This window comes from Podarcis erhardii, assembly GCF_964252035.2.
Source record: "Podarcis erhardii genome assembly, chromosome: 2".
NCBI classification, from domain to species: domain Eukaryota; kingdom Metazoa; phylum Chordata; class Lepidosauria; order Squamata; family Lacertidae; genus Podarcis; species Podarcis erhardii.
In genome coordinates, this window is record NC_138498.1 from 27,556,770 (window position 1) to 27,617,717 (window position 60,948).

At 44.7% G+C, this 60,948-nt stretch overlaps 2 protein-coding genes across 11 annotated transcripts in view; one reads left to right on the forward strand and one right to left on the reverse strand.

Moving 5' to 3' along the window:
* Window positions 1-12,826, reverse strand: part of SLC39A11 (solute carrier family 39 member 11) — a 258,114-nt gene extending 245,288 nt beyond the window's left edge. For 2 of the 3 annotated variants that reach the window (XM_081849902.1, XM_081849900.1), the window contains exons 1-3: window positions 12,719-12,826; window positions 9,540-9,672; window positions 8,933-8,971 (exon numbers count right to left, since the gene is read on the reverse strand). In XM_081849902.1, the coding sequence (XP_081706028.1) occupies window positions 8,933-8,971; window positions 9,540-9,647 (147 nt within the window). In that variant the 5' untranslated portion in view covers window positions 9,648-9,672; window positions 12,719-12,826. The remainder of the gene's footprint in view (window positions 1-8,932; window positions 8,972-9,539; window positions 9,673-12,718) is intronic. The other variant, XM_081849901.1, reaches the window with a different exon arrangement.
* A 14,812-nt stretch (window positions 12,827-27,638) lies between these two features.
* On the forward strand, window positions 27,639-60,338 carry SSTR2 (somatostatin receptor 2). Of its 8 annotated transcripts, none has more exons than XM_081849864.1 (4): window positions 27,639-27,934; window positions 30,335-30,490; window positions 38,458-38,599; window positions 49,604-60,338. In XM_081849864.1, exon 4 carries the CDS (start codon window positions 49,698-49,700, stop codon window positions 50,814-50,816), a length of 1,119 nt encoding a protein of 372 aa, XP_081705990.1. In that variant the 5' UTR covers window positions 27,639-27,934; window positions 30,335-30,490; window positions 38,458-38,599; window positions 49,604-49,697; the 3' UTR covers window positions 50,817-60,338. The 8 variants fall into 8 exon arrangements, with proteins under 8 accessions (XP_081705990.1, XP_081705991.1, XP_081705996.1 ...); XM_081849865.1 differs by having other exon boundaries at window positions 38,534-38,599; XM_081849869.1 differs by lacking the exon at window positions 27,639-27,934 and adding an exon at window positions 29,626-29,857.
* The last annotated feature ends 610 nt before the right edge of the window (window positions 60,339-60,948 follow it).

Below are 60,948 nucleotides of genomic sequence, written 5' to 3' on the forward strand. Positions count from 1 at the left end.
TTTCAGAAGAAAAAGAGAAACCAAGGGGAGGGGACCTTCCTTGGGTTTTTGTTTTGTTTTTTAAAAGGAGTTGCCGCTCATTAAGGCATATCTCAAAGAACAGGCTTACTCTCAAGAAAGTTATCTCAGCTCTGCAAAGCACAAAAAGGACTCTCAAGTGTCCCTTTTGAATATCTAAGTCGTGGGTAGGCCTGGGGGGGCGGATCGGGCCCAATCGCCTTCTCAATCCGGCCCGCAGACGGTCTGGGAATCAGCGTGTTTTTACATGAGTAGAATGTGTGCTTTTATTTTAAATGCATCTCTGGGTTATTTGTGGGGCATAGGAATTTGTTCATTATTATTTTTTCCAAAATATAGTCCGGCCCGCCCCCCCCCCCCCAAGGTCTGAGGGATAGCGGACCGGCCCCCTGCTGAAAAAGTTTGCTGACCCCTGGTCAAAAACAGCCAGAATGAGGCTGCATGTTCTTCATTCTGCGGCCTTACAGTGGAGTTCATGAGTTTGCCATTCAGCTGATGTGACAGTGTCGTACTCTGCATTTCCTAAACCCAACAGCCAACAATCCAAGGCAGGGGAACAGACCGCGTGAAAGGCACTGCATTGTGTGTGGCACAATTCCAGATGCTACTGAGAAAAGATGGAAGCAGCAAAAGATCTACGTCTCTTCTGTAATCTCATTAGATTCTTGGTCGCAATGCCTGTTGAACGTTCCAGCTCAAGGCATCATCTGCCATCTTGAACTCTGCCAAAAGACTCTCGCCAAAAACAAATAAATGAATCGTGAAGAACGCTCCATGCTGTACAATGGTAATAAGGATCACAAATACCTTTCGCACCGTCTGGCACGTATCTTATTTTCCAGGCTAGCATAACTGTTTTAACCAGCAGAAGGTCAATGGCACTGAAGTCACAAAGACTAGCCCTCTTCAAGTGTTATTGTTCATGTTAAGGAAATACACAAAGGGGGCTGTGGAGACACGTCTGCTAGCTTCACCACCACCCCATATTGCCATTCTGGCTGCGCTCCACAAGCTCCAAGGAGCCTCCTGTTGCAAGCCATGTGGGGCCTCTCCATGTCAGACATTCTCTCTCCAACCTGTGGGAATGATGGAGATGTAGTGCTAGAACACTCAACCCTGCAGTCACCCTCACATGTTGACATAGAACCAAAGAATAATCAGAAGAGAGCTAGAGGGTTGCTTCAAGTGAGGTTTGTATACATATCCCATTTGGTTGTAGTATTATACAGAACCGAACAGTTACAAAAGCTTCTTTCAGCTTATCAGGTAAAGGGTCTATAAAGGTAAAGGTAAAGGGGTCCCTGACCATTAGGTCCAGTCGCGAACGACTCTGGGGTTGCAGCGCTCATCTCGCTTTATTGGCAGAGGGAGCCGGCGTACAGCTTCCAGGTCATGTGGCCAGCATGACTAAACCGCCTCTGGCGAACCAGAGCAGTGCATGGAAACACCATTTACCTTCCCGCCAGAGAAGTACCTATTTATCTACTTGCACTTTGACGTGCTTTCGAACTGCTAGGTTGGCAGGAGCAGGGACCGAGCAATGGGAGCTCACCCCGTCGCCGGGATTCGAACCGCCGACCTTCTGATCGGCAACCCCAAGAGGCTCTGTGGTTTAACCCACAGTGCCACCCGCGTCCTGTAAAAAAAAAGAGAGTCTATACTCTGAGGCAAAATTCTTTTCTTCCAAGGCAATAAAGGGGCTAATTTATAGGCAGAAATTGCTGCGCTGGCATAAAGGGTTCAGCTTTTGAGCTATGATTTAGCAGACATGCTTCTCTCCCCCCCCCCCCTAAAAATTGCAGATAATCCAATACGGATTGGTCAGCATGACTGATCATTTCAGTGACTTGACATTTCAGCACTGGAGTTGAAAACAGCCATGAGGAATTTGTGAAAATGATAAGAGAAGATGGTGCTCCTATCAAAAGATTCTAAATGTTACCACAATAGCAAAGACTGAAAAGACAAGTTTGCTGGAGAGTGCTTCTGTGCTAAGAAAACATTGCACAAGCTAGCTAGAAAATAAGGAGGCAAGGCTCTCTCTTTCCAACAGAAATGAAATCTCTTGCTGGGTAGCCAAAGGATAAAGAGAGAGCCTATCAGAAGACAATATGGCTAGATCTGGAGCCACAAGACTGACTATTGAGTTCTGGTTCTCCATTGCTTCTGGGACCTGAACTTTAATTTAGATCGAGCATAGGCAAACTCCAGCCCTCCAGATGTTTGGGACTACAATTCCCATCATCCCTACCTAACAGGACCAGTGGTCAGGAATGATGGGAATTGTGGTCCCAAACATCTGGAGGGTCAGAGTTTGCCTATGCCTGATTTAGATTATTTTGTGCAAAAGGAAGTTGTGAACAATGGTTCCTTGCCCTTTAATACGTTCTTCTGTTGCAAGCGGCATTATATTTGTAATGTTGTTTGCAGAGCAAACTCCTGAATAGCCTTCCTGCTACTCCACATGGAACTTACAAAATCTTAAAATGAATGAAAAATGTTGTGGAGATTCAGCTGATACCAAATCAAAGTTTCATCTAGATTGGTTGGGTGCCAATTTTTGAAAGACTCTTTTCTTACATAAACTCTCTACACCAGATTTCAATGAGCAATTACAGCAGTCTAAAATGATCCATTCTTGGAAGGGCAGGCCTATTTAACTGCGGAGAGAAGAAAGGGAGTGCAAGACACGTCACTGTTTTATGCTGTCCAACCCTGTGTGCAAACATGTACCCAGTTCCTGCATGTGGAATATACAAGAGGTTACTTCCTATACGTGGCAACTGGGCACTAAGAACAAACTCTTTTTATCAAAACTGGATCAAGGTGGTCCTGTTGGGGAGCTCTCATGGGGGGGTGGAGGTGGTAACCACATGCAAAGCAGAGCACACGAGACATGAAGCTGCTTTTAAAGTGATGCAATGCTCTGATGCAAAATATATCAAAGCATTCTGCAGTATTCTGAACTGCCACTTTAAACACACACACACACATACACAAAATTATTTATTATTGGCTTAAAACATGCCTAGAGAGATTGGGGGTGGGGGAATCATATCATTTTTCTGCTGTGATTTAGGCAGCGTTTTTTTTCTATTAAAAAAATGTTTATGGGCACTCTCAATTAGACTCAAGAAAAGCACCATTTTATAGTTCAAATCAGGAAAAATAAATACAGTACAAAGAGTCACAGAATGTTTAAGTGTATGCGTACCCCGGGGGGGGGGGAGCACTGGAATTGGGAAACAAAAATGTATCACCTTTACAGATATAGAATAATACCCAAAACAGTTCACAGAGAATTGATGAACTGCTAACTGCATGCCAAAGATGCCTAAGCAAAGTTTCAACACAATCCCTCGATCTGGTGTGGATTCCCACAGGCTGATAACTGTCTGCTCCAAGGAACTTCCAGGGCTATCTTTCAAGCAGAAGTCCCAAGCTGGGAGTGAGATGGGAAATAAGAGAACACCTTGAGGAGGGGAAGGAAGGAGAAAGTAAAGCTAACGCCAGGACATATCAACTTTCTTTTTTTTTCCTTTTCTATTTTAAAGGCACACCAAGTATCCAGTCCGTGGCAGAATTTGCATGTCCCTGTATACCACGAACGAGCCCATTGCCCTTTCCTGCTATTATGTGGGAGAAGCAAATCGTGAATTTCTGACTTAAGCGTTTTGTCACAGCAGAAATTGTGGCTTGTTTCATCCAAACAAATCATAATCAATACAGTGGTACCTCAGGTTACAGACACTTCAGGTTACTGACTCCGCTAACCCAGAAATAGTACCTCGGGTTAAGAACTTTGCTTCAGGATGAGAACAGAAATCGTGTGGCAGCGGCGCAGCGGCAGCAGGAGGCCCCATTAGCTAAAGTGGTACCTCAGGTTAAGAACAGTTTCAGGTTAAGAACGGACCTCCAGAATGAATTAAGTTCTTAACCTGAGGTACCACTGTAAACCAAGAAGAATCTTTGGTTACAGATTATGGTTTGCTTAGAACAAAACAAACCACCATCCTCTGTTCAGAGGGGCTGCAAAGACAAAGATCCATGGTTTGTTTCTCCCACATGATAGCAGGGAAGATCAAAGCAGCCAAGAGTGAATTTCACGGTAAACTGTGGTTTGCTGTGATATGTGAACAAGGCCTGGATCTGCTCATTTGCAAAGGTGAGGACTTCACTATGAAAAGGAACATTTCCGAGGGCCTTCTGGCGGTTCCCTCACTGTGAGAAGCGAAGTTACAGGGCCTTCTCAGTAGTGGCGCCCACCCTGTGGAACGCCCTCCCATCAGATGTCAAAGAAATAAACAACTATCAGACTTTTAAAAGACATCTGAAGGCAACCCTGTTTAGGGAAGCTTTTAATACTGAATGAATTATTGTATTTTAATATTCTGCTGGAAGCCGCCCAGAGTGGCTGAGGAAACCCAGCCAGATGGGCGGGGTATAAATAAATAATTATTAATTATTATTATTATTATTAGTGCATGCCATTGCATAGAAACACTGGTAGTAGACAGAGCTGGCAGGTGAGGGGACACCCTTTCATAATAATATAGCCATCTGTTAATTCCTCAATTTCTCCACGCAGGTAGACTAGGAAGGTGGGAATCTGACCTGATAATCTCTCAGAGAAATCCTATATGCAGTGATGCTAGGACCAGAAACATGCCACCATGAAGCCAGAGAACAAAGCACACAGGAGTGAATTCCTAATTTAGAATTAAATTCTCAGCGCCTTTTCGATTGGCTGATTGTCACACAACGGAATCAGTGTCACCAGCTTCAGTGTTACCCACAAGCTGCCAAAACAAAATTAAAACATGAAAAGTGTTCTTAAAAGGGGCTGTCACACTGGCTGCTTGTCAAAAACCAGCAAACATCATTGTTTTCTATTCTGGAATGGGAAAAGCGATATTTGTTTCAGAGACCTTTGCGAAACAAAGGAGGAAAGGAACGCCCAGCAACCCACCACAAACTTGTGGCAAGATATATACCATCTAAAAAGCATCCTGGACTTGACTTGAGACTAAGAGTGGGCCATACAACAAGAACTTATATAATTTGTTGTTGATAACCTGCCTATCTGGCTGGGTTTCCCCAGCCACTCTGGGCGGTTCCCGACAGAATTAAAAGCACAATAGATCATCAAACATTAAAAACTTTCCTCAGATGGCTTCTAAAAGTCAGATAGGTGTAGTGGTTAAGAGCGGTAGTCTCGTAATCCAGTGAACCGGGTTCGAGTCTCCGCTCCTCCACAAGGGTGTCCTTGGGCCAGTCACACTTCTCTGAAGTCTCTCAGCCTCACTCACCTCACAGAGTGTTTGTTGTGGGGGAGGAAGGGAAAGGAGATTCCTAGCCGCTTTGAGACTCCTTAGGGTAGTGATAAAGCAGGATATAAAATCCAAACTACTTCTTCTATTTCCTTGACATATATGCTTGATCAATTCACCAGGCAAATATTGTTAGATAATTTTTAAAAAAAATAATTTAAAGGGGGGGGCGGAGAGAAAGCTATGGATGCTAAAAGCTGTCTATTACATTTTTACCCTACACTTCCCTAAGCTTAAGACTGCATACATTTGTCACTCTGTGGTATGCTCACAACAGCCTGTAAATTGGGAGTATCTCAGTTCAAAGTTGTTTCCTCAGGGGAAACAGAACAACAGTGGCTTCCATTAAACAACAAGTTCTAATAAAGCAATGACTGAGTGCATCGTCATCCAGATTTGAAAGAAATACTACCTTGCAAAATCTTCTCCCTCATCCATTCGACAAACCTTCCTACCATTACTTAATTGTCCCTTAATGGAAATCAATCTTGCTTTAATTTTTTTATTTTTTAAAAAAGCTTCATTTTTTCAGTGCAACAGATACAAGCTTGGATTCCTTCACAGGCCCACACAGAAAAACAAGAGACACTGTGCTCAGGATTAAATGGGTGTAGCTTGAGCAATTTACACACACCAAGTTGCTCCATAGTTGATATTCATATGGACTCTCTGCTACCTGACAAAGACTTGCTTGTCCATTAACAGCGTGCCAGGACTTGAATGGGAGCTTGAGAAGATGCCCTGAGGCAGCATCTGTTACAAGGAAAATGATAAAGAGGCCAACAACAAACCACAATTCTGCCAGGAAATCGGGCTCAGCAGAGACCTCCTGCACAGATTTCTTGCTGCTGCTCCTTTCTGGGAGGCATCCTGAGATGTCACCTCAGATTCAGGGTGGAAGAATGATGGGACTGAAGAGCATCTGCTGTCTCATCAAGGAACACAAAGGCAAAAACAAGGCTAGCAATAGCAATGGAACTGCATACAATGAGGATGGCCAATCCTGGAAACCATATGGACCACATTGGAGGAGGAGATCCTTCAAATAGGTCCTCCTAGCCCAGCTTTGCCCAACCTGGTGACTTTCACATGTTTTGAACTACCATCCCCATCTGCTCAAGCCAGTAAGGCTGTGGAAGGTTGTTCTACACACACACACCCCACACACACAAACACACTTTCTCTGGATTAACATTTGCAGGAAGTGCTCTACTTTGGATGCCCCAGCTATCTGAGATATGTGTGAATGTTGACTAGATACAAAGACTTCTTGGCAGTGGTACCCAGAAGCTCTAAGCCTGAAAAGCATACACAGGTAAGAAAAAGGAAGCGATTCAGCTCTGTGGGCTTCTCAAGGCTCAGAGAGACCAATGAACAGAAACCAAAACAACCAACCAAGAGGGTAGGAAGGAAAGGGGAACCCTCTGAGACCCTGGGGTAGTGGCGGTGATAGTGAAAAATGGAATAACTGGGGGTAGGTGGGTGGAGATGCAATGACAGCAATGGTGGGGTGCATGCAAGAGAGATAATAAAAAGGGAGAGCTCAAGAAAGAAGATGAGTATACATCCAGTAAAACTTGAAATTGCTATTGTACGGGTTGTCCCCTGCAACAACCATCATCAGATCACATCCATCTCCATTGACTGAACCATAACCATCACAGTTCTAGTGCTTTTCCACGGTACAAAAACAAGACACCAAGATATGGCCCCTTTTGGATCTTCTAGATTTTGACAAGGGGTCCCCTCAAAATCACCAGCCAATCATAGGTCAGCTGTGTCTACAGATGAATTATATAATTTGTTGGTGGTTTTTGTAACATGCAGAAAACAGCATTCTTAGAGGGTGGGGTGGGGTGGGGGTGGGTGGGTTCTGTGGGGGGAGAGAGGAAAAATGGGGGTGGGAACAAGGATGATATGTTTTTGGATAATATGTCTTGTTATAATTTTGAATAAAAAAATTAAATCTATATATATAATTTGTTGGTGGTTTTGTTGTCATCTTATGAAGTTCCTGAGGATCTGTGAGTTGGATAAAACTTTCTGCATTGCTGGCAAGCACTGGATCTGTGATTTTATTTTATTTTTTACTGTGCTGTCTTTTCAAAGTAATTATTTTGTTCCTAGATTTTCCACTTAACAAAATTTTAGATGCAGCAGCTTGCAGCTCCATCTCCAGAGCTGGCTATATTTGCAATTATCATCTGGAAAAAATTATGGCATAACGAACAATTTTACATTCCAACTAAGTTATATGTAAGAGATTGTATGTTCTCAGAGTAATAGAAAATGTTTATGTTTGCCTCCTTGTTATGTCTCCAAAACTCTTTATTTGTTTATTTTTCAGGGTGAAAATGGAACGCATGTATTTGGTTTTTGTCATTTTTTAAATCAGGTTTCAACATTTCCATAAATTTTACATCCATAGCCATGAAACGTTAAGTGGTGGCTCTGACACCACATCCACCTTGTTTTTTTACAAACTGAAAATTCAATTTCCCCTCACGAATGTTTCTACAAGGAGAGGGGGGACCCAAGAGACCCAAATAAAAACCACAACTGCAGCTAAAGCAGTCTCCCTTGAGTTGTACCCAATGAAGTCATTGTTACGATGTGATACGATACGATGATACGATACGATACGACACGATAATCTTTATTGTCATTGTCTCATACAGAACAACGAAAATCTACATCAGACATTCAGAAATCAACAAGCCTGCTATCCCAGCTATCCCAGCCTGGTTAGCCCCCTAAAAACTCTGATACCCCATAATCACATAATTACATACTCCCATAGAGACTACCTTATGCTGCGTTTAAAACCAAAATTGCATTTGAATAGAAACTGTTTCTCAGGCAGCTAGTCCTAGTCTTTATAACCCTGTACCTTCTTCCAGAAGGCAGAAGCTGAGAGAGATCATTTCCGGGGTGTGCACTATCCTGTACTATCTCTGCAGCTTTCTTATGGTATCTGGAAGCATAGATTTGATCCAAGGTAGGAAGAGTGCACCCAATTATTCTCTCTGCAGTCTTTATAACCCTGAACAACATTGTTTTTTCACTGACTGTGCAGCTCCCAAACCACTCACAGAGGCCTATTGGGGCAAGGACTTCCACCTGTGCCACGAGACCTTAACTCCCTCTCCCCTCCCAATTCACCCCCTGAAATCTGCTCCAGAGGACTGGGGGGAACCCCTGGACCAGATATGAGGGTGATGGGGATGGGAAAGGCAAGACACAGAGGAAGTCCCATCACACAGGCGGAAGCTACAGCACTAACTTTGTTGGCTATAACCCCCTTAACTTTGAAATAAAATTCAGTACAGGATAAATGCATTACCTGGCATCAGAGACAACATTACACCTGCTCTCCCCTCAGAAGTACCAACTCAAGACAGGGCATGATAAATGCTGCCCAAATTCTTCTGATATCTCACACAGATATAATTAGCCCTCAAGCAGTTATGCAAGAAACACTAATGCAAAAAGGCAGGCAAACGAAGCACCGGCGGTAGCCAAAGCGACAAGATCAGGACAGCATACAGAGCAAATTAAAAGAAACAAGGGTGTGCTACACTTACCCCTGCAGCAAAACCCAGGCTGCCATCCAGGATCCGTCTCTGCAAATTAAAACAAAAGGACTTAGATCACTACAAGAGGCAAGGTATGGCAGCTTGTTGTGTAAGAGCAAGACGAAATACAGAGTTGGAGACCTAGCCACAGTTCAGCAAAGAACTTTGGCTAACGGACACAAACTTCCACCCAACTTGCAACATCCCTGTGAGGCAGCTTGCCATATTTCCACCTGACAAGTGAGAAACTTAAACTAACAGCAACTTGTGTGTTTACTCAGCCAGGTCCATAACTCAACAGGTTATTAGCCCAGGCCCCAGGCCTAATGCTCTAAATACACCTGTATATTCAAACAAAAAAAGAACAACGGCAGAAATAGCGGAAAGGTTTAAGTCAGGAACATACAGTAACAGTGTTAATTGGACTGCACCATCCAATTAATGTTCACATTGAGCAAAATTCAATTAAATTAGCCTTCCTCCTGCTCGCCCACTGGTTTGGATGTGGGGTCAGAAGATCCCCCAGAACAGCGTGCAGGGGGAGCAGAGAGGACATTCTTCCATCTGGCAAGCAGAAAGCTGCACCCTGAGAAACGAACTGAAGTACAAGACTCACCTGCCCGCTGGAGAAGATAAACACAAGTGCTGAGCCAGCAGCTGTCAATCCCCAGGTGAAGAACGTTCCTAGCAATGCCTGTGACACTGGACTGTAACCCAGTAACATACTGAGTGCTCCTGGATTTGATGACCTAGGACAGATGTAAAGCCAACATAAAGGCAGGATACTTTCGACATTGAAGCTTCACCATTCAAAAAAAATTCTTTCCAATCAGGTTTTCAGAGGTTCCACACACACCTATTGCTCTTATTACCAGAGACAGATGGATGGATGGATAGATGGACAGATAGATGATATAATTTTCTTAATCAGATTTGCATTGCATTCTAAAGGTATTTTCCAGTGGATCTGAATAAGGGAGGTGCAATTTCAAGTGCCACAACCAGTTTGGGGCAGAACTCAGGCAAAGCTTTCTTCCAAGCATCAGTTCCCCCTTGTAAAACTGCAATATGTTTGCAACCCTGCACACAACAACAACGAAGCAAAATTCCTTAGGATTGTACTGACCATCTTGAAAGGATTATTGTGAACTTAATGAAGATTACAGAACAAATCATTTCTAGTGCAGTCCTGCTCAAAAACAAGTCCCATTGCTTTCAAGCACGTATGAAGCCTTAATTTCTTTCAGAATGAACAAAGCATCTACGCCGATGTGATATTCTTCCATTTACAGAGTCTGTCCCCAGAGGTGGACAAATTTATACATATCCAACACAGCTATTAATTATGAACAACCAAAACCAGAGGTACTCAGCATATCTTGTACATAATCCACAGAAACTCAAGGGAATGGTAAACTGCGCCTTATGCTGACTCTGCAATATTTCTGATCAAATGCCACAAAAATGAAAACTCTGGAAAAGGAACTGGAATAGGGGCGAAAAGATACAGCTTCACACCCTTGCACTCTACTTATGGCCTCCCTGTGTGGAGTTTATATACTGGAGGTGGCATGCTTTGTAATATTGACACACCTGGGGTGGGTGTTGACTCGGGGGGGATGTGGCTCTTTTAAATCCCCCCTCCCATTAAAGCAGTGGTGGCCAAACGTGGCCCTCCAGCTATTTTTGGGACTACAATTCCCATCATCCCTGACCACTGGTCCTGTTAGCTAGGGATGATGAGAATTGTAGTCCAAAAACAGTTGGAGGGCCAAGTTTGGCCAACACTGCATTAAAGTCAATGGGAGAGAAATGACTTGTACCAGGCCCATGGCTGGAGTCCATCTGTGTCATCATCAGCATGTGTCCTGATGCGAGTCCCTTGCCTTTGCTGCCTCAGAATGAGGCCGACTTTGGCCATTTCGCTGGTATCCCCCCCCCCCCCCAGTGTATCCAGGTACAGTATTTATTTATTTTTTGCTGAGAAAGTCCCTTCAGTCGGCAGAACTCAAATTCAGGATTGCTCGAACCTTCTCATGCCTAAAGCGAGACACAGCCTTTTTCACACAGGGGAGGCCCTCATCCCACACGCAAAGAGTGATTTGTTGGCAAAGCGTTCCGCTCCATCCAGTGCAGTTGCTGAGCATCAGGCCTTGCAGAATGTAATTCAGATTCATGGAGGTGAACCAGAGTCTCTCACTCAAATGCACTTTAACAACCCCATGGGGGTTCCCCCATGGGGAAAGGGTTGGATGGAGATAAACATACACACACACACACACACACACACACACCACATATACAGTGTTGTAAATTAGCCGGGCACCCGGCACGTCTTGTGACTGGCGCGGGTCCAGTTGCGATCACATGGAGATCTCTAGATGTCAGATTCACAATTAACATCTCCATTTGGCAGGTCCCTCCAGCTTTCTTAAGAAGGGCAGCAGAAGAGCTTTTTTATTGCATGTTCATCCTTTTTTCTCCAAGGATAGCTCACTAGGCTCCTCAATTAATCCCCATAATGACACTGTCAGGTAGGTTAAGAGTGACTGGCCCAATTACTCGGCTCCCTAGTTTACTAAGAACAAAGTATGATGTGGAACATGCCACAAAGCTTCCTGATAAAATAAAATAAAAAAGACTGAGCGGTGTAGCACCCAACAACCATTTGTGTTCCTGCAACAAGTTTGTAGCTAATGTACACACACACACATATCATACCACTAGACCAGGGACAGTGGGGTGGGAAGAGAGCAGCTAAGTGCTCATCCAAAACATGTGTTCAGAGTTTGGGCACAGGCCTGGGCGTAGCCACGGGACGCAGGTGGCGCTGTGGGTTAAACCACAGAGCCTAGGACTTACTGATCAGAAGGTCGGCGGTTCAAATCCCCACGACGGGGTGAGCTCCCATTGCTCGGTCCCTGCTCCTGCCAACCTAGCAGTTCGAAAGCACGTCAAAGTGTAAGTAGATAAATAGGTACTGCTCTGGCGGGAAGGTAAACGGCGTTTCCGTGTGCTGCTCTGGTTTGCCAGAAGCGGCTTAGCCATGCTGGCCACATGACCCGGAAGCTATACACCGGCTCCCTCGGCCAATAAAGCGAGATGAGCACCGCAACCCCAGAGTCGGTCACGACTGGACCTAATGGTCAGGGGACCCATTACCTTTACCTTTATGGGCGTAGCCAGGATTTTAGTTGAGGGGGGCGCAAGCCTTTGGGGGGCAACCTCAGTTAGCTATGTATTTTTATTGATTTTTATTGATTCGGGGGAGGAGGAGGGACTGCCCCTTCCTGCCCTCCCCTCTTGGCTACGCCCATGGACCCACGTATGAAGTTCCTCTTTCCCTGATCCAGCGGGCAAATTAACTTCATAAAACTAGCAACTACGAGGAAGACTTGCGAAACTTGCAACCGCACTGGAGCTGTAAGTCCTGTTCTGCACAGTCTCCTTTCAGTTGTGCAAGCACAGACCTACTGACATAACCTACCCAGAGTGCGAACTGCGCCTGAATGAATGAATGAGTCTGCTTGCCACCTTGCAAAATACAAAACCCCCACCCCCAAAAGGGGGAGGGGGAGACTCTTTTCATTAGATTTTTTATTTTTATTTTTTGCACAACCACGAATTGTTCTAATATGCACACCAAGGGATCTGATCCATAACAGTTTAATCCGTTCGACATTCGTATTTAACTAAAAAAAGATTTCCTGGTTTAACTTCCTGGGTTTTACCAGTAAGCTGCTTTAAAGACCACTCCGTTATTTAGAAAAATATACATAACGAGAATCAACTCACTGCACATGAACCACTTCTAGGACCGCGCAGGAGTTGCAAGTTATCGCAGGCGCTTCAATTCCGGCAGCCACTTCCGAGTTCCTCTGTACACGTGTCTCTCAAACAGGCGTGGCTCCGCCCACTATCCCCCCCTTCAGCCACTAGCAACGCGGCGCGGAGGTGCAGCGTGGATTCTGCGGTGCACGTCTCTTAGCTTTGGAAAAAGTGGAGCGGGCGGCCAAGCTTCTGTGAGTTCTGTGCGATCGAGGATCGCAATAGGGCTGCGAAGTTCCCGCCGACTGCCACCTTGCTTACACAGGAAGAGCTTGTTTGCTTTCCAAGGGCATGTGTTTCTATTGTAATTATTTGTATGTTGTGTGTGTGTTGGCGTGCGCGCACATACACACACACACACGTATATGTATATGATAGTTTTAATAGAAGATACATCTATAGAATAGTTTTAATTCTGTCCATGTTTAATTGTTTTAAATGATTTCTTTTCTTTCTTTTTTGAAGTTCATATTTTTATCTGTTAACCTCCTTGAGTCCCATGGGGGGAAAGGTAGGGTATAAATAAAGATATAATAATAATAATAATAATAATAATAGAATTGTAGAGTTGACTCATCTAGTCCAATCCCCTGCAATGCAGGAATCTCAGCTAAAGCATACATGACAGACAGGGTTCGAAATTAGCAGTGCGCCAGGCGCATTTTGTGCCTAAATATTCTCCAGTTGCAAGCACCTCCCAAAGTCTGAGTGCCATTTTTTCATTATTATTATTTTGCGCCTGGCTGGCACTCAAGGATTATGGAAATGTATGTGCTTTGAAGCCTCAAAGTATATGTTTAGGATAGACAATATGTTAAGGAGTTTAACAATAAAGAGTAGGGTGTTTCGAAAACTGAAGTTTGGTAACAATATTTTTATGTAAACACCAAATGAAACATGTATTAATAATCTCTGTTAAAAATGTGATATTAACAATGTGTCACTTACATGAATTGCACATTAGTTCATGCTTATCAAAATAATAAAAAAGTGTTGCTGACGCCCCCCAAAAATGGCGACTAGATATTGTTTTGGTGCCCATGACCCAAGTCCCAGGAGCCATTTGAATCAAGAACTTGTCAAAAAGTTTGATTGTTATTTTTACACTTGAATCAAGGTTCTCCTTCACTAAACCTATAGGAATAAGTACAATATCCACTATTATTGCTGTAAGCTTTACATACTGTTGTTAGCAAACAGTTGTGTTTCATGGCCACTTGACCTCAGTACTTGCAACGATGGTTTCTCTATCTATCCATATGTAATGTGTGTGTTCGTACATATATTTATGCTTACAGACACATTCCAGCTCAGTAAACCATGTCATGCAGTTTGATGAAACTGACTACAGTTCATTAGGCTGCTTTAAGGTACCATAAGAGTTGCCTTTTTGCTTCTGAAAATGGGACCTTCTCACGTGGAAAGAAGCCTTCATCACATTGATACCTAAATCAGAATTGGAAAAGACACAACTTAAGAATTACCGCCCCATTTCCCTTCTAAATGTGGATTAGAAATTTTTTGCAGACATTCTAGCAAACAGATTTAAAAAGGTCTTAAGTGAAGTGATTCATAAAGACCAGGCCGGCTTTCTCCCAGGAAGACATTTGTCTGCTAACACAAGGAACATTATTGACATTTTGGAACTTCTGCAAACAAATATTAATAGTAGAGCAGTGTTAATATTTATAGATGCGGAGAAGGCCTTTGACAACATTTCTTGGAAATTTATGAAGAAAAATCTGGAAGGGATGGGAGTGGGACGGGGATTTGAAAATGGGATAGAAGCAATATATTCAGAACAAAAGGCTAAACTGATAGTTAACAATGTGGTGACAGAAGAGTTTAAAATTGAAAAAGGAACACGACAAGGTTGCCCTATTTCCCCACTGTTATTCATTTCGGTCCTGGAGGTGCTCTTGAACATGATTAGAGGGGACCGGTTGGTGGAAGGAATTCAGGTCGGAGCGAAACAGTACAAACTCAAGGCTTTTGCAGATGACCTAGTTTTGACTTTACAGGAGCCAGAATCTAGTACGAAAAGGACATTACAATTAATTCAAGACTTTGGTCAGGTGGCGGGTTTTAAATTAAACAAGCAAAAAACTAAGGTATTGGAGAAAAATTTGACAGTTTCAGAGTCAGAAAGGTTTCAGAAGGAGACAGAGTTAAATGTGGTTAAAAAAGTAAAATATCTAGGGGTGAACATAACAGCAAAAAATCTGAGCTTATTTAAGGACAATTATGAAAAGTGCTGGTCAGAAATTAAGAGAGATTTAGAAAGTTGGTCAAGATTGAAACTTTCCTTGTTGGGTCGAATTGCTGCTATAAAAATGAATGTATTGCCAAGGATGCTGTTTTTATTTCAGACTTTACAGATTGTGGATAAAATGGAGTGTTTCGGGAGGTGGCAAAGAGATATCTCTAAATTTGTCTGGCAGGGCAAAAAGCCCAGAATTAAGTTCAAAATATTAACTGATGCTAAAGAAAGAGGGGGGTTTGCCCTGCCAGACTTAAGGTTGTATTATGAATCAGCAGCTTTTTGCTGGCTGAAAGATTGGCTGCTCCTTGAAAACACTGATGTGTTAGATTTGGAAGGATTTAACAATGCTTTTGGATGGCATGCATATCTGTGGTATGACAAGGTTAAGATTCACAAGAATTTCAAGAACCATATTGTAAGGAAAGCAGTGTTTAATGTCTGGACAAAATATAAAGACTTATTAGAAAATAAGACCCCAAGGTGGTTATCACCTATGGAAGCTAAAGCTGTGAAAAGACCCAATATGGAGGTCAAATGGCCGAAATACTGGGAAATATTAGAAAAAGATGGAGACAATTGGAGATTGCAGAGTTTGGAGAAACTAAAAGAGAAAGTGCGAGATTGGCTACATTACGCTCAGATTAAAGAGGCTTTTAAATTGGATAAAAAGTTAGGATTCCAGGTGGAAAAATCGAAACTGGAAACAGAACTGTTAGAACCTAAGACTAAGGTACTTTCAAGAATGTATAACTTGTTGCTGAGGTGGAATGCACAGGATGAAACGGTTAAATCAGCTATGATAAAATGGGCACAGGACATTGGGTATAATATCATGTTTGTTGACTGGGAAAAGTTATGGACCACCGGTATGAAGTTTACGGCATGTAATGCCTTGAAAGAAAACATTATGAAAATGATATATAGGTGGTACATGACCCCAGTCAAGCTTGCAAAAATATATCACCTGTCAGATAATAAGTGTTGGAAATGTAAGGAAACTGAAGGAACGTTCTTTCACCTCTGGTGGACTTGCCCCAAGGTTAAGGCCTTCTGGGAAATGATATATAATGAGCTGAAAAAGGTATTTAAGTATACCTTCCCTAAGAAACCAGAGGCCTTCCTTTTGGGCATTGTTGGCCAGAGGGTGTTAAAGAATGATCGAACATTTTTCATGTATGCGACAACAGCAGCAAGGATACTCGTCGCTAAATATTGGAAAACTCAAGATTTGCCCACGCTGGAAGAATGGCAGATGCAACTGATGGACTACATGGAGCTAGCAGAAATGACTGGCAGAATCCGAGACCTGGGAGAGGAAGCAGTGGAAGAGGACTGGAAGAAATTCAAGGACTACCTACAAAAACACTGTAAATTGTATGAGTGCTAAGAAGGATGAGGGATTTGAAAATAACAGGGCACCATAAAATTTGGTGAAAAGACTGTGAGAATGAGTGATTTTATGAGAAAAATAAATTTTGAATATATATTATGGTAAGATTAGAGATTTAAGACCTAGATAAAAATATTCAAAGTTAGGGACAAAATATTGGAAAAGTGTACAATAAGAATGGAAACAATGTGATAAATTGCTGGTTAAAATTTTATAAATATGGAAAGTAGGAGCGAGAGACGTGAGGAAGTCCAAAAATGAAGAAAAGTTGGTTATTATATGATGCTAAATTTTATGTTTGTTTTTCTTTTTTGTTTGTTTTTTGCTATGCTGTTTTTTCTTTCTATTGTAATAAAAAAACTCTCAATAAAAAATTAAAAAAAAATGAAAATGGGACCTTCTCATGTGGCCAGTCTCCTCCAAAATCAAAGAATCTTAACATTCTGTTGTTTTAAACAGTTTATTTAGGCAATTGTTATGAAACATCCATGCTTTTGCCATTATCTTACTTATTTATTTTATTTATGAATTGCCTTTCATGAGGCATCCCAAAACAATTTACAATGTAACGTACATAAAACAGTAGCATATGCAAAAACAGCTAAAGCAATTGCATTTATAAAAGCAATTACATTTTAAAAACTATAAATATATAAACAGTTTGAAACAACAACAGCACATTGAAACAATTCCAATTCCAACAAGAGGAATGCCAAATGGAACAAACTCAGTAGGTGTGGCTTTGTTCAGCACTACATCACCAAACTAGTTAAATTTATTCACGCTGTGCTGATTTTTGAAAGCAGATATCAAGAGGGGAGGAAAAGTAACAGTCTTCCCTGGATCTCTTGGCTTCTATCACAAAGAAAACAGCAGGTTTTCTGACCCTCGTGAACTTGACTCACCTTGCTATAATTTTTGCTGTACACAAAGAGCTCTGTGGGACTGCGGCTGTTTATTTGAAAAAGAGCCATGGACCTCCCAGAATAAGCAACGATCTTTAAAAACTGCATTCCTGAGCATACTTAATCTGGAAGCAGGTCCAAAACTCTGTGGGATTCTCACTTATAAACATTCATCAGAAAGGCCAGTCCAAATCGGACAAGGAAGGGTGGAGGGTGGCGCAGAGAATTAACTGTGCTACTCTGTTAAGGTAAAAAAAAAAAAAAAAAAAAATCAGCAATGGTTTAGAATCGCCTTTGGTTTTTCCCAAGACTCATTGGCAAAGGTACTTCATCTTCCTACCATAATTGTCTTGGCGTATGCATGTTTCACAGCATTACCTGGTTCTGTTAGCAGGCAGCATTAATGGGCTGTCACTTAGCAGACTTATCGATTGCCCATTTGTTCACCATTAAGTGGAAGGTGGAATAGCCAGCCCTGGAGAGCCAATTGGTCTAGAGAGTCAATAGCACAGCTTGATAATTGGATATTTGTGGTGGTAACCGTAACATCCCTTTTGCCTGCAACTCATGGGATCCGGCTGTCAGCTCTAACCTAAACAAACTCAATGCCCCTTCAGGAGCAAACAGAAGCACAGATTTCTTGTATACCCATGTTGTTCCAGTTCCAAACATAAAAGGAGAGGCTGAAATGGCAACAAGAACTGAAGCACATGCCCGATGGAAATCTAAGTTCACATCGCAAGCAGCTATTTCTATTTGCTGGATTAGTTTGTGAACAGAATGCAGGTAGCAGCCTCGGTCCAGTATACCTGAAAGAACGCCTCCACCCCCAGCGTTCAGCCCAGACATTGAGGTCCAGTTCCAAGGGCCTTCTGGCAGTTCCCTCACAGCGAGAAATGAAGTTACAGGGAACCAGGCAGAGGGCCTTCTCAGTATTGGTGCCCTCCCTGTGGAATGCCCTCCCATCAGATGTCAAGGAGATAAATAACTATACAACTTTTAGAAGACACCTGAAGGCAGCCCTGTCTCAGGAAGTTTTTAATGTTTGACATTTTATTATGTTTTATATGTTTTGGAAGCCCCCCAGAGTGGCTGGGTGATATAATAATAATAATAATAATAATAATAATAATAATAATAAAAATAAATTCATTTGAGAGGTTTTTAAGGGAGTTAAGGGATAGTCAACATTGTGCTCTCTGGATGTTATTAGACTCCATCAGCCCCAGACAGCAAAGCTAATGGTCAGGGATGAGATTATTTGGAGCCTAATAACAACTGGAGGATTGTTGGCCACCACTGGACTGAATTAAAGATGGCAAGGGTTGTGAGATTTTAAGCCTTCTTGCTTGTGCAATCAGTCCCCTTGTAGCTTTAACACTGCCTCTGCAGCTCACATGTTAACAGAGCTGATGAAGGATGGAGGCAATTAAGAGTAGACATGGATCCAATAATCAGTTAGGGATATTTCAAATGGCCTTGACCTCACTCAAGGGGAATGAGCAATTGCAGTTAGTAAACATTTATTAAACATTTTAATAAACAACTGTTAGGACTTGTACAACTTGCAATTCACCAAGACGAAAAGAAAAGCCTTCCATGAACGTATGGTGGCTCATCAGCCATTTGATTAAAAACTAGTTTTGCTGCCTGGTTGAAGCTGATAATGTTTGGAATTGTGGCAAGTGTGTGTGTAGTGGAGGTGGGGTTTAACTGTTTCCTTCACCCTGCTGAAATCCTTTCTCTCAAAGTACTATCTGAGTTGGAATGAACTTCCCACACATCCTCAGATGTGCACGGGGGAACTTCAGAAAGAATTACCTTAGAACCACTGCAAGGGAGGAAAGGGTTAAGTTGCAAGCAGCTGCTGTGGTGTTGGTAATCAGTCCTCTCCAGTCCCCCAGGAAATGCCTGCACATTAAATGCAAAGAGGCACATGATTCCTAATTTGGCCCTGTGGCTACAAAACTGAAGGGAACGACATCATCAAGTACCTAACCAGGTCTTTTGCTACATTCTATTGCTTTAAACAGTTTATTTAGGCAATTGTTATGAAGTTTCCAGAGGAGAACTATGTAGACCTTTTGTTACAGCAAATTTAAAAAAAAGTTTGTTGTAATATTCAGTGCTAACAGAGTTGCTGCATAAACATTTGGCTTGACTGGCTTGGGGGGTGAGCATGGTACCATTCTGCTCCTTTGCCTTCAGTGACAGTCTGGCACACAGAAATTTAGCAGGAAAAGCTTTTTGCACAATTTATCTGCATTTCAGGAGCTGTTCTGGTTTCTGATTTGATCCCAGAATGTCCCGCTTTTCCTTAGGACGTCCCTATTTTCATCAGGGAAATGTTGGAGGGTATGGAGGTATGCGACCCCCTGAGCCAAGGAGATGAGTAACTATACAATCTTTAGAAGACATCTGAAGGCAGCCCTGTATAGGGAAGTTTTGTAATGTTTCATTATGCTTTTACATATGTTGGACGCTGCCCAGAATGGCTGAGGCAACCCAGTCAGATGAGCGGGGAATAAATAATACAATTATTACTATTATTATGAATAGGACGTCCCTATTTTCACCAGAGAAATGTTGCGAGGGTATGTAAATTGATTCACCAGAGTCAAAGCCAACAAAATGTGTTATTTCAGTTTCAATCAAACAAAATAATACAAATTTTCTACATGCATGGGACCAGTAAGGAGGTTGAAGTGAACAAGCGGAGTCCTTCGGGCAAAGGACAAGTTGGCTACCCCATTTTATGTTGTGTTCCAGGAAATCAGCAATGGCGGATTCCACCCCCATTGTTTTGCTCTGAGGGCCTTCTAGTGGTTCCCTCCCTATGAGAAGTGAGGTTACAAGGAGCCAGGCAGAGGGCCTTTTCGGTAGTGGTGCCCTCCTTGTGGAATGCCTCCCCCCATTAGATGTCAAAGAAATAAACAACTGTCTGACTTTTAAAAGACATAAGAAGGCAGCCCTGTTTAAGGAAGTTTTTAATGATGGGTGTTTTATGGTGCTTTTAATTCTGTTGGGAGCCACCCAGAGTGGCTGGGGAAACCCAGCCAGATGGGAGGGGTATGGCTAATAAATTATTATTGTTGTTGTTGTTGTTGTTATATCCAATCAAAGGGTGGTAATGGGGACATGGTTTGTCCATAGGCTGCACACTTTCATAGACGCATGCTTAGAACCTAGTAATTGAGGTTTTGCAGTCCTTTCCCAGAGATATGGTTTTTAGCACCACAGCTTGTCTTGTGTAGTGTGTTGCTTTTCTCACTTCTCTCTCATGGAGAAGAGTTTCCGCTTAGAGAATGAAGAGTTAGATCTGTGCAATCTTGTCACAAGAGTTTGCTGGCAGATTTTCACAGTTTAAGATAACACCAAGAGAGCTGCTGCTGCTAACATTTAAATTATCAGATAGATAGATAGATAGATAGATAGATAGATAGATAGATAGATAGATATACCGTATTTTTCGCTCAATAACACGCACCTCACCATAACACGCACATAGTTTTTAGAGGAGGAAAATAAGAAAAAAAAATGTGAATGAAACAGTGGATGTATCATTTTTGTGCTTCATGCTGTGGCTATAGACATGTGATTTGACGGTGAGTTTGGGGTAGCCCAATGCAAAAATCCTGAGAATCCATGTGGATCTGTGCTTTGTAACCACGTTTTTGCACCATTGCAGCCCCAGGCAACAGTGGGTGCGTGATTTTTTTGGTGCAGGCTGTAGCCATGGACATGCTGTGTGATCTGATATTGAATTTGGGGTGACCCTATGCAAAGATCCTGATGATCCATGTGGATCCATGCTTTGTAACCACGGTTTTGTACCATTGCAGCCCCAGGCAACAGTGGGTGCGTGATTTTTTTGGTGCAGGCTGTAGCCATGGACATGCTGTGTGATCTGATGGTGAATTTGGGGTGACCCAATGCAAAGATCCTGAGGATCCATGTGGATCCATGCTTTGTAACCACGTTTTTGCACCATTGCAGCCCTGTTTTTGCATCAGATCATTGCTATGTGATCTGATGGTGAATTTGGGGTGACCCAATGCAAAGATCCTGAGGATCCATGTGGATCCATGCTTTGTAACCACGTTTTTGCACCATTGCAGCCCTGTTTTTGCATCAGATCATTGCTATGTGATCTGATGGTGAATTTGGGGTGACCCAATGCAAAGATCCTGAGGATCCATGTGGATCCATGCTTTGTAACCATGTTTTAAGTGGGGAGGGAAGGAAAAACATAGAAGGGACAAGGAGCACCGAGAGGGGTGTGCGGAGAAGCAGCTGGCTAAGAATGCAGGAGAGGGGTTTTACCGGAGGCCGGAAAGGAAGGCAAAAGTTCCCCCTCCCCCCCCCCACCTGCATGTTGCCTGCGAGTCCCTAGACGCACGGATAGGAATTAGAAGGAAGGACGCTCTGCTTTCCCCTCTGCTTGCCTGGAGGGGAGGGGTTTTCTCTGCTCTTTGTTCCGTTTGAGCAAACACAGTAACGAAACAGAAGTAGGTGGGCAGTAAGACCCTGAGGCAAAATGCAGGAAAGCAACAGCTTTCTCTCTCGGGAGGCTCGAACGCGCACGTGTGGCTGCCTGCAATCAGTTTACCACACCGAGAATGAAGATAAACTGGTAGAATAAGGGGGCTGGGTTAAAGCTAAAGGGAAAACCTCAAAGATCCCTCAAGAACAAGGCAGGGGTTCAGGGCTCCCAAAGCCGAGCTGCAGCCTTAGAAGGGGGAAATGGGGCTTTCGGAGGTGGTTTTTACTGCCCCGCTGCTTCCAATTTCTTAAAAGGCAAATTGCAGGAGAAGATGCAGCAGTCAGTCACTCTCTCACTCCCTCCAAGCACCCACGCTAGCGAACAAACACACAGGCAACCACACACTCACAAAGCACACACACTAGCAAACACACAGTCGGGCTGCAGAGTGGCCAAACCTCCTAGCAAGCACTTCCCTGGCTTCTGCTGACCGCAACGAAGACGACCCTCGAAGAAAATGTGTGATGCACTCGGGCCAGTCGGCTCCAGGGACCACACATTTGCTCAATAACACGCATAGACATTTCCCCTTACTTTTTAGGAGAAAAAATCTGCCTGTTATAGAGGGAAAAATACGGTATATATTTAAAAAAAACTGATATTAGTTCCCACAAATATGTTGAACAATGTGAGCCTGGAGTCCACTAAGACAAGCCACCCTGAATACTCCTTCTTGAAATCTCAGCAAATACTGTGTTCCTAAATGTTGTGACAGGATAAACACAGCCACCGCCCATAGATACAGGAACTCTTCTCTGCATAACCTTTCCAGCATCTCTCAGCAAACTAACGCCACTTATATTTGACAATATAAGGGGCAGGGGTGCCAACTTGAATATAATATGGGGAGGGCAGGTAAGCCTCACCACACATAATCGATCGCAAGATGCAACACAAACACATCATTTGAATGGTGATGCCTATTAACTTTGGGAGACCTTCTCCCTCCTCAGGGAAAAGCCCCCAAGAGCCGCACACATGCTCTGTGTGCTCTTTAAAGGGAGCACGGCTTTTGCGGGCTTTTGCGGGAGGTGGGGGAAGGGACAGAGGGAAAAGCCTGCAAGCGCCGCACACACGCTCCACGCGGTTCGTGAAAGGGAGTGCTGAGCTTGACAAAAACAGCAACAGCACATAGCTCACAACCCTTTGAACTGAGTGATTAGTAATATCAATTGAATATTGAATAAATTGAATAAATATAGTCAGCTGGGTGTTGAAATGTAGGCATTTCAGCAGTTCTAAGGGCCATTACAATGGTGGCTTGTGGCAGTGGTAAACTGGCATTTGAATCCTCAACAGATTTACTTGGAAATTGTGGGTCAAGCAAGTTATGGTGGCGGCTGATCTTTATGTTCATAGATCTGCTCCCATCATGTAGAAAGAGAGGTGTTGGGTGTGGATATGCACCCAGAGTCTACCTCTTATGCAATCTGAGGGGCTTTTCTTCCCCACTGAGCTCATATACTATAGAAGCCTGCTTGGCTGGAAGTTTGGCTCTGTGAGGAGAACAATTTGGGGTGGGGTGGGGTGGGGTGGGGCTTCAACCATGCACCCTTTTTGCTGTTAAAAAACCTGACTCCTCTCCCCCGCCCTTTGCCTCTAGTGTCTTGGCGTTGTCACATTAAACTAATTCGAAGCTGGCTGAAAAATGGCATGCTGCAAATCTAAATTAAATTCTTTCCTTGATGAATGTCTGACAAGAAATTGAATCTTGCAGTCTGATTTGCAATTTTATTGTGCTTAAATCTATAAGAGGCGAGAGGGGGAGATTATTGTCAGCAAAACAAATTAGGGTCTTACAAAAACGTAAATAATGCAAGCTGCTATTTCTTGACAACACAGATTTGTGTGTTGTAATGCTAACTAAAGCTCCCCCTTGAGTATTCTTCCCCACCCCCCACCGCGCACTATATGGGTCTCTGTGTGGTAGGGCTTTCCATCTCTCCTGTGTCCATGGGCAAGGCCATCTCTGGAGGTCAGCCTCATTAGGCAACTGTCAAGTTCCACTATCAGTTCCTGTGTCTGCTGCTCTCTGCTGTAGCTGCTGCTGCTACTACTACTACCTGTTATCTGCCCTTTCCAGGTGAGTAAGCAGGTAGAAGAGCAAGGGATGCTCCTGATTGGCATGAGTGAGAGAAAGAGGCACGGGAATGAACCAAGAGGCCTACTGAGAGCATCTTGACCAAGGACTCACACAACCATAGAACCAGCAATGCCATGGGCTCCCCAGAGCTTCAGACCCTAGCCAGCAAATAGTTTACCAGAAGCTAGAGCTGCCACTTCCCTGTGCCTCTGAGCCTGCCATTGCAGAGTCAGGCAGTGGCCTTTAAGGGTCCGGATTTGGTCCAGGAGCTACTAGGTGCTGATCCCTGGCATGAGATCAGACTCTCCAAGTGTCCTTATTTTCCAGGGACATTCCTGGATTTACAAAAGCCGTTCTGGTTTCCAATTTGATCCTGGAATGGCCCGTTTTCCTTAGGGTGTCCGTATTTTCATCAGAGAAATGTTGGAGGGCATGGAGTTGTCCGACCCCTGAGCCAAGGAGATAAGTAACTATACAACCTTTAGAAGACATCTGAAGGCAGCCCTGTATAGGCAAGTTTTTAAATGCTTAATGTTTTATTATGTTTTTATATATGTTGGAAACTGCCCAAGGTGGCTGGGGCAACACAATCAGATACATGAGATATAAATAGCAACTACTACTTCTTCTTCTTCTTCTTCTTCTTCTTCTTCTTCTTCTTCTTCTTCTTCTTCTTCTTCTTCTTAGCTGCTGTTGTTTAGTCGTTTAGTCGTGTCCGATTCTTCGTGACCCCATGGACCAGAGCACTCCAGGCACTCCTGTCTTCCACTGCCTCCCGCAGTTTGGTCAAACTCATGGCATCCCTATTTTCATCGGAGAAATGTTGGAGGGTATGTGAGATGACTCTGTCTCCAGGGAAATCCAATAAATATCAGGGTGCCAAATGGTGAGAAATGCACATAAAGAACAACACAACCTTTAAAAAAAAATCTGCTGCAAGAGTATGGTACTTCTTAGTTATAATAAGTGCCGTGCTGTTAATCATTGACTTCTGTGCTGCTCCTTGCCAATTTTTGTCTGGCATAAGCAGCTGCCTGTATCAGGACTAGTCTACATGTTACTCTTGAGACACTGCAGACAAGATGAAGAAAGGTCCCAAAGAAACCTAGAGAGTCCCTTGTACTGTACCTCTGCACTCCAGTCATATATTGAAACTTTAGGCACCCAGGAGTAACAGCAGCAGTGGGCGAGAGCTACTATCCAGAGATCCCCTGTGTAGGATTCCCAGCTGCTCCTAAGACCTTCTGCATGCTGAGCACATGGTTTATCTGCCCCTGAGCTATAGTAGCAGGATGTGCAGATATTGGTAGGTGATAATGTTTCTCTCCATGCTGTGATAAGCGGCACCTGGTTTATGCAGCTCAAGCTTCTGCTAAAGGAAAGACCACTCTGGTATCTGGTCAGCTTGCTTAATGAGAAGCAGCTACAGGAGTGGTTGCCCCTGAAGGTGCTTTTCTGTTCTGCGACAGTTTTTGAGCACTTCCTTTCTTGCATTTCATGGAGCTGGCTGACATTTTGTTATCAAAATAGCATGTTGAATTCTGAGGCTCTGCGTGCACCGAGACGACCTTAAGTTAAGCGCATTGTGGCTGATGTGGGTCCTACACATTTATGCAAGCCACGGCAATGTGCATTATAGGCCCCTAATAGGAAATCGCTTCTGAGTAGTAATTAAATGCTCACGTAATTCTTGGCTTGATAGGCTCCAGGAAAGAGATTAACTCTGTTTGTGTCCAGGGGGGTCTGGTGGTGATTCAGAGCTGCAACCCATTAAGAAAATGAGTTAATGCAAAGTTTCTAACTCTTTCCAATCATGTAATTAAATACTATTGCTCCCTAGCACTTGGAAAACAGGCTTATTTTTGGAAATAGAAGGGCGGCAGAGAAGTGGCATTCAGGGCACTGTGCACTGCAGGCTTTTTCAGGATGTAGGTTTATAAAGGAAGGAATATGCAGTTCTGTTGCATTTGCTCAGTACAGTGATACCTCGGGTTAAGTACTTAATTCATTCCGGAGGTCCGTTCTTAACCTGAAACTGTTCTTAACCTGAAATGTTATGTACTGAAGTTCTCACCCTGGGCCAGCAGGGGGATACTGTAGATAGTTATGCAAATGAAGGATCAAAAAGTGACGTTCAGAGATTGGATAGTTTTGTATGCAAATGAAGTATTGAAAAGTGACGTTCAGTGATTGGATAGTTTTAGAACGTTGCAACAGTTACAATTGTTTTGTAGCTCTATATAAGCAGGCTGACTGAGCTCCTCAGCTTATTTTGTTCCAGCTTACAAAATAAAGAGCTGCTTTGGAGAAATCGCTGTGTCGTCTGCTATGTCAACCCACAACTTAACATGAAGCACGACTTTAGCTAATGGGGCCTCCTGCTGCCGCCGCGCCGCTGGAGCACGATTTCTGTTCTCATCCTGAAGCAAAGTTCTTAACCTGAAGCACGATTTCTGGGTTAGCGGAGTCTGTAACCTGAAGTGTATGTAACCTGAAGCGTATGTAACCTGAGGTACCACTGTACTCAAGCCACAGTGCATACGTTTCTCAGAAAATGCATTTCTTTTCCCAGTGAGTTTGTTGCTTTTAAGGCTGAAAGTGGGGGGGGGGGGGGCTTCATTTGGGACTGTATTGGGTGAGGAGGGGAAGTTTAATTTTCTCCTCCCCAGCTGCAATCCTGATGAAAATCAAAAATTGCTCCACACTGCAATTAATGAAAGCAAAAAACAACAACACCCCTCACATTTGGCATCAGTTAAATAATTTACATACTAAAATGACTTTTGGCCCATTGAAAGCCTGTTAGTTTTCACACTCCTGGGAAATCCTCAGTGGAAAAGCCTACTCAGTATTCTCCTGGGGCAAAACAAGCAAAGATGATGAAGCTAGTCAGATAAATTATACTTTAATTATCTGTCCTCCTTGCTCTTCCTTGATCATAAAGGGATTTTGTTTGTTTCAGTCTGGATCGTTTTCCAGAAGATTTTGTTGCATCTTACACGTTGCTGACTCCTCAGATCTGCTTCTGGCATGCTACAGTCTCCTTGAATCTAGTAACTACTAGATGATGTGAGGTAACCTGTCAAAGACTCAATAGTTTGTGTGCAAAACAGGGAAAGCCAATCTGGTTCCATCCCGGTTTGGACTACAACTCCCACGAGTGCCAGCAAACATGGCTAATGGACAGCAGTGTTTGGAGTTGTAGTACACAATATCTGGGGAACACTATGTTGGCTCCCCCAGTGTAAAATAATCCACAGTGCATCCTACCAGGCAGGTTGGGGAGTCCGAACAAATGGAGATGGGTTTCTGCCCAGATTATTATAAGCATTAACAGAGTGGAAGTCAGTTGTTCAAGTATTATCTGGGATAGCTCAGTCTGTAAAGCATGAGGTGCTCAATCTCAGGGTCATAGGTTTGAGCCCTAGGTTGGGCAAAAGATTCCTGCTTTGGATTAAATTACCCTCGTGGGTCATTTAATAAGCACTGCATTTATAAGGATTTCTGCGCCGATCAGCTATCGCTTTTTGTTATCTACACGATATGGTGTACATAGGGTCCCAATGTTGGTGGTTGGAGAATTTCCTGCCCCCTCCTTTTTTTGGGGGGTGGACTTTAGCAAACTGCCTCGCCACCTGATCACTCAACAAGAAACGCAGCTTGCTCTGTGGCACGCTATTAATCTCACTTGCTCTCAGAGCACCTTCTCCAAGACTTAAAAGCATTCCTCACACCGCAGATGGATCCTTGTTTGGGGCATGGGTTAACTCAGCATGGTACATTCTGCCGTTAAAATTATACAGAGCTTGAAAATCGTAGCAGTTCAGGATCAACAAGCTGCCATGGGAAATTCTGCTGTAAATAATTAACAAGACTAAAAGGGTACAGATTGACAGAATGGACTGAGCTGGACAGAGGGCACTCTCTGGGTATCAGGAGACCACTGGCGTCAGAAAAAGGGCTGGAATCTTGTTGTTTAAGGATGCAGGTGCCCCCCAGGTAAGTCCCTCTCTTTCTAGGTTTAGATTTCCACTTCTGCACCTACTCTCCTTTCTTATCATGTTTTAAAAGAACAATAGTGGCCTGAGTGGTCACATCAGAGGGAACACGTTTGTGTTAAGCATTTAGTACAGGTTAATTGCATTGGGATCCCCTCAGGGTAGCTGGGGCTACCCGTGGATTTCTGAAAGCAAGAGAGAAATGGTGTGGCATCCTAAAAGACAAAGGTCTTTTCAGATGAAACCCTTCATTATACACCGTTAGGCTTCTGTCAAAAATGTTCCTCTTTAACCAGGCCTTTGGCTGATTGACATCCAGTGACCTTTTAAAATGTGTTGTGGAAGGGGAGATTATTGTGTTGTTCTTGTTCTTATTATGTATTTTGAGTTTTTATATTGTGATTTTATGCTGTGAACTGCCCTGTGACCTGCTGGTAAAGAACAGTATGCAAATAAGAATAAGAATAAGAATACTGGAGATAACAGTGTTCTGGTTGTTAGCACTTTCCATGCACTAGCCAAATTAAGCGAAATTGCCGCACCAACAAACAACAGAAAACTGGAATGGAGAAGTCTAGCATTACAGTGGTACCTCGGGTTACAGATGCTTCAGGTTACAGACTCCGCTAACCCAGAAATAGTACCTCAGGTTAAGAACTTTGCTTCAGGATGAGAACAGAAATCGTGTGATGGTGGCATGGCGGCAGTGGGAGGCCCCATTAGCTAAAGAGGTACCTCAGGTTAAGAACAGACCTCCAGAACGAATTAAGTTCTTAACCCGAGATACCACTGTACTGTGGTGTGGGATAGTTCTCCCTGCCGCCTTTTATGTACACTTGAGAACTGTTCAGGGTTCTCAACTTCCAAAAGGGGACAAAATTATATTAAACAAAAACAAAAAACAAGAACCAGGGGCTCCAATTGTTACAAGAAGGCAAAGATACTTGGCAGTTCTATCATGGGCAATATCCAATAAGTGCCCGTGTCACTGCTGCAAAGAAAAACGTTTGTGAAAACTGTACTTTCTGGGGCCAGCCATTCCCTCTAATCTACCAGCAACTTCATTCAGTGATCTGAGTTGGTGGTAAACAGCTTTTCTCCCTCAGCAAGAATGCTTTGCTGGGTTCACCTCCTTTGCCTCAGTCCAGTGAAGGTACTGCAACTGCTTCACTTAAATCATGCAGAAAGGCCCTAATAGGTTAATTGCAATATGGGGATTTGAACATAACGGCTAACGTTCTTGAAGGGGTGTGTGACCTACAAGGCCTTATACTGCATCAAACCAGTTGGCCCCATAAAGAGTGTCAACTCCCTCCCCCCCTTTTTTTACTGTTATAAACAAAGGCACACTTCATATATTCAGTCATATAACCCGCTTCCCCATGCTTTGGTCCCACATTGCTTCCATAGCATAGCTGTCAAGTGTCTCTTATTTGAAGGGACAGTCCCTTATTCCAGCACCATGTCCTGCTGCTGTCCCTTATTGATGGATGTCCCTTAAATGTCCCTTAAATGATGTCCCTTAAATTTCAAAGGAAGTAGCTCCTCTCCCTCCCTCCCTGCCGGCCAGGGAGGAGGGAGGCTCCAACTGTATTGCTTGGCTGTGTTGCTCACCCAATAAGAAGTCTAAGAAAGACTGGGGGTGGAGCTTGCATGCCTTGTGTGTGGCTAGTTAATGCAATCTGAGGGGGGTTTTGAATGCTGGACACCATTTTGTTGCACGTGCTGCTGCAAACTTTGCAGTGCAAAGCCAGGTCGGGGAGCCATCTTAAGTTGAGGCTGCATAGGCCTTGTGGTGCATGTGATTCAGATTCTATTCAGTTGAACCTCTGGTTACAAAGTTGGTTGGACAGTGTTCTCAAAGCTACCAGCATGAGTTTGACCAGACTGCAGGAGGACAGGAAGACTGGAGTGCCTGGAACAGGTGAGGCTGCAGGTCCCTTATTTTGGCTGCTGGTCCCTTATTTTCAAATCTGTAAGTTGACAGCTATGTTCCATAGCAGTTGATGATGTGAGGCTGTGCCGATCGTGGTACTTTTTTTCCAAACCATGAACAATGGCTGTAATGGAAAGGATGCATTGCCGGGGAAACAACATGAGCAGTGTGTGGCCACGGGATGAAATATGTACGAGGGACTGAGGTGACGTGAGGGTAAACTGTGAGGAAGTGGTTTTCCAGTGGCTACCATCAAGCTGGTTTTAAATGAATCAGGCCTAGTCTGGTAATTGTTTCGGATTTTGTCCCCGTTGAGCTGTTCTTCTACAGAGCGCCACAGACAGAGATAAGGGGAAACACTTTGCTCGGGAACAGGGCCAGAAAGCCTAGGTCAAGGGCAGATATGGAGGAGGCAACCCTTTCATGAGTAGGTTTCGACACACTCTTTGCTTGTCACCCTTTCAGCTGTTGACAACATGCCTCTGTCAGAAAACAAGGTGTTCCAATGGCCTCTCCGTCTCCCTGTGCGTGCCAGAGAATGAGCGAAGGATACAGTTCGGCAGCAGTTTATCCAAAGCACTAATAGTGTTGATAAAAGGAAACGTTTTCTGCTTCCACTTGGTAAGTGAATTTCTTTTCGGTTTGTTCAGGGAACAATGTTTGCTTTTGCCCGAGGCATCAGGGATGCTTGCCTAGCTCAGCGCTCGCTGTGAGGGAAACTGAAAATACACATTGCAACAGACAGTCTTAAGAGCCTGGATGCTTATTGGGCCAGGCACATGAATAAAAGCGGTATCTAGTATAAAGCTGAACCTCAGGCTTTCCTTATGTCTGGAAGACCTGGCCGTGTATGCCAAGTTGCATCCAGTTATAATATAAGAAGCAGAACGCAGCAGTTTTTTCCTGTGAGAATATACTAGAAAGTTCAGACACGTACAAGCACATGCTCTCAAAAACAAAATGTGGATGTTTATAGGTTAAGTGGTGATTCTGATCTGCATTTGGAATTGTGGAGAAAGAAACAGGGCTCTCTTTCCATTTTGCCACAAGGCTACTGCTGCCTTGGTCATGAGGTGGTGAAGGCATAACAGACATTAAGGTTCAGTGGTGAGTGGATGAGGGGGACTAGGCTTGTTCCTGATAAATTAGAGTGTTAAAGTATTAATGCCTCCTTCCCAAAGCCTGGGTAGCTTCTGCCCGGCTCAGGAAGCGGGGGCGCAATGCTCAAATGCAGGACGTCACAATGTCAGCACCCGCTGATTCCCCACGTGAGCTGGTGCCTCCGGCCCTAACTGTTCCCCTATGAAAAAAATTGCTGCCATTGTTAAAATCTTAAGAGTATTTTCCTGTGAATGTATTCTTTTTGCTTTGTAACAGACACATTTCCACATCAGCTTGGTCCACAGTTCTAGATATATTTTTAAAAGAAAAGGCAACAATAAATAGTGACTGGGGGTGGAGGAAAAAAGTGAAATAACAGATGATGAGCCATTCATCCCCAGCTTGGAATTGTAATACTCTTACATAATCCCATCAAATGCGGGCTCATATATCTATCTTATTCTAGATGTCAAGGAACAGGCAAAGCACAGAAGTGTTTCCGCCACATGATAAATAAAGCGACTTGTCATGTTCTTCTTCTTCTTCATTCCACAGCTTATAAACAGGCAGTAGCAATAGATGTATGATTTATGGCTGGGGAGCTTTGTTTCCGTTCTTACGACACTCACCTTCGCTGCACACCTAGACAGACTTTTCCGGATGTATCACTCACTGGAACAGCAACCGTGAGTGTAAAATGTGCAGAAAGATGTGGCTTGCCAGTTAGCCTGTGTATCCCCATTCTGGTTGAACAAATCATACACTTTTAAAAGTATGACTCAAGTGAGATTGGGGCACTTATGTATGACTGACACAATTTACATGGTAAGATGTATATTAAGGCTTCTGTTAGTTCCATAGTATGTAAGTATTTCTATCCCGCCTTCAATCTAAGAAGCTCAAGTATTGTACCTGCTTCTCCTCCCTCACCCACACCCCTGCCATTTAATCTCCACCAAAACCCTGTGAAGTTTTTTATGCTGCAAAAACAGGTGACTGGCCATAAGTCATGGCCAAATGGGGATTTGAACCCAGGTCTCCCAGGTCCTAGGGAGGCGCTGTGGGTTAAACCACTGAGCCTAGGGCTTGCCGATCAGAAGGTTGGCGGTTTGAATTCCTGCGACGGGGTGAGCTCCCGTTGCTCGGTCCCTGCTCCTGCCAACCTAGCAGTTCAAAAGTACATCAAAGTGCAAGTAGATAAATAGGTACCTCTCTGGCAGGAAGGTAAATGCCATTTCCGTGTGCTGCTCTGGTTTGCCAGAAGTGGCTTAGTCATGCTGGCCACATGACCCGGAAGCTGTATGCCGGCTCCCTCGGTCAGTAAAGCGAGATGAGCACCGCAACCCCAGAGTTGGTCACAACTGGACCTAATGATCAGGGGTCCCTTTACCTTTACCTTTACTCCCAGGTCCTACTCTGAGACACTATCCGTTATACCACGCTGGTGTAGTGGGTACTCTCCCCAGGCTTCGCACTCGAGTGTTTTTGCCCATCTGCAATATGTCCTTGATCTCCGATAATGCCTCTCGCTTGTCTGGTTGGAGGATAGAGAAGGATGTGTGAACATGTGTAGAAAATGGCGCACTTTCCAAAGGTACAATTTACATTTGTTGCTCCACCCACTTTTCCCTGTGGCGTTGCCCACCACTGGCATGTGGCTTTCAGAACAACTACCCAGAAGACAATTTGGCCCTCAGGCTGATGAAGTTTCCTCACCCCAGTTCTAGGATCAAGGACAGCTGAGCGCTAGCAGAAAGGCAACCAGATCCAGTGGCATGTGGTCAATGGACGAGGGGGACTAGGCTCATCCCCTAAATGTTCCTGGTAAATTAGAGCATATAACACTGGTCCTGAAAGACCTGCATTGGCTCCCAGTACATTTCTGAGCACAATTCAAAGTGTTGGTGTTGACCTTTAAAGCCCTAAACGGCCTCGGCCCAGTATACCTGAAGGAGCGTCTCCACCCTCATCATTCAGCCCGGACACTGAGGTCCAGCTCTGAGGGCCTTCTGGTGGGTCCCTCACTGCAAGAAGTGAGGTTACAGGGAACCAGGCAGAGGGTCTTCTTGGCAGTGGTGCCCAGCCTGTGGAACGCTCTCCCACCAGATGTCAAGGAAATAAATAAATATCTGACTTTTAGAAGACATCTGAAAGCAGCCCTGTTTAGGGAAGTTTTTATGTTTCATATTTTATTGTTTTTAATATCCTGTTGGAAGCTGCCTAGAGTGGCTGGGGAGCCCCAGCTAGATAGGCAGGGGTATAAGTAATAAATTTGTTGTTGTTGTTGTTGTTATATTAAACCCTGGTGCCTCCTTCCTAAAGCCTGGGAAGCTTTTGCCTGGCTTAGGGAGGGAGGCCTGATGCTCCAACAGGGTCCAAGAGCCCTTCTTCCACCTTCCCAAAGCCCGGCCTGCCTTCGGAAGGAGAGAGCAGGGTTCCAGCATCCTGTCAAAGGTCTGGCACCTCCTTCCCAAACCCTAGGAAACTTCTGCCCGCCTTAAGGAGGGAGGTAAGATGCTCACAAGAGCAACACTGGGACTCCCCAATCGCCCTCACAAGCTGGTGCCTCTGCCCCTAACTGCTCCCCTACAAAAAAAATTAACTGCACACCACTGGGCAGATCATAGGCACTAATCTGCAATCAAAAGCTACCGAAAGGTGTATTCAGCTTTCCACAGGATCTCGCTATTGCTGGGAGATATTCAACCATGGGTGAACTAGGATTTGAACTCCTGCTTTTCCATAGCCCATCTCTTACTCTTCCCCGCTTTTTTGGGATACTTCAGTTCTACAGGGTACTTCACAACAGCATAGTTACCTGTGTTTTAGTCTTCCAGTTTTGACCTAGCCATTCTTCTCCAGGCTGATTGCACACCTGCCTCTAAAGGAGATACCAGGAGCAAGGCCAAACTCTGCCATGTTTGAATGTTGTTTCCGAACTCAAGTCGATAACCCCGATACAATGGGCCTTATTCACAGAGTCCCAACGAACACGGTTTAAATCAACACCAACATCACCAGATAAGCTGTCGATTGATTTGGTTTAATCATGCATCAGATGTCTTGTATGCACACATATGACAACAATATATTCCTTGCATCTGTCAGACCAGAGGTGGGCGGACTTCAAGTTTGTCTAATCTAGAAGAAGAAGAAGAAGAGTTTGGATTTGATATCCCGCTTTATCACTACCCTAAGGAGTCTCAAAGCGGCTAACATTCTCCTTTCCCTTCCTCCCCCACAACAAACACTCTGTGAGGTGAGTGGGGCTGAGAGACTTCAGAGAAGTGTGACTGGCCCAAGGTCACCCAGCAGCTGCATGTGGAGGAGCGGGGAAGCGAACCCGGTTCCCCAGATTACGAGTCCACCGCTCTTAACCACTACACCACACTGGCTCTCTACTCTGTTTCATACTAGAACCTGCAAGCTCTACCAACCAGAATCAGGTGAAAATGACTTAAGAGATTTATAATTAGAGGACATTCTGAGCCATAATAATTTGTTTTCGGTACCACAACTGAGCTGAACTCACCATCCTTTTAAATAACACGAACATCCACACCTGGTTAGCTCTCCTCATTTCAGCAGCCTGAGAAAAGTTAGTGTTACGTATTCAGCTACAGAGGTAACCCATAGCACTCATACCTTATGCTGATCAACTTGAGCTTATAACTTGTAACTGCTGCCTCCCATGTTGTTTTTTGATGTGTTTGCAGCACCGAAAGGAGCCACACCATGCTAGCAAGCGTAAAAAACAATGGGCAGCACAGGGAGGTTTGCCACAAACTCTGTAGATATAACATCCCACATCATCCAAATTGTTATGTACTGAAGTTCTCACCCTGGGCCAGCAGGGGGATACTGTAGATAGTTCAGGTCCACATATGCAAATAAGGGATCGAAAGTGACGTTCAGTGATTGGATAGTTACAGAAAATGGTTACTGTTGCGTTCTAGTGGAGCTCTATATAAGCAGGCTGGCTGAACCCTTCACTTCAGTTCTGTTCTGGCCTGTGAATAAACAAGAGCTGATTGAAGAATCGCTGTGTCATCAGATATGTTCACCCACAACTTAACACAAATCTTCTAAGTTTTACCATCCATTTCAGAGAAGGACTTCTGCCAAAGTTGGTTGATATTTATTTATTTCATAAAATTTATACACTATGTGATTGTAAAAAAAACTAACCCCAAAACCAAAAACCCTCAAATTGGTTTACAGAAACCATATGACCAGTCATACATACAACTGTTGCTATTGCAATTCACTTGCGCTTGACAGATCTGTGTTTATTATTAGCATGCTTCCGAGCTTAAAAAAGAAAACTGATGAATTTATCAAGGCTTAGTTTCAAATTTTAAGAGAGTCACAATTTCTAGTCTTCGTGTTTCTAAAAGAAGAAGAAGAAGAAGAAGAAGAAGAAGAAGAAGAAGAAGAAGAAGAAGAAGAAGAAGAAATCAATAAACCTTTAACACCCATATTGGGGCTTAATGTGGAAGGAGCAAGAGCAGGTCCCTTTTACCAACTCCTTTGTCTGTGGGCACTGCCTCTGACAGCCACCTAAGGGATGTGGGTGGTACTGTACTCTAAACCACTGAGCCTCTTGGGCTTGCTGATCAGAAGGTTGGCAGTTCGAATCCCCACAATGGGTGAGCTCCCATTGCTATGTCCCAGCTCCCGCCAACCTAGCAGTTCAAAAGCACACCAGTGCAAGTAGATAAATAGGTACCACTGTGGCAGGAAAGGAAACGGCGTTTCTGTGCACTCTGGTTTCCATCATAGCGTTCCATTGTGCCAGAAGCGGTTTAACCATGACCTGGAAAGCTGTCTGTGGACAAATGCTGGCTCCCTTGGCCTGCTTGGAATATAACTGTTGAGCAGCAAATGTAACTTACTTCATGGGAAAAACCCACAAATTACTAGTACAAAAAGAATTTTAATGTATGCACATTAAAATTATTTGCATTGATGGGGATAGTTTTAAACACAACACACATATCCATATTCTTTACTTGCCATTATATTGTGATCTTTATATTTCTGCTACTTTGGTGGGCTAAAATGTGCATATACCGTATATCTCAGCTTCTAAGCCTCATGATTCCTCCTGTTCATGACATTTAATCCAGTGTCTTCTAGTGGCCTTCATGAGGCCTAGACTCCATTTCAAATGAAGTCTGTGTGACAAAGGTGTTGATGAGTAATTATAAACCTTTGCATTTTAACTGGAGATTGGCCTTGGCTTTTCCACAGAGGCGTTGTTTGAATCCAAGGAGAATGTTTCAAAATCTGTAACATCCACCTCTGCAAATCCAGTGAGGTACATGTATCCCATTCACTAGGACACGCGTGGCAACACCATCTGCTCTTCTGTCGTGCTGATACCATGGGCTTTCTTTTTATTGAAAAAAATGAAGCTTATTTGGATATTTATTTCTCATCTGTTTCTTTGGGAAAGGTCATTTCCCTGCCTTATGGGTTATTTATTATGCTAGTGATTATTCCCCTGAGCTCCTGAAATCCTTTTCTCTTAATATCGTATGGATTTGTAGGATGCAAATTGAACCTTATCCTTTTCTCCTGGGTATCAATACGCTGCCTTTCATCTTAATTCCCTTAATTCCCAGCATGATTTTGCCTCCTTGATAGGTGGTGAGGGAGGTGGAAAAGGAAAGCTAGAACTGAACTGCCACCTGAAATCTCACGGGAACAGTGGCGTAGTGTGGGGGGTGCAGGGGGGGGCCGGCCGCACCGGGCGCAGCATCTGGGGGCTAGGGTTAGGGGGTGCAAATCCACGGGTTAGGGGGCGCAAATCCATGGGTTAGGGGGCGCAAATTACTTGCCTTGCCCCGGGTGCTGACAACCCACGGGGTTAGGGGGCGCAAATTACTTGCCTTGCCCCGGGTGCTGACAACCCACGGGGTTAGGGGGCGCAAATTACTTGCCTTGCCCCGGGTGCTGACAACCCACGCTATGCCACTGCACGGGACTCCAGTGAAGAGTCTACCTTTCTAACCTAAACCACCCCTCCTGTCTGAACTGCTGCTTGTTAACTGACTCTTGCTTGATAGACAGGGTGTGTAGGCAGTGTTAACTCTTGACACAGTTATCTCATGCAGCGAAAGCATTGCATCCGGTTCCTGCTTCTTCTGTCTTCCTTGCAAGAGTCGAAGGCTATTTCTCCGAGAACCAGTTCCTTGTAACCTTCAGGTTACAGACTCCGCTAACCCAGAAATATTACCTCGGGTTAAGAACTTTGCTTCAGGATGAGAACAGAAATCGTGCAGCGGTGGCGCAGCGGCAGCAGGAGGCCCCATTAGCTAAAGTGGTGCTTCAGGTTAAGAACAGTTTCAGGTTAAGAACGGACCTCCAGAATGAATTAAGTACTTAACCCGAGGTACCACTGTGCCACCTTTCCATTTTACTGTACACAAGGCAGTTTACAGCAACAAAATACACAACAAAGAATGCACACCTTATAATAAATTATCTGATCCAATAAGAAAACGTAACTTTAAAATGGAACGTGTTATCAAAAAAAGTAATATTCAATAATCTGCTAGAATATAATAGCATGCAATAAAATTAACTCTCAAAACACCAGCAAACATTAAACAGAAATTCACTCTTAACAATTACAATGAATAATTACCAAACTATGATCCGATAAAAGTAACTGCAAGACGCAGTGCATAAAATACTACCACACAAAACCACGTAAAAAGATCAAACTGAGAAACAAAGACACACAATTTATAAAAGTTTTTTTAAAAAAACAAACAAAACAAAAAACCAAAAAAAACCTAAACTCCTATTTTCCCTTCCTAGCTGCTTCTGCTTCTTCTTAAAGTCATGGCCTGGGAGAAGCCAATTGCTCAGCTGGGCTTTATTGAGGGAAGTGAGGCTCTTTCCCCCTTCTTTGCACTTCCTCTCTGAGTAAGCTGACTTCTGCTGAATTATTTTAGAGCAGTGTTTCCCAAATTTGGGTTTCCAGCCGTTTTTGGACTACAACTCCCATCATCCCTAGCTAGCAGAACCAGTGGTCAGGGATGATAGAAACTGTAGTCCAAAAACACCTGGAGATCAAAGTTTGGGACACACTGTGTTAGAGTCTTTCTATCTAGCCTGCTGCTCTGGGGACTTACCTGCCAGTTAATGCCTGTGTTGTTCATTGTATGTACAGTGGTACCTTGGGTTACATACGCTTCAGGTTACAGACTCTGCTAACCCAGAAATATTACCTTGGGTTAAGAACTTTGCTTCAGGATGAGAACAGAAATCATGCAGCAGTGGCGCGGCGGCAGCAGGAGGCCCCGTTAGCTAAAGTAGTGCTTCAGGTTAAGAACAGTTTCAGGTTAAGAACAGACCTCCAGAATGAATTAAGTTCTTAACTCGAGGTAGCACTGTATATTGGCTCTGGACACCAATATTAGCAAAGGTTGCTATCCTGTTATACACTTACCCGGTGATGTCTCATTTATCTCAAGGGGACTTGCTTCTGATTAGACGAGCATTTGATTGCACTGTAAAACCACTGATACGAAGTCCTTTCCTAATCTACAGCCTGGTTTTATGCCTGTCTACTTGGAAATCCATCAATTTGAGGTCAGGATGACTTGCTACCACCAGGTAAATATGCAGAGGACTGCAGTCTTAGTTACTACTTTGCGATAGTTAAGGCTGTGGATGGATTTTTATAGTGTGCATTAAATTTTAAAGCCTTAGCCTCAATTAAGGTGTGTTTCTGTACATTTCATGGTGACAAGGACTTGTTTCGCAAGGACGGACCCTCAAATCACCATTCCGATGGGGTGAAGCAGGACTTGGAAGTGCCCCAAATTCGTAATGTGTATATGCTACAAATATAATGTGCTTTTTAAAAACACGGTTTAAAACTTCTGTTAAATACCTATACCTGGTAGGAGCTGTGGAAATCCCTCTGAGGCTCCCTGCAATGTGTGCCTATATTTGGTGGTCCATTCTCCCATTTGCATGGCAGCAGGGCTGGGGAACCTTGAGCCCAAAATGGGTCCCAATTTGGCCTGCAATTACTTTTTCCCCAAGCGATGCCCACTTGCCCCACACCTGATGGCTGCCATTTGTGACATCAGTTATGGGTCTGGTAGAAGCACTGCTCAGCTAATCCTTGCACCAAGCACAAGTCTAGGTTTGTCTCCGTCTTTCTCCCTGCTGAGTTCTACAAGGGTGACACTGAGGCTAAGGAGGAGGGGGAAGCTGGCATTCAGGGACACAGGTAGCGCTGTGGTCTAAACCGCCGAGGCTCTTGGGCTTGCCGATTAGAAGGTCGGCAGTTCGAATCCGCACGACAGGGTGAGCTCCCATTGCTCTGTCCCAGCTCCTGCCAACCTAGCAGTATGAAAGCACATAGGTACCACTGCGGCGAGAAGGTAAAGGCGTTTCTGTGTGCTCTGGCACTCATCATGGTCCTCCATGTGCCAGTAGTGGTTTAGTCACACTGGCCACATGACCTGGAAAGCTGTCTGTGGACAAACACTTGCTCCCTCAGCCTGAAAAGTGAGATGAGCGCCCATAGTCAAGTTTGACTGGACTTAACCGTCCAGGGGTCCTTTACCTTTTTACCTACCCCCGGACTGGATGTATTGTGAGAAAAATGGGAGCTGTCTGAGAGCAGACAGATTGGTGGGGCTGTGCACTGTGCCCCATTTGTTCTAATAAACCAGCCTGCCCTGGTGTAGTGCAGAGGGTCAGCCAGCCAGCCATACCTCCTTCTAGGGTATTCATGGAGGATATCCACCCCAAACAAACAGCATTCCATGAGCATGCTCAATCTCCATTGGCTTCTCTTGAAGTTTCCTCCTTCCTGAGGTTTGTGTCTGCTAAATATTTATTCTACTTTTGGGGGTTTATCCCAAGCCTGCCGATACCTCCCTCATATATATGTATGGCACCACTTTGGCCTCGTAAGGATTTGCACTTGGATAATGAGTTCACTGGTTTAATGCTGCTGTGCTTTGTATTTTATTTATAATTAATTTCCAATCTGCTGGTTTAATGCTGCTGCGCTTTATTATATAATTAATTTTTATCGCTTCTCGTTTTTTATTTGCTATTTTCAACGTGCTTTCATTTTATTCCATTTTCGCTGTCAGTCACTTTGGAAACGTGCTCGAAAGGGGGGTCTCGATCACAAAGCCAAGCGTACCATTTCTGAGGTTTAGCAATTGCTGTGTTTAGCAATGAAGCTGTAGTCTTTGGCAGAGAGAAAGAAGGCAAATATGTCGCAAAAGGCCAGATCAGGAGGGCCAGACAAACACAGACCAACATAAAAGGGACCCTGACTCCTTGGCAAGCAGGCCACCTAGAGAGCAATTCCTCCGGTCCAATAAATATTTATTGCTTGTAGCCATAGGCATTTGCAAATTAGAGAAGATTAGATGTGAGCTGGAGCAGGTTTTATAGGGCTCCCAGTCAATTGATGTTGGGGGCAAACAGGTTGCTGAAAATCAAGAGAATAGCTGGCTGAGGCTTTTGCCTTGAGACCTGAAGGATTCACCAAGGGCTCCGGCAGCAAACTTGCGTAGGTACTGAAAGAAAGTTCTGCCCAACTCTGTACCTCTGTCTCCCATTCCAAAACGGCTGGTACAGTTGGAACTGATGCAATATGAGCATGCTTGTATTAAACATGTGTTGGAGGAAGCTGCAGCTGCCGACATGATAAATGTGCTTTAAAGTCTAGGTTCAGCACGATCCTGCTGACAGGAACACAGTTCGGTGCCTATACATAATCATCCCACTTCTGCCCCCCCCCCCCAACAGTCACAACCAGACACACTCTGCTCAACTCACTGATCAATTATTAGGGCTGCCACCTTATTTCTGTGGTGTTTTGCCACAGCTGCGGGACAGGCAAGCCAAATATCTCTCCATCTCTATCTGTTTAATGGTTGCAATTTTGAAATCCACAGGCGTCTTGCTGTAAAACTACTGTGCCAACCTTAACAGTTGTCCTTAACCATCTCCTTGCTGTGCCCACATTTCCCCCCCCCCCATTGATCTATTGATCTCTACGCCAACTTCTGCGATACTGTTGGTGAAGAGACTTTATAATGCCTGCCACTTTTCTGGTATTGCCCTTGTGCAAAAGCAAAATGGCCAACCCAGTTTCCTGGCTTGGCTTCTTGTTTAGAGAAAAATATTTACCCTGCACAGGTAGTCTCTATAACTCAGTGGGCAGAGCATGGGACTTTTAATCTCAGGGTCGTGGACTTGAGCCCCACATTGGGCAAAAAATTAATTAATGCATTGCAAGATTTCCTGCATTGGAGGGGGCTTGGACTTCATGGTCCCTTCCAACTCTATAATCCTAAGATTAAGGTAATAAAGCAACTCTGGTTGCTCATCGATTCCTCTGCCTTTTCAGCTGATAAATGGTGTGATTAACATCTTTGACAGGAGAAAACATTTTAAGGGGAATTCTGGGAGTGTGGGCTAATCCACCAAGCTGACTGCAGAGGGTTCAAGATACAAGAGAGGAAGTCTCTAGACCCTAGAATGGGTTCTAGGTCAGGAATCTACTTGGCAGTCTGCCTCTTCAGAGAAAACTGTTTTCCCTAAAGGGAAACCAGTTGTGGTCTGTGACTTGAAGCCATAGCTTTGTACATTGCATAAAGAATCCTGGGGACCGTAGTTTGTTAAGGCTGCTGGGAACTGTAGCGCTGTGATGGGTAAGCTTACCATTCCATTGATGTGAGGGTAAATTACAGCTCCCGGGATTCTCGGGGAGGAAACCATGTGCTTGAAATGTGTGGTGCGCAGGCTGGGAATGTCTTATTTCCCACATTCCTGGGATATGGAAGGAGACCAAGGCAGTCTTCTAAGGATACCATCTAAAGTGTGGTTCTCTCTTCCTCTTACAAAGCTGAGTTGTTGCCTTTGCCTTTCAGTCGGTCAGCTAGTCTTGCTAGGGGACCACCTTACTGGAAACAGAATAAGCAACTCCCCACCCCAAGACCACTGGCACCTCCATGACTGCCACGGCTGTTACAGCAGCAGTCTCCATATAAGACGACTACCAATTCCTCTTTCACTCTTGTTTTGGGAGTGGTGGTGGAGACCATAGGAGCCAACTCCTGCAGGCTGAGGTCCCTTTGACCTCCCCCCCCCAATAAAATATGGGGGGTGGGCTCCCCCAAAGTGATGGGCATTGCCATTCAAATGGTGTGTGCGCACCGTATCATGTATTTTATTCAAGTTTGTGAAGATCGGTGGCCTACTACATTGTTTCTCAACCGGTAGCTATTTTGTTTGTAAATAGGACATGCTGCATTTATAATTTTTATATATAATTCCACCTGTAGCCCTCTTGGAATATCGGGGGGGGGCGCAGGAGACCATATGGCCCCCTGGTTGAGAAACGCTGCTCTACTGTAAGGAAGTTGACCGAGCCCCGCGGGTGGAGTGGCGATACCTCTAGTTCCTGAGCAAGCCCTTCTTCCCTAGGGAGACCCCTGGATCAGGGCCGTGTGAACGCGTTTTGAAAGCCACACGCTGCATCTACAAACCAAAGCGCACTCCCCTTATTGATTATTGCAGGAAATGGCAACGGGGGTCTCAGTCGCTGCCAGTGTATATCTTTTTAGGAAGGGGTTGGGAAGCATCTTAGGAGCTGAAATCCTGCCCCTCGTTTACGGGGAGCTTCACCTCCCCGCCCACTACCCATCTCCAACGAAAGCCTGACGCCTCCTCGCCTCCGGCAAAGCCCCCAAAGGTGGACTCCGGCTCTCCACCGTTGCGCGTCGGAGGTGGCGCGCCTTTGCGCCGAGCGGGGCCCATTGATTGCCCGGGCTTGGGGGGAGTGGCCGCGGGTGGGCGACGACGAGAGCGCCTCCCCGGCTCGGCTGGCCACTTGGCACGTCGGAGGTGCAGCAGGCAGCCTTCCTGCGCCGCGTGAGCTGCATCTGCGCGCCAGCTTGCGAGCTGCTGCTGCCGCCGCCGCCGGCGCTTCCTTGGCACTCGCGTTTCCCTCGACAAGGGGCTAGTCCCGAAGCAGCCGCCAGCCAGCCGCCGCCGCCAAGCGCAGGTCTGGCGCCCCCTGCACTCGGAGCCGATCTCCGCTCTGCTTGCAAGAAGTCGTTGGCTTTCCTTTTTTACCGGCGATCTGCATATATATATATTATACATGCACACACATGCAAGCAAGCGGGAGCGTGCGTCGAGGGCGAGGGAAGAATTCGCAGAAAGACGCCGAAATTGTGAGTGCTTCGCTTTGGGAAAGCGGTGGAGGGGGTGGGGATTGCCGGTGCGCGGCCGGGGGAAGAAGTCTTCGGAGGAAAGGCTACAGGTGGAAACTTGGATGGAAGGGGAAACCCTCGAAGGCTGTCCGGATAAGCTGTCAAGGGAGCTCCCGGACAACTTGCAGGCTGCAGCTGGGGGGGGGGGGTGGCAGCGCTTGGAGATCCTGGTGTTGCTCGTCTCCTCCTCCTCCTCAGTGGGATTTGAGGTGGCAGCTGGCTTTGCTTGGGGACCTTGGGCTGCAGACGTGGGCGAACCCCGAGGGGCATCCATTTCCTCGAACTCCGTGGGTATAGTTTCTGGGTCAGGGATCCGGCTTGCGATTGCAGGCGCCTTCTGCTCGGGAGCAAGCAAACCCAGTAAATAGGTACAGGATTCACTTGCGTGCTTCTTTCTCTCTGCCTGAGAATCCAGTGCAGAATCCTCAGCAGCAACCTTGGGGTGGGCTCCTGCTGTCTGTCTGTCTGTTTTCTGAAGACTCCACAGAGGAAGGAAATCCCTTCCCTGCGAACATCTGCCTTAAAAGTCCGTGGAGATTTTGCTGTGGTACCTAAATCGGCATTTCTGACACTTGATCTCTGGAACAATGAAAGCGGCTCTTTCAAATCTAAATTTTATTTCTAGGATTGTGTCACCCACTACCTCCTCCTTCAGCACGTTGTCTTCTCCATCTGCTTCCCAACCCACTTCCATCTTTCCCAGTTTCACCCCCTGCAGCGAGGTTGTGCAGCGAGCCAGAAAACCCCTAGTTCAAATTCTGCCTCTGAGTGGTCAGAGGTTAAGCTCGCTGGATCTCTGCCTTACTCTCTCACGTGCAGTGGAGGGGATATGGAGCAATCTTGCAGGGTTGTTGTATTGGTGTAATATTATGTAGAGCATTCTGAACACCCTGAATGTCTCCCGGGTCCATAATTCTCTCCCTGCATTGTATTAGCTCCACAAAGAGGGTGTGAGTGTCACAGGGACAGCTAGCATAGTGGTTAGAGTGTCAAACTAGGACAGAGTGTGTGACCCTGTCTACTCAGAAGCAGCTCCTTCTGAATTCAGTAGGGTTTACTCCCAGGTTAAATGGAGTCAGGATTGCACCTTCTGCCAGTCACTAGGTTTCAGCCTGGCCTAACTCACAGGGCTGTTGTGATGATAAATTGGCATGGCAGGGGATGGGTAGCAAGTACATCCCCATAGGCTTCTTAAAGGAAAACTGATATATAGATTTGACCATTAAAAAAAAATGTTTAAGAGTTGTCTCCAATGCTGGTCCTACTCAGAACAGAACCATTGAAATGAACAGATGTTAGTTAGCCATGTCCATTAACTTCAATAGGTCTGCTCCGAGTAAGGTAAAGGTAAAGGGACCCCTGACCATTAGGTCCAGTTGTGGCTGACTCTGGGGTTGCGGCGCTCATCTCGCTTTATTGGCCAAGGGAGCCGGCGTACAGCTTCTGGGTCATGTGGCCAGCATGACTAAGCCGCTTCTGGCGAACCAGAGCAGCGCACGGAAACGCCGTTTACCTTCCCGCCAGAGCGGTACCTATTTATCTACTTGCACTTTGACGTGCTTTTGAACTGCTAGGTTGGCAGGAGCACGGACCGAGCAACGGTAGCTTACCCCCGTTGTGGGGATTCGAACCACCGACCTTCTGATCGGCAAGCCCTAGGCTCTGTGGTTTAACTCACAGCACCATCCTTAATATTAATCCATAATCTTCACTTCAATAATCCAAGTTATTGCAGGGATTGAACCTGCAACTTTGGTGTTAGAAGCGCCACTCTCTAACCAACTGAGCTATTCATCCATTCCTTGGTTGTCTCTCTTCTGCCAGCTCCCGGAGCTGCCTACTGACTCTGCTGAGAACAGAAGGAATTATGTGTGTAACTGGAGGCAGAGAACAGCCTCATTCCTGCAAAAGACCAAGTGACCCTCCCACGCTTACCCTCCCCACCTCAGCATCCTCCTGCCTGCACCATTATTTTATTTTCCTCTTTCAACATTTAATTTGATGAGGTCCACCAAAGAAATGAAAGGAGGGGGAAATTGGGGGCTTCCACACTAGGAGGGCTGGTTTGGACTGGTAGCTTCTCCTCTAATTAAGACCTCAAACTCCAACCGGTAACAGCAGCTCAGCCGTGGAGCTCACAGTAAACATAAAGGAAAGAGAGGGATGAATAAGATGCTAGGGTTTCAATAGTGTATGCAGGCTTAGGAAATCTGGCGTGAGACATGGCAGTTCAGAGGAACTGTTGAAGTTGCAGGAGGGGGAATGTTGTTCTAATGAAGGTGGAAAGAAATCAAAGGAAACCAATTTGTTGTTGAGGTTCTCTCTCTCTCTCTCTCTCTCTCTCTCTCACACACACACACACACACACACACACACACACACACACCCCACTTCCCAGACTTAACACTGTGCGGTTTGGAATGACATTTCCTGCAATCTGCGGCAGACCGCAATAGCTTGTGGTTTATGTGTAAGGGCAAACAACTGTATTCAATAAGCAAAAGGCACAGATTCAGATAGGATTGTTTGACCATCATCCACCAGGAGTATGTCTGAGCTGGGACCTAAAAGCATTAGGTTATGCTATAACACTGAGTTCATCACACTTGGGGCTGTTTATTTCAATGAGCTTCAATATGTTTAAGTCCATTGGATTGTGTCCCTAAGGGACTGGCTGTTCATTGATGAGCCAAAAGGGGGTGGAAAGAAACAAATCAAAGAGGAAACAATTGACTTCAGCATATCCAGTTATATTCTGAGCTCCAATAAAGAGATGGTCCAGATCTCTGAAGACTGCATAGTTAAATATTTATATATAACGGCTGTATATTTTTTAAACCACAACAATGGAGTGTGTGGGATAACTGGAAAATTAGGGTAGTCACATCCTCCCCCAAAATTGCTTCCGTCCCTTTCAATAGTTTTGTAGAAGATGGAATTTCCTACACCTGCTGACATTTATTCCTTTATGCAGATGAGTGCTCTGGTCATCCCTCCTCAAAATCATCTAGGATAATTAGAAGTGCTGAGAGTTTCTAAAATGCTCCCTTTAATTAAAAGGATTAAACTGGGCAATCGAAAACATGTCTGCTCAGAAGTAAGCCCCATTGAGTTCAGTGGGCTTATATCCCAGGTGTGTGTGGTTTTATTTTTTAATGTGTGGGATTGCATCCTAAACGGGTTAGTACTTTCTGTATAAAACAGGGGCAGCAAAAGGTGATATCTGCTCCTCAACTATAGAACACAAATATTTGAACTACAGTAATGTCCAGTGTGGTGGCACCCAGTGAATTTTTTTTGTAGGGGAGCAGTTAGGGCCAGAGGCACCGGCTTGTGAGGGCAATGGGTGGTGGTGGTGGGGTGGCAATGTTGTGACGTCTCACCAATGAGTGTCATGCATCCCTCCCTAAGCCAGGCAAAAGCTTCCTGAGCTTTGGGAAGGAGGTATCAAGCCTCTGACAAGATGCTGGAGCCCTCCTGTCTTCTTCCCAAAGCTGGGCAGGAATTGGGAAGGTGGAGGGAGGGCTCTTGGACCCCATAAGTCAGGCGTCAGGGAATCTGATTCCCCCCTCCCACGGCAGGCTGCCAGGGATAGATAGACAAGAAAAGCTCTTACCAAGTCTTTTATTCAATATTCACAGAGAGAGGCTTACAAATACTGCCTCTTGGAGTACGGTAATGCCATTGCTCTGAGTAATCTCCACCCCTTCTCCTCTTCTCAGTCGTCAACAGCACCACCCAGCTTACGGTGGCTGCTTAAGGCCATTTGCCTCTTCGCTCTCTGCTCTACTACTTTCACTCCTCCCCGGGTTCTGGGAGAAGGGGGGTCTGGAATGTTTTCTAGTGCTAATGTTGCAGCCTGCTTCTCCCTCCTCCTCTTCCCCCATGATTTCCTAGCTTTGCCCCTCTTCTATCTCTGGGCCATGAGTTGTGACCTCTGCAAACCCCTGTTGTAAATCTATGCTGTCTTCCTCTTCTCTGGAAGGGGGATGAGGATGTGGAGGTAGTTGCCATCATCGGGCCTCCCTCCCTAAGCTGCACAGAATCTACTGGGCTTTGGGAAGGAGGCGCCAGCCTTTAATACTTCAATTCTCTATTTTACCGGGAACATTTAGGGGACTAGCTTAATCCCCTCTAGTCCACTGTAACTGTAAACCGCTAGTCCAGTGTAACTAAGACGCGGATGGGAGAAGAACTACATTTGACAGTGCAATCCTAGGCATGTGTAATCAGAAATAAATAACACTGAGTTCAGTGGGTGCACAGTTGCAATGTGCATCGTGTTTTAGTCACCATTTGCGGTCTGCTCCAGCGAATGGCCACTTGCATGCATATACAGTACAGGTGCACATAAAATCACACACAACTTTGAGGAATAAAATATGAGGATGTGCATTTTTATTTTAGTTTTTAAACGCAGTGGAGAAGAGTTTGTGGGAGAAAGGGCAATATTCAGATCCCGTGGCTCGGCTGAGGGACGTAGAGTTGGAAGTAGTGGCTCTGGTAAAGTTTTGTTGGTGTAGCTGAATATTACTACCTCCCCTTCCTTTCCCTTCTTTGGGCAGTTCTGCCTCAGCATAATTTCTATCCCATGCCATGCAAGAGGGCAGGAGGGGACAGGAATGCTCTGCCCCTCCCCGTATTGATCAGAGTGGTGCTCTCAACCTTGCACACCATTGTTGCAATGTTGCAATGCTGGCAGTGTGTGTCGGGGAGGTGTAGGTTCAAATTCCACATAAGCTAGATATGTACTTAGTGGCCTTGCACATGCTGCAGTCACTTAGTATCTCCCAACACCCCCACGATCTACCAAATGGAAAGTATCCGAGAGCCAATGTGTTGTATTAGCGAGAGAGTGAGGCTTGGATTGGAGAGACCCACTGAGCCAGGAATATCACTGAGTGGTCTTTGGCCAGTCACTTTCAACCTAAGCTACCCCAAGGGATCGTTACGACAATTTAGAAAAAGAAAAGCCAAGCAGAACAACTCCACATATACCACATCAAGCATACAATTCCTGGAGGAATTAATAATAATATTGGCCTGCCTTACAGGAAGGGACGCAGGTGGCACTGTGGGTTAAACCACAGAGCCTAGGGCTTGCCAATCAGGGCTTGTCGGTGGTTTGAATCCCCGCGACGGGGTGAGCTCCCGTTGCTCGGTCCCTGCTCCTGCCAACCTAGCAGTTCAAAAGCACATCAAAGTGCAAGTAGATAAATAGGTACCGCTCTGGCAGGAAGGTAAATGGCGTTTCTGTGTGCTGCTCTGGTTCGTTAGAAGTGGCTTAGTCATGCTGGCCACTTGACCCAGAAGCTGTACGCCGGCTCCCTCAGCCAGTAAAGTGAGATGAGCGCGCCACCTCAGAGTCGTCCGCGACTGGACGTAACAGTCAGGGGTCCCTTTACCTTACCTTACAGGACTGCTGCAAAGATGACTGGGATACTGTGTGTGAAATGTTTGGAATACACATAAAGCACTACAGGAGATGTTAAGTGATGGTGTGGTTAAAGACTGTGGAGGACTGGGGCCCCTTGGCTGCGTCGTAGGAACATAGGAAGCTTGGATATTGTGTCGAATCATTGATCCAGATACCTCGGTGTTGTCCACACTAACAGGAAGCAGCTCTCCAGAGTTTTGGGGAGGAGTCTCTTAAGGCCAACTCAGTGGGCCACATTCTCTACTTGAATCTAAGCTAGGTATTGTTTTTCAGTCTGCATGAGCAGTCACAGGACACAGCTAGTCTCTTGGCTAGTCATTAAGACAAGAGTGATTAACACAGGGAAAGAGCAAACCATGTATTGCCCTGTGACATCTCCTGTACCCCTGACACTTTCATTCTCTCCCAGTCAGTGTACATTGGAAGAGATGGATCGTTAACACCCCACCAGCATTTGAAATTTGCCAGGCACCAGGCACATTTTGCACCTGGCCATATCTGATCAAGTGCAGATGCCTAGGTACCTAATATCTCCACCATCTTGAGGTGCCTGCCTGGGGATTGTTGGATCTTGTCTGTTTTTAAACTCTAACAACACATCCTGCAGAATTCTACCCGTGATACTTTATCTGTGCAATCGGAACAAAAAGTCGTATTGAAAAATGTGACTTTTGGTCCCCAAATGGCAACTAGACATTCTGTTTTGGTGGTTTAAGGTGTCATTTGGCACCTAGCTTATATATCTGAATTTTCTAACACTGCACCCCACCCACAGTGGCAGTTCTGTTCAAAAGAAAGCCCAAGAGCCTTTGGGAAAGGTAGCAGCCGATGAGTTTGCTCTGTCTCTGATAACAGAAAATTGGTCTGATGCAGTAAGCCATATGAAGTTGGTATAACAGCGTTTCTTCCTTCTTTGGATTCCAGATCCTCCCACATTGCCTTGGACCACCCTGACCCAATCGACATGAGAGGGTTTCTTGCCTGAAGAGTACCCTTTGCCCGTGACAACAGCTCCACCATGGGCCTTGAGAATGATTTGCCCAACACCACAGCCTTCTGGTTCCCCTCGCCGTCTCAGTTTGACAGCTTCCCCCCAGAGACTCCTGCCGCCAACACCTCCATCAACATCACAAGCCCCCACTATGACTTGACTAGCAATGCCATCCTCACCTTCATCTACTTTGTGGTGTGCATTGTGGGCCTCTGTGGCAACACTCTGGTCATCTATGTCATCCTCCGTTACGCCAAAATGAAGACGATCACCAACATCTACATACTCAACTTGGCTATAGCGGATGAACTGTTCATGTTGGGGTTACCTTTCCTGGCTATGCAGGTAGCTCTGGTTCACTGGCCCTTTGGGAAAGCCATCTGCCGGGTTGTCATGACAGTAGACGGGATCAATCAGTTCACCAGCATCTTCTGCCTCACAGTCATGAGCATTGATAGGTACCTTGCTGTGGTCCATCCTATAAAATCTGCCAAGTGGAGGAGGCCAAGAACAGCAAAGATGGTCAATGTAGCTGTCTGGGGCATCTCCCTTCTGGTCATACTACCCATCATGATATATGCTGGAGTGAGCAATAACCACGGAAGTAGTAGCTGTACCATGATCTGGCCAGATGAGTCTGTTGCTTGGTATGTTGGCTTCATCATCTATACCTTCATCTTGGGCTTCTTGGTGCCCCTCACCATCATCTGCCTTTGCTACCTGTTTATCATCATCAAGGTCAAGTCCTCTGGCATCAGGGTGGGCTCCTCCAAGAGGAAAAAGTCAGAGAAGAAGGTCACCAGGATGGTCTCCATTGTCGTTGCCGTCTTCATCTTTTGCTGGCTTCCCTTCTATATCTTCAACGTCTCGTCAGTCTCTGTTTTGATTGAGCCAACACCTGTCCTCAAGGGCATGTTCGATTTTGTAGTGGTCCTCACCTACGCCAACAGCTGTGCCAACCCCATCCTTTATGCCTTCTTGTCCGACAACTTCAAGAAGAGCTTCCAAAATGTCCTCTGCCTTATGAAAGTCAGTGGCATGGATGAAGCCGACAGGAGTGACAGCAAGCAGGACAAGTCTAGGCTAAACGAGGCCACAGAAACCCAGAGGACATTGCTCAATGGTGACCTTCAGACAAGCATCTGAAAGATCTCTGCCCACTCATCTCCTTCCTGCTTCTTCACAGAAGCCCACAGCAAGTCAGCATAACGGCCTTTGGTCCTTCTTTCAAGGGAATGGTAATGCATGCGAAGGATTGGTTCAGGGGACAGACTTGCTTCTCGGCCAACAGCAGGCTGGTTTTAAGGATATTAATCGAATGGAGAAGTATATTGTGGGAGTGATTGACTAGAAATAGTCATAAATGTGTACACACTTGTACATGCGTGTTTGAATACAAGGGATAATGCAGCATTGATCGTATCCCTGTGCTAAATCCATTTGAATTAATTTGAACTTTAAAAAAAAAAAAAAAAAAACCCTTCACGGGTCAGATTTTCCACACAGGGTCTAGAATTTCAAAAGCTCCATCTCCAATAATTTGAGTTAAATTATTAAAAGAAGAACTTGGCTGACACACAAAGACACCGGAATAAGGATGAAGGTGATAAGTATTCCACAAGTTCACATACTGAATTATATATATATTTTTTATCAAGCTAGCCTCTTTGCAGCCATCACCACCCCTTCTAAATGATAGGTACTTTGAAAGTTTAGCTCTATGTGCTTTTCAAGTAGGCAAAACATTAAGCTCATATGTTTTATATAAAAATCAAAAACTGTCATGAGATATTGGGAGGGAGGGAGGGAGGGTGCGGTGGTAAATGAGTAATTGCATTATATTGCTCTTGTTTATGGAACAGCTAATGAAATGAGGTCTTCAGAGATGGGATCAGAAATCTTCATAGCTTGAATCAAATAAGTATATAGTATGCTAATAGGGTGACAGAGAGACTTGTCTCTAACTGTAACGAGAGCCCCTTTCCATGACTTCAAAGAGATGGCAAATATGTTGTCATCCCTCCATCCCTTTGCCTCCTACATAATGGTTTCCCCAATGAACAATCTTTTTTGTGGATAGGAATGATGTTATCAGAGTCTGAGAGCAGTTCTCCAGCATCTGAGTCCAAAAGCCACAATATGTTAACTTTGCCAAGCAAATGTTACGAAGTCATCAACGAGCTTTGGAGTTCACCAGAACTCTTCATCAGACTGGATCTTGCTCACAATTTTGTGACATTTTGGTTGGTCCTAATAGAGGTATTAATGTATTGTGGATTTTGGATCCCCCCCCCAGTGCATCAATATGGCTGCGTACAATTTTTGTCAAAACCATGATCAGAGACGGGTGAGAATGCATACCTCCTTGGTCTTGCATAAGTGAAATAGCCATCACAGATCAAACAACAGAGGCAGGGCTTTAACATAATTTCTGCTTGCCACCTTTTCTTTAACCAGTAAAAAAATAAATAAAAACTGGCCTGGACACTGAAAACAAAACAACAACTCTCCAAAACCAACCAAGCAACCAGCTAGGTTGCAACTTCAGGTCAATTAAGGAAGGAGCCTTTATAAGTCCTCCCTGCCCCCTACATACCAAGAAGGTGTCTTGAGTTTGCCACTGACAGAGGACTTTAATGTACTAAGGACACTGTGGGTGGGAAAAGCCTGAGCATGGCTTCCATTTCAGAATCTATAACCTTGTGGAGATTGCTCGAGAGCTTAACTTGCACTTGCTGAGAGAAGAAAGAATGAGCCTTTAAGCCTACTTAAAAACAGAGTGGTCACATTTAATAAAAGCTTGAGATGGTGGTGGGGGTGGAGAAAGAGAAGAGTTGGGTGGATTGCTTCAGTAAGCAACCAGGAGCCAATTTCATCATCCTGTTGATTTCCCTCTCATTGTCCCATTTCCACAGTGCTCTGGCCTATGATTCTATGATGCCTCCTTTTGCTCCTCCATTCAAATGCTTGACCCATGAATCCCACATCCCCACACAATTTCACCAAGGTTTACATGCAGAGCAAAGTATGCAAATTGAGCCCACATGTGCATAAATGTCCAGTTTCTATAGAGTTTCTGTTCTCCTAGTTCAAGGTTTCCTGGCTGCAGAAGCCGACTTGTTTGGTGAAGAGTAGTTTTGGTTCTCCCGCTACCTGTCCTCAGCAGAAAAGTTTGTCTGCGGGGCTATTTGCACTGTTGTCAGTATGTTTCGGGGAGTTTTGAGTGTAGACTATTAAGTTTTATGACCTGGGAGGTTTAAAGAGCTCTGCCCAGGGAAGGGCATTATGACAGGGTTCCAGATGGCAAGCGACTCCCACAACTTCTGTCTTGGGCTGTGTTTTTTACTATTGAGTATAGGCAAGCAGAGCCACGACTAGAGGAGCCTGATGAAGGAGTTGGCAGGAGCTGAGAATTCCCTGCTTTACAGTAAATTGTTTTATTTATCACAAATCTCCGATAGATTAAAAAGAAACAGAAGGAAGAGCCCACACCATCAGGCTATTAGAACAACAGGAGGAGCATGCTGGCTCTGCCACCCTAGCCTCCTTTTCGGTTCTCACTGTCCTGAAACTTGTGGAAGGTGAACTTCTGCAATGGAAAACCTTTTCATCAGCAACGCTTGTTCCCATTGCATTTGAGACCCCTGGAAAAACAGGGTTTTAAAAATGCATCAGCAGACACACTGGAGAAAGGCAACCAAAATGAAGCCATCAACTCTAAAATACATTCTTGCAACAATTTCTTAGTTGTTTACAGAGCAGTCCAAATGCCTCTTGCACCAGGCGGAGATGAGGCAGTTTGGATTGAGCAGAGATGGCTTTTTTTACACAGCCCTGCCACCCTCTGCCTGCAGAGTCATGACAGCACCAGTCTGCTGGCACAGAGCTCTTCCTTTTGCCTGCTGAACTGCCACTGATGGGCACTCTACTGGTGGCAGCCAGCGGAAAGATTTCAACCACTTTCAGCCTCAGCCAGCATGCTTGCTCGGGCTGTGGATGTGGCTCCGTAGCTCCACTCCTTGAAGACACCCCAGACAGCAGCTGGGGTTGAAATTGATGTGTCCAGCTCTTCAGCTGCAATGCTGTTCATACTTACTTGGAAAGTAGCCCCTCCTCCCACTGAACACAGTGGTACTTACTTTTGAGTAAATGTAAGTAGGCTCATGATTTATGGATCCTTCAAGCAAAGAAGCTTCTGCTCCTGTTCACGCCTGCATCCCTGGGAGCAAACCGCATTGAACTCAGTGGTACTTACTCCTGAGTAGAAGTGCACAGGAGGAATTGCTCTGAAATTCCTCTGAAGCTCTCGCACTGTTATTTGGGCACCTGTTGACTGTAGTTAATGCAAGCGGGGTAGACAGGAGAAGAGAGACATTTAAAATAAAATGCGTACCCCAGCCAGTTTGCATCAACCACAGGCACCGATGTAAGCCTTGTTTTGGTATTTATTTTCACCCCCAATATGACATATGGGAAAGTTTTGACTTCCCAGGCATGCATTGTTTCTTAAATATAACATGAGAAATAATAAATAATCATATCCCATTTTTAGATGACTTTTTTTAAAAAAACCAAACAAACAGAAAGCTTTTGAAGTCAGATCCTGTGTGCCCTAGCAGAAATGGAAAACCCCACAAATGTCTTCATTCAGGCACTTGTTTGCATTACAAATTCCTCCCCACCATTTTCTCTTCTGGGTGGATAGCAAGATGTAGATAAGCAGCTTAAGAAAGGCTGGGTTGTGACTTTAGCCTTACCTGTAAAACTCTCCCTGTTCTTGTTGAAAATGTAAATGACACTTTGGAGCCTAAGAAACAATGTGGTTTGATTAAACTCCTTTGGCAGAAAGTGTTGTTCTGCCACAGGGGTAAAAAACCTGGTGCTGTTGGGCATCAACTGCAGCCAGACAGGGTGATGGGAATTGTAGTGCTGCCACATCTGAAGAGCACCAGGTTCCCCACCAGAGCTCTGTCCTTCAGCCCCAAGCCAACCTTCCAACAAGCCCAGTTGCCCCAGCCACCACTCCTCCTTCTCCACCCACACCTCATGTCCAGGTTTTCTCTTGTTACTCCTAAGGGGCTTGGCTTAGCTTGGTGTTGGAAGTCTTAAGCGAGGCTGCAGGAGTATTCCTTACAGTTACAATGCTATCACTGCAGCTTCCTCTTGCAAACCGGCAAAACAGAGGGGTTTCGCCTCCATCCAGCGCACAATGTCTTACCACATTTGGTGCCTCATGCGGTGGAATTATTTTATTATCTCTTTTGGTCTCGGAGGATGTGCATTCTTAGATCTTCTTTATTAAGGGAAGTAAATATTAACTGAGGCTTTGTGGCGACTGTGTAGAATATGCCAGTGAGGATTAAATGGGAGCTCAGCACATTACATTAAGATGAAAAAATTGCCTTGTGGCTGCTAGGTGCTGATAAAGGCGCTTTCTTTTTATTAGATGATGGCTTAATGTTGTGGCCACAACATTGCGTCAGAGTGGCTTTAGTACTTTAGTATGAAGTGGGTAACACAGGAGTGTATTTGCAGAGAAAAAGGAGGAGTTTTGCTCCACCAATGGCCTGACTACTAAAATACAGCCATGCTCTCCTATTCAGAAATTTGTATGTCTCATTTTATGTTGCATACAACAATCGAATGGCCTGGTGCAGCTACCCAGAAGGCGAAAAAGATGGACGACCTCTTGTTGTAGTATGTGGAGTATACTGGCAGCAACAGAAAGATGGGGTGTTGGTTCAGGGATGAATAAGCAACAGCTTAGATGACCCCTGTCCGAGGGGAAGGCGGAATTCAGTGGCAGGCGCACAGCAGAGCTGGGAGTGATAGAACCTTGCAAGTACAGCTGGCTTGTTTCTCAGTCAGAAGGGGAAAGAGGCTCTGGCAAGCCAGAATGGTTGGAAGAGTTGTTAGGCTCAGAGGTCAGAAAAGGATGCCAGTTTAATCATTCACCGAAAGAACCTGCTAATATTTTAATCAGGTGCTTATGCATGGTAAATGCTGATCTTCTATACAACTCTGTAAAGCACTGTAGCCCTTTTGAAAAACCGGTGAGCTCTATGTGGATTGTTCAGTTGGCTAGTCTGGGCACATTTCACTTCATGCATCCTTCTGCAACACAGTAATACCAATGATGTTTGTCTGTTCTGTAAAACACATTTGACTTTGGGGGATCTCACTAGACTGCGGTCATTTCTGTGATTCCGTACTCAGAAGACTTCCGTTGAAAGTTTTTAAGTCAACCAGGTTCAAAGCATTTTAATCTGTTGTTAATCTCTGGCAGTTGAAATAGTGGGAACCTAGGAGCTGCTTCTCCCACGCAATTTCCTTATGGCAGTCTTAACGATAATATTATTTTGATCTCCAATCTGGAGAGATCAAGTACTAGCACTCAGTTTTCATGGCATATCCATATAGAGTTTATCTGCCAAATATTCCCAAAATGCCCACAAAGCTCTTTTGTGCTTGGTGGCATTTTTAATTGCTTGGGGAATTAAAGATAGTGGTTTCACAGCCCACCCATTTCCTGCTGTGAGGGATTCCTTAGTGGCTATCACTTTTATATATCACAACTTATGTCACTTGGACCTCACAGCTGAATTGCTCCCAATAGAGTCCTCCCTCTCAGAAACATATACCGGTAACGGCCAAGAAAAGTTTGTTCAAAGAACATTCAGTACTTTTAGATCTCTAGCATCCTCTAGCTGTGTGGAGAGAATAGCATCCTTGTTTCCTTTAATAGCATGTTCACCTTGCCACTCCACTGCTTTTCACTATAAGGGCCATTCCAGGTAACCCTAACCCTAACTGAGATTTGTTTGCAAGGAGATCAGATAACATTGGCTGTTTTATTGAGCATTCTTTCCGATTTATTTGCAGGGAGGGCATAGATGCAGTTGCATCAAAAGAATAATATGTAATATCCTACCCTTTCCTTATTGCAAATAAGGCTGGTTTTGTTTGTTGCACAATCATTGCAAGTCAGCTTTAATGGTGCAACCTGAATTTGCCCATATGTGATTGAATCCCACCCCAAAATAGCAACAGTCAGGAAACATCCAAAGAGGAAAGCATACATGTTCACATCTTTTGAGAAGTATCAGGAAAAGGAAGCCAGCTTTAAGTGTTTATTTAGGTGGTCACCTAATGAAATATTCACTGCCCTGCCTCCCCCGCCCCATCCATTATCCTTTGAGAATTTAAAGGATCTGAACGAGAAAGAAGGGTCCTTAGTGATGTATTAGTCCTATCTATGATTCCTTTAGGGCAGTGTTTTCCAAATGGTATTGCAGGGAACTCTGGGATTTTCTGCAGGTTCCTGAATTAGAAGATCAGTAATAGTGGGCTTGCTTCTTAGAAGATAGGGAGTGGTGGACAAGCCATCTTCCCCTTCATTGTGCAATATTGGGTTGCTTCTCACTGGGTTTTGTTTCAAGTTTGTAGATGAAGGGTCATTGTGCAAAGCTCTTGTTCTTATGTGGTGGGAATGATGAAAGGTATGCACATCTTTGATTTAGGACTGAAAGTGTGACATATGCACTAGACAGCAAGGCTCCTGCATCTTTAGCCAATTTTTCTATAGATAAGAAAAAATTAGCAGGTGCATCTTTTCTCAGTTTTGGACCAGAGAGATGCAATAGGCTGCAGAAGCTGCCCTGATGTCCCCATCAGTTCCACTGGTACAGGAACCCAGTCCTCTAAATTGCACCTGGCCCCCTGTTAAAGTTTAAACTAAACCTTTACCGGTATATAATTTTCAGATTATAGAGTGTTAACAGACCCCATGGATCTTCTCATCCAATATGTTGTTCAAACAGGACATGGATATATTCGTTTTACATATTTATATTCTGCATAGAATGTATTTAAGGGAAATATATTTATTCTATATATTTATAGTCTATTTAAGAATATATTTATAAAGCGTCTCTATCAGATTCTTGGCCAACTTTTTCTTGGAAACCTGAAAGAAAGGAATCCTGCAGCTTTTACCAGGGCACCTTGGAAGAAGTTCAGCATTCCTGGATCTAATGGAACCTCAGTTGTTGGGTTTGAATCTCTCTTCTTGTAGTTGAATATCAATGGTTCTAGTCCTATTCTTGGTTGATAAGTGAGCAGCTGATTTCCATCTCCTTTTCTAAGATCCTTTTAAACATCTGAAAACTGCTAGCTGATTTTAGCTTGTTCTCACCGAATTTGTTTTCTAGACTAGAAAGATAACTTAGCGGTCAATGCATCCAGATAAGCCTGAAAGAGACACATTGGAATAAAACATTTGCTTGGTTCCAGCTTACTTTTCTCTCTTTTCCTCTTTCAAAGTTCAAAACTGAAAGAAGAACAATCTGATTTGTGTGACACCTCCCAGTGTCCTGCTAGACACCTGGCTACTTAGATGTCCCCAGATAATAATTTCAGTTTATTCATTCGCAAATGACTGCTTTAAAACAAAGTGATTTCAGTGCTAAGTGCAAGTTTACCTCTCTTCAACTAAAACCAATAGGATTTAAGAGTGATTAACCTTAGCTGCATCATTCCTCCCAGCTGCCAGCCAAAGCCCTCTTCTGCAGAGCTATCAGGGTGAAGTTAAGTGCAGCAGAGACAGTTTGACAATGCCTCTGGTGCACCGTAAACAAGTGCACATTATACTCTGTTGTAGTAAGCTGTGGCAAAAACCCAAAAGTTCAGCAGGCTTTCAGAATAGCTTTAGTGGGGGGAAGCTGTGACTGGCTCTTATTGGCTGTTACAAAGGTAGGCGACGTGGCCCCCTCTAGATGTCATTGGAATATAATTTCCATCATTGGCCATGCTGAAGGAAGCTGATGAGAGTTTTAGTGCAGCAACACACTGCCTATCTTTGGCCATGGCATTAGTTTAGAAACCCTCCCTTCTCCCTGGAAAGCTTTTGCAAACTTTTCTGTGATCTGGAGGGAGAGGGAGGTGAGAGGAAAAGATGGCGATGAATGGGTTTCTTCCTGTTTTCCCAGGGCACGCCAGCTGAGCAAAGGAAGCTATGCCAGTCCAGGCTATTTGACCATCTGGTCCAGGAAGGTCTATTCTGAGAGGTAGCAGAGCTCAGAGCCAGGGCTCTCATGCCACCTGTTTGCCTGATCCATTAAAAAACCCCACACAAAGAGAGACGGAAAGGTTTGAACCTGTGTCATTCTGCATGCTCTCTACTACTGAGCTATGTGGCCCCTCCCAGTGAAAGATGCCCAGGCTGCCCTGCAGCTTTCACCTTAATATGTTGCACAAGCTAAGACGTTGATCATCTCAGGACAGCAGTCCTCTTTCTTGCTGACTAACCATACCTGTTCTGAGTTTTTGCTTGGCTTTCTCGGTTGCCTCTTCTCACCTTGAGCCAGTGCACCTCTTTTCTTGAGCCAGTGTGGTGTAGTGGTTAAGAGCGGTAGACTCGTAATCTGGTGAACTGGGTTTGCTTCCCCGGCCCTCCCCATGCAGCTGCTGGGTGACCTTGGGCTGGTCACACTTCTTTGAAGTCTCTCAGCTCCACTCACCTCACAGAGTGTTTGTTGTGGAGGAGGAAGGGAAAGGAGATTGCTAGCCACTTTGAGACTCCTTCAGGTAGTGATAAAGTGGGATATCAAATCCAAACTCTTCTTCTTCTCTTCATTGTAGACTTGTCTCCTGGAAAGCGTAGGCTTATACTTTGGGGTATAGAAATGCCTTACGCAGAGTCATGCCAGTGGTGCATCTGGCTCAGTATTATCCATCCTTTCTCCAGCAACAGCTCTCCCAAGGTTTCAGACAGGGCTCCCTCCCATCTCTTATCTGAAGATGCCATGCCAGGAGTTGAACCTTCGACCTCCTGCAAACAAAAGCAGATGATCTACCACTTTGCTGCAGCTAAGGTAAGGGTTCTGTGCTTGGGCAGAACGAAATGACTGTCTATTTCAAAGTGCTGCAGAAAGAGCCTCAAGACTCAGCACGCCACCACAGATATTATTTTGTTTTATTTATTTATTTATTTATTTAGATTGCAGATCTGTAGTCTCAACCAGCATTGTTAGACCTGTGCTTTTTATATTGTGCTTCTCGTCACATGCTGCGTGTAAAGGGGGTGCGTAACTATATGGTCTGATCAGAGGAAATGTGTATCCATGGCAACACCATGTATTACCTAAAGATGCATACACATTTCACTGGGGGGGGGGACCAGTTCCTTTGCTTTTGTGATCTGCATCTGGCTCCAGGCACATTGCAGGGCAAAGGGGCAAGATAGGTAACATCTGGTCTCTTTCTGCTCCTCAGTGAATAGTTTTATTCTCTGCTCCTGTAGGGATGTTCAAACGCTGCTACCTGCCATTTCATGCTTCTGAACCCTGCTTTCTTCTTCTTCGCTGCTATCTGATTTGTAACCCACCCCACAGCTTCCTTTTCGGCCCCTGACCTCTCCTGTCTCACCTGCATAGCTCAGACTGTAAGCCATGGGTAGGCAAACTAAGGCTCGGGGGCTGGATCCGGCCCAATCGCCTTCTAAATCCAGCCCACGGACAGTCCGGGAATCAGTGTGTTTTTACCTGAGTAGAATGTGTGGTTTTATTTAAAATGCATCTCTGGGTTATTTGTGGGGCATAGGAATTCGTTCATTTTTTCCCCTTCAAAATATAGTCCGGCCCCCCACAAGGTCTGAGGGACAGTGGACTGGCCCCCTGCTGAAAAGGTTTGCTGACCCTTGCTGTAAGCCTCTGGCTGGTCCCATGTCATTGTAGCGCAACACCTAACAAACACACTGTTGGCAGCATATCTATGATTGTCAATTCGTAGTGGAAGTTGCTAGGGATGGGAGGGAAGCTTGATTCAGTTCAAGGATGAACCTTCTAATTCACACTTTCTGAAGCAATGTGTGGAACCAAAGCACAGCCAGCCAGCCTTTGAAATTCACACTTGTCTGCAGTTCTCCAGCCAACTAATCTGATTTTAAAAATTAGATAAATGCACATACTACCGTATAAATTAAAAAAATTGTATATCAGTGAACGCAGAGTATGAAATTGCACTGTATTAGGGAGAAGTGCTTTGCAAAAGTGTGCCCATTAAGCAAACTTGATAGTGTATATTAGGAGAAATTGACACTAAAATGCTGGTGAGTTTTCATGAAGGCTAAAAAATAATAATCACAAACTGATGTGGAAACATGGAGAACTGAAGATTAGGAAAATAATACATGAAACTGAGAGAAACCAAAACTGACAGATCCATCTATCTCTCGTCTTGGCTGTATTCTCTCCTCCCCACCCAATATAGGGCCCTCAGT

Bases quoted from the DNA above. Each gene is read 5' to 3' on its own strand.
- SSTR2 (XM_081849864.1), top strand. From the start codon at position 49,698: ATGGGCCTTGAGAATGATTTGCCCAACACCACAGCCTTCTGGTTCCCC.